At 38.9% G+C, this 72,089-nt stretch overlaps 4 protein-coding genes and 2 non-coding genes across 7 annotated transcripts in view; 3 read left to right on the forward strand and 3 right to left on the reverse strand.

Annotated features, from left to right (window-relative positions):
• Nucleotides 1-16,460: 16,460 nt before the first annotated feature.
• Nucleotides 16,461-17,396, reverse strand: LOC110901396. The gene has a single exon (XM_022148228.1). The coding sequence runs from the start codon at nt 17,394-17,396 to the stop codon at nt 16,461-16,463; it is 936 nt and encodes a 311-aa protein (XP_022003920.1).
• Nucleotides 17,397-19,523: 2,127 nt separating this feature from the next.
• On the reverse strand, nt 19,524-20,465 carry LOC110901412. Its single transcript, XM_022148245.1, has one exon. It carries the CDS (start codon nt 20,463-20,465, stop codon nt 19,524-19,526), a length of 942 nt encoding a protein of 313 aa, XP_022003937.1.
• A 789-nt stretch (nt 20,466-21,254) lies between these two features.
• LOC118482568 lies at nt 21,255-21,361 on the forward strand. The gene has a single exon (XR_004868600.1). It is a non-coding gene; the product is annotated as a small nucleolar RNA R71 (small nucleolar RNA).
• A 26,902-nt stretch (nt 21,362-48,263) lies between these two features.
• Nucleotides 48,264-50,089, reverse strand: LOC110901426. The gene is made up of 2 exons (XM_022148258.1): nt 49,640-50,089; nt 48,264-49,559 (listed from the first exon to the last, which is right to left on the reverse strand). Exons 1-2 carry the CDS (start codon nt 50,087-50,089, stop codon nt 48,264-48,266), a joined length of 1,746 nt encoding a protein of 581 aa, XP_022003950.1.
• Nucleotides 49,995-50,101, forward strand: LOC118482569. The gene has a single exon (XR_004868601.1). It is a non-coding gene; the product is annotated as a small nucleolar RNA R71 (small nucleolar RNA).
• Nucleotides 50,102-70,658: 20,557 nt separating this feature from the next.
• The window catches only part of LOC118482013 (dihydrolipoyllysine-residue acetyltransferase component 4 of pyruvate dehydrogenase complex, chloroplastic-like), a 3,204-nt gene continuing 1,773 nt past the window's right edge, over nt 70,659-72,089 (forward strand). The window contains exons 1-2 of one of the 2 annotated variants that reach the window (XM_035977422.1): nt 70,659-70,950; nt 71,959-72,029. In XM_035977422.1, the coding sequence (XP_035833315.1) occupies nt 71,985-72,029 (45 nt within the window). In that variant the 5' untranslated portion in view covers nt 70,659-70,950; nt 71,959-71,984. The remainder of the gene's footprint in view (nt 70,951-71,958; nt 72,030-72,089) is intronic. The other variant, XM_035977423.1, reaches the window with a different exon arrangement.

Genomic DNA, 72,089 nt, shown 5'->3' on the forward strand with positions numbered 1-72,089 from the left:
TCTCAGCCCATCCTGGATATTCATTCAGACTCATCAGTTTTGGGGGTCGATTCAAACTTCCTGTTTCGCTTTCGCTTAATAAAATACTTTGTACACTCGGAGTTTGACCCGTTACTAATGCCCATTGATTTGATGGTAAAGCATTTGCTTGTGAAGATGTAGATACTGGAGATTCGGCCCATGATGGTGATAGACTTGTACAGGTGTATTTTCCACTATCAGGAGCCGGTGTACCCCACCATGAAGGAGTAACTCCTGAACTTGTATATTTACCACTATCTGGAGCAGGATTCCACCAACTCGGATTCATCTTTGACAAGAAAAATAAATTCTAAGTGAATAATCCGAGAGATCACACAGCCGAAGGATCCTGTTTCGAAAGATCTGAAATCACAGAAACTTGTTAACAATGAACTGACCACAATCGAAAGATCAACTATTGTTCGAAGGATCAACAGTACTCGAAAGATTACTGTTGAGTCTTGAACAATAATTTCGAAAGATTCAAGAACTCGAAGGATTCCCTTTTGAAAGATCCTTATCTTTCGAGTCAAATCCCTATCTTTCGGACACTTATCTTTCGAATAGCTAACTTCCGAAGGATCACACTTGTTCGAATGATCAACAGTGTTCGAAGGATCACTGTTGACTTTCGAGCACTGGCTTCGAAAGACTCAAAATCTCGAAAGATTCACACTTGAAAGATCCTTATCTTTCGGACACTTGTCTTTCGATTAGATTCCTTTCTCGAAGGATATGACTCAGACTTCGAAGGATGGGTCGAAGGATATTAATCTTTCGAGCCCTCCTTGATCGAAAGATATCGAAGGATGATCTTTCGATGTCGAAAGATATCTTTCGAGAGCTCTGACACAATCTGATCTGATGTGAAAGGTTGGTGAAAAAGGTGACAGGTTGGTAAGGTCAACTTTCGGCAAAAGGTATGGTCAGACGTACTTTCCCACCAACTTTAAAAAGATTGCCCAAAAAGGAAAACCTTATCTTCACACTAGTCACCGGAAACCTTGATCGGAACTTGACCGGAAATACCAAGTTACTTAAAAACAATTTTTCAAGTTACCCAACCCAACCTTGAACACTCCCGAAGGTTTAGAAACCGTTTTTCAGTTTAAACAAGCAAGAAAACCACCAAAAACGGGTGCTAAACCAAGTGTTCCAACACACCAAAACTTGTAAAAACCCGGTTTTAAACAAGGTAAAGAGCGAGGCTCTGATACCACTTGTAGGTCCCTGTTTCGCGGAGGATTACGAACCTAAACCTTGTTATACAAACCTACTAGCGAGTGCGGAATCCAAGCTAGCAAGCAAACCGAGTTAGTAGCAAGTAGAGAAACAAACACACAAGTTCACCGATTAACACAACTTGTATTAATGCAATGAGGGTTCGGTTACAAGCTCAATGTTTACAGAAATGTTCTATAAACTCTCTAAGGTGTGTGTGTGAGTTTGGACAGAATGCTCTCAAAGAATGCTCTCTCTTTCTGTCTTGTGTCTGTCTACCGAAACTCAACACATGCATGGGTATATATATACCCAGCTCAGCAGGTCTGCTCGAAGGATTCGAAAGATGGTCCGAAGGATCATCTTTCGGAGACAATGCTTTCGAAGGATAAGCAGGGACCTCGAAGGATGAACCTTCGAGGTCTACCATTCGAAGCATATCTTTCGAGCACCTCGAAGGATCAACAGTATCCTTCGAGGTTATCCTTCGATCAGAACATCTTTCAACATATCAACTGTTGTCCAAGTCAAACCGGAGGATGGTTGACTTGGTCAACTTACTACACAAATCAGGACATCGTTACATATAGACCGAATACAGACAAAGTACAGACACAAGTGCACCAACAAATATACTCCCTCCGTTCTATTAGAAGTGTCATATTTTGAAATTTAAATTCTTTATTTATAAACTTTGATCGTAAATAATTTTGGGGAGCTGCTAGAATGAGAACCACCCCGAGTTGTAAGAACCGCGAGAACTACACCCCACGGAGCGCCGTTCGCCATGATTTTTTTTTTTACAAGTAGATGTGTGTATTATAAACACAGCCGTAAAAAATCATGGCGAACGGCGCTCCGTGAGGTGTAGTTTTTTACACCACAAGTTTGGTGTTTTTTAATTTTTTTTCTTTTTTCTTTTTTTTTTCACCAAACTTGTGGTGTAAAAAACTACACCCCACGGAGCGCCGTTCGCCATGATTTTTTACGGCTGTGTTTATAATATACACATCTACTTGTAAAAAAAAATTATGGCGAACGGCGCTCCTTGGGGTGTAGTTCTCACGGTTCTTACAACTCGGGGTGGTTTTCATTCTAGCGGCACCCAATAATTTTGTTAGTGTTAGATAATACTTGATGAAAGTTATATGATTTAAGTGTGTTTTACAAGTGTTTTTATCGGATTAATTTTAATCAAGTTTTATATAACACAAAAAAATATATAATTAAAGTCAAAGTTTATAAATAAAGACTTTGAAAATTCAAAATAAGACACATTTAATGTAATGGGACGGAGGTAGTAATTAAAAAACACTTTAAATTGACATGTGTGACAAATCAAATCATCAAACTTATAAGAGTAAAATGCCGTTTTCGTGGTTTGATGATCCTATATCTTTCCACCTTGAGGTGTTATCATTCAAAAAGTTTGCCATCTTGCCATTTTCATTTGCATTTCCATTTCGAGAGACAAATGTCGCAATAAATTCTCAACATCAAGGAAGAAAATAACCACTAGAAACTGAAGTTTTAGGGGCGACATTTGTCGTCGCTAATAATGCCCAAAATCGCCGCTAAAAGTATTAGCGACGACAATAAGTCGCCGCTATTGCACCGACGCTTGTTAACCTGTTGCCGCCATTGATGTCGTCACTATTAGTTGATTAATTTTAGTGGCGGCTGTATAATTATAAAAAAAATTGCACAAATCAACCTTTATGTTATATCTAAACTGCACTTCATATCTTTCACTTTGAAATCGGCCAAAAACAACCTTTATATTCGTGTTTTGTTACATTCTATAACCTTTACAACTAAACTCGTCCAAAAACTCAGTTAAGTTTCCTCACATACTTTGCATGTGAGGGTACTATGGTCTTTTATAATATAAAAGTTGATTTGTTCAAAAATATTATTTATAATATAAAGGTTGATTTGTGCAAATATATTATTGTTATATATAGTAGATTTTTTTCCAAAAACATTATTGTTTGTTAATAATTATATATTTATATAAAGGTTGATTTGTGCAAATATATTATTATATATATAGTAGATTTTTTTCCAAAAACATTATTGTTTGTTAATAATTATATATTTTTATATATAAACGTATATAAAATATAGTTTTAAATTTATTTTATAAAATTCTGATTTTAATATTTTTATAAAGTAAATAATATAAAATACTTTTTCTATAAAGTAATATATAGCTTTTTTAATATGTTTATTATTTCAATATTATAACAAATTTTTTTTATTACTTTTACTTTTTAACCTTAAATATGTTAAAAACATATTATTATTGTAATCGCATTATCGGTATGGTTTACGAACTAAACCGAGAATACCGGTACGAGCATTCCTTTTCATGGATTGCAAATGATGTAAACACAACTTGATTGTTGTTCGGGGTCAGTATCGTTAAGGTACTGTAATCAACCGAACCAATACTGACTTAAAGTCTGTTGTAAAGCGCAAAGGAATCCAACTTGTATATATAATTGGAAAGTGATCATGAATAGTAATTTTATTTTTATAATAATATATTTTTTTATACGTTTATCATTTCAATATTGCAATAGATTACTATTATGTGTAGTTTTAACGTTAAATATAATTGGTAAGGCTCAATGAATAGCACTTTCAGTTTTTTAATAATATATAGCCTTTTTAATATGTTTATTATTTGAATACTATAACAAAGTCTATTATTGTATTTACTTTTTAAACTTAAATATATTAAAAAATATCATTTCTTATAATCGCAATACCGGTAGCGTAACAAACTGAACCAATATCAACTATACGAGTATTCGTTTTTATAGATTCCAATAGATGTAAACACAAGCCGATTGTTGTGCCGAGTGCCAACATGTTAGGACACTGTAATCAACCGAACCGATACTGACTTAAAGTCCGCCACAAAGCACAGAGGAATCCAACTTGTATATATTACTTTTATCATTTCAATATTGCAATTGATTACTATTACATTTACATTTAGTCTTAAACATATTTCTTTAATTTTAATGTTTAATAATTTTCTTTTTTCAATATTACTGAAATTGTCAATATCAAAACATATTTCTTTAATTTTAATGTTTAATAATTTTCTTTTTTCAATATTACTGAAATTGTCAATATCAATACTGTACCGTATAAAATCGGTATAGTATTTTTATTATTAGCGTCATCATTTGCTTATTATTATGTACGATTTGATAGAAGTTTTATTTGAACGGGTCATATATAGTTTACTTTTTATCATCACAAACCGAAAATTAAAAGTTATAAAATTTTATATTAGTATCATCACAAACCGAAAATTAAAAGTTTTATTTGATAGATGTTTTATTATTAGAACTTACTTAATTTGAACCATCTGTTCCTTTAGACGTTAAGGAATTTGCAACAGGACTTGGATACAAGAAAGAAGTATCATCAGAGTCAGATGTATCAGCAGATACATGTGTGTCTTCTGCTGAACCGAATCAGGATCCTCCAGTTATTGTTGAGGATGCTGATTCTTTTGATGATCAATCTGATGATACTAACCCAGCAAAGTCTGATGCGGTAATCAAAGAAGAGGACATACCTCTTGAGAATCATATTCTATGTGATCCTCCTGCAAAACCCGCTAAGACTGTTGCAATCGAGTCCTCGTCTGCAAGAGAGTCGGAGAGTGTGAATTTGCTGTACACTCTTGTTGGTGATGATAAAATCTCCTCTGACAAAGATTTTCCTATTAAGAATGTTAATCAATCTTTAATTAGTAAAATTTTGAGGATTCAACAAGTAAGTTTTTGGGAAAGATAGGATCACATGTTGTGGTAACACAGTGTCCTCCTATTCCAAAGGCTGAAGTTCGAAAACAATGTGGCAATCAGAAATTACCAACAGTGAAAAAGCAGCAAAATCACACCAAACCAAAGGGTAAATTACCGACTCAAGGTCAAAAGAAACAGACCCAAAATAAGAACAAAAAGGTGAACTTTGTGAAATCAACGGGAACGGATAAAATTGAAACTTTCGAAAACAAATCCAACGTGGATTTTGTTAAACAAAGTAAAATTTTGAAAAGAAACAGTCAAAACAATTACACACAACACACAAACGGTTGTGATGTAGGACCAAGTACCTCAAGATCACGAAGTTCATCATCAAGTTCTTACAGTTATGATACTCCGAGGTTGTTGAGCGAAGATCATGCTTTGAATGTGGTGAGCATGGGCACATTGTTAGAAACTGACCATATCTCACGAAAGGAAAGGCAAAGGTTGATGCCCCCCATGGTAACAATTACCATAAAAGATCTGTTTCACCAAAACAGGACCCTCGTCTTGTTAAACAACGAGAAGTGAAACAGAAAAAGAAACAACGAAAAGAAGTTGAAAAGGCGTTAAAAACGGAGGTTTTCCAAACAAAATCTGTTAAATCGAATGTTAAACATGAAAAACAGAAACAGATTTGGAAACCAAAACCAGTAACTGTTTCAGGGGAAGCTACATCAATTCCGAATCATCGGGAAATGGATGTCACAATTCTCGATGATGACGGACGACCCAAGTCTGTGAAGGCTTGGGTCCCCCTCTCCAACTAATCTCTGAATGAGTGTGCAGGATGTTCCAGGAGGAACTATTGATAGTCTTAGGATTGTTGATAGTGGAGCATCCATGCACAAGATCGGCGACATAAGGCTTCAAAATATTGTTACATCCAGGAGAATATTGTTGCCATTAATGGAGAGAAAGGAAAAAGAAAAGAAGACAAAAATGTCTGATGAAAGAATGTGGTTGAATGAAGTTGAAAAATTCGACTAGATGGAATATGTGCCAAAAATTTGGTTGTTATGGTTTTTTATCAGGTCAACATGATAGATTCAATCAAAATGTACGCATTTGCAGCACGTCTGAAGTTCAAAATTAACAAGATGAACGTGCAGTGTACATTTCTTCGCGGTGTGATTGAAGAAAATGTGTTTGTTGAACAAACCAACCAGGTGTGCGGATGCCTTGGCGTGGATTGAACAACCGCACACTACTTCTCAAAGAGAAAGACAAAGGCCTTCGCTGGTGCAACGTGTAAGACCAGCCAGACCTGGAGGTTTATGATCTTGTTGCTGTGAAGAGTTTTCTCGGATTATGTGAAGTAGCTACAAAAATCGACCTTGAAATCCACACCGGACCAACCGGGAAAGCGCTCAGATTTATGGCAATGCACGAAGCAGTTGTAGGATACGGTTTTGAATTTCTAATCTCTCCTATACTTGTCGATATTTAAGCTGCTTTATGAATTATATCATCTCGTACAACACTCTTTGGCCTGACACGTTGAACTTAAATATCACCTCACACGTAATTGTTTCACTATGAAACTCGTCAATGTTGTCATGGTCCGCACCGCTTACCGACGTGCCAACTGATTTTTCCAAAATTCGATAAATCTTTTCTGATTAAAACTTAATTTTGGTAAACGGCATTGAGGTAAAACATGAGTTAAACCAACATCGGAAAATCATTTTTGTAAATATCTTTGTGTCTTTTAAATTTTATCTTAGTTTGTTGATTTTAGGGGGAGTAAATCCAAAATCTGAAAAATTCAAAAACATCGAAAAATTTCAAAAACACAAAAACAATAGAAAAACAAAAATGAGTTTCCTGGCGAGCAAAAGAGAAAATGATAGTATATCAGTGGTCTATCCAAACCTCTTTAAACCTTAAATGAAAAACGATAAGCAGCTCTATATAAGATGTATCGGTAGGCTCACAATCATTTTAAAGTGTGCAGGGTGATATAAATCTTAATCGACTGAAGACCAGGTGGGAACCATTCATTGGCATATGGTCTTAGTACCGAAATTTCGTTTGATAGATTGCCGAGGTTCTGAGATATTCGGTCTTTATGCTGCTTATCATCTGGGTATCATCGTTGTATCTTTTACCGAAAAATATCGGGGACGCAAGTCTAGATCTTCCATGATACTATACATACGTGTACATATTGCATTCGACCTCAATAAGTGATCAACAATCACATGTCCCTCAAAATAAGTGATAAAATATCACATTTATCCGGGAGTCAAGTTCGTCTCTCTGCTGTACGAAAGTACTGACCTGTTTACGGACTTGCTCCTGTGCCCTCATGCATCGAAAATCATGTTCCTCATCAATAAGTGATTCTATCACATAGGGCTTGTTTTCAAAATCAAAATAAGTGAGAATCTCACATCATATACGGTCAAACAGATGATAATCGGTATACTCACCGGTAAGATGAACTCTTGTGCATACCTTGATACGGGAATATGTCGTGATGTGAATGAACACCGGTCGGTAAGTATAAATCATACCTTAACGTATCCCCTCGCCATGATTACATTTGATAAGTTGAGCTTATGTGGACAACAATACCGATAATTGTTATAGGATGCTTATCTTAATGTTAACTAATTGAACAACAAGAGCGTTTTGGCGTGACCGTACACTGATATGATTCTCTTACCCTCGAAACTCGCAAAAAGAATGTCTGTAAATATTTATTTAATGCTTTCAGTTTCTGCATCTTTGTATATATTTATTTACTGCTTTCAGTCTTTACATTTGAAATATTCAAAAATTCCAAAAAGATTTTAGGTGTGTTTTCATATAAACTTTATAAAAGCCAAAAAGATTTTTTTTCTATCTTATTTTCGATTGTACGATGTTGGATCTCGAGTCTTCGTTGCCTGAAAGCTGAACCAAAACCAAAGTGACTAGATCTTCATAAACGGTCGAAATTTGCAAGTTTTGAAAGTTAAAGGATAAAATTGACAAATTTGATAAACTTTCAAACTGTCGGACGGTGTTTGATTGAAATATGGTCATACGTGTGTTGTTTGTTTATACTAACTATATTCCAAGCAATTGTTCTCATTACGCGTTTAGATTTCTTGCATGTGCAGATTCTAAAGGCAAGGAGAACATGGTCGATGACAAGCTTCGGAATGAAGACACGACGTGAAGGCACTCAAATGATAAAGATGATCGAGTTGCCCCTGACCATCATCAACACCACAAGGATCTCAAGTACTGAAGATCAAGTCATTCACGAGCATAACTCAAGGGGGAGCTTATGTTAAGGGGGAGTTTGTCAACACACTTCCTACATGAAACGGGGAGTTTGTTGATACACTTTCTGCTTTCAACGCGTGAAGACTTTGAAGATCCTCCGATATAGAAGACATGAAAGGCGGATCTCGCGAGTAGCGTCCAAGGGGGAGTTTGTTGATACATGATATGTGGACGCGACTCGACTTGACGCGACTCGGCTTAGCAACGACATTCCTCCGTCGTGTGCTTCAAGATTACAAGTGGGCCAAGAGAACAAAAGACTTGAACCTTAGTCATTGGGCTGGGAAGCAAGACGGCGAAACAAATCTGGGCCTTCACTGGTATGGGCCTAAGCCCAAAATGAAGAAACACATGTGGGTCGATGAAACAAGCCTGTTTCGTCGACTGAGATTATGTTTCGCCGTTCATTTCTTTGTTTCATCGATGCTTATGTGTTTCGCCAAGAACTGATCCGTTTCGTGGTGTCTATGACTATATATAGTCAGTCTCTAGATAGAGCACACAGAACACACACTCGAGAGAACTGAGAGAGAGTTTACAGAGTATATTTGTAAACATTGAGTTGTAACTGACTTTCATAGTATTAATACAGAGGTGTTAATCGTTGAGTCTTGTGTGTCGTTTATTTACGTGTTCTATCTCGGTTTGCTATCTCGGTTGGATTCCGCACAACCGGGGTAGTTTGTATACAAGGATTAGGCGACTAGATCCTCCCCTAGCCGGACCTACAAAAAGGCTGACACCATACCCACTTACAATCATTCCATGATCCACATATATACTCACATCAACCTCATCACCAGCATCTAATATCTTCCCAATTGGCCAATAGCTTAACCATAAAACATCTTCATCAACTCTAGGTTTGCAATAAACTACAGGGTTATATACCCAAGTAAGCCCCTTGGTCCTGTTGCTGATTTTGACAAACACACACCACTCATTGTCTACACCTAATGATATGTACAAACAACTTACATTTAATCATTGGATCATGTTTTTCTCATAATGATAAGGCACCCAAAAGGATAAGTTTGATGATGATGACGTATACTCATATGTCATCATGATTTGATCCGTTGTTCCTTGCAGAAATATGCTCATTATACCATATTCATACAACATCTGCACCACATAAAATTATGTTAGTCATATAGATATGTGTTTTTGTGTGCTTATAAATGCATATGCTATATTTTAAGAAAGATAACCTGAATTTTCCCATCTATTTCTTTAGTAACCTTATAACTAACCAGGTCCACCTCATCATATTTGTATTCTTTTATCCAATGCCATTGTTGAATCAGATCTGCTTTATCCACTTTTGCTAAAGGCACTATTTTAAAAAGGCCTGGAACTTCTGACAGGTTGTAACAACCTTCATAAGAAAACTTTATCAGACTGAAGCGACCTGATTGGAATGTAATACTCTCTAATGATTTACACCCATCTACATACAACTTTACTAGCGTTGTTGGCATACAGGGTAGAGACTTCAAATTTTCACAAGAAAGTAAGGAGAGTTTTCGAAGCATATTAAGTTCAGTTCTTTTGGGCAAGTATTCAAAAGGATTGTTAGACAAAACAAAGTTAAATAATGATTGTGCCCGGAATACTACATGAACATCTTTGTCATACTCAAGGTTACAGCTACTTAGATCCAAAATGATTAACGACTGGGGTAAGAAAGCAATGGCTGAATATCATTGCTTGATGAAGCCTTCCATAGTTTGGTGCAACATGTCAAATACAAGTTAGCAAGCCTGTCAAGGTATCTTATAGAATTACAAAGATGTATTAGACGACTACAGTTCCGAAGCATCAAAGTTTCAAGTTTAGGGAGTAGATGGAGACTGCGAATGCTAACAAGTTTGTAACAAGTTTAAATAAGGGCTTTACATTCAGATGAAGTAATCATAGCTAAAAGGGAAATTGAAAAAGAGAAGATTGAATTTCTTTTACCAGGGGCTCTTCGAATGTTTCCATGTGTCCACAACGCTCATGTGTGAAAATGTGTATATTAAATTCGAACAAGTTTTAAAAATGGAATCACAACCTAAACCACACACAATCGGCAAGTGCACCGGTCGCAGTGTAGTGTAGATGGCAAGACCGGATATCAATCCGTGGACACTATACGCAAACTCTAGATAATGAACCTCTATCGAATATATAGTTAACTTTTAGATTTGTTTTGAAGTGATTTGTAATAATTAAATAATAACTAAATGAAATAAGAGCACGTATGAAACAAAGCCAACAAACGAAGCAAACACGCGAGCAAATTGTGATCAAATATATATGAGATAAAGGCTACCTAGGTGTCGAATCCCTAGAATCATGCAATGCTAATGTGATAATGATAACGGCTAAATATCTATTTCCCTCAATTGACCCCCGGTTAGAGATGTCCCAAATGAAGAAGCAAGACTAAATATGAAGTGCTAGAACGAATCGGCTCGAGCTATCGATACCAAATCCTACGAAAATAGAATCCTTTTGACCTCAGAGACAGTAATGTTAAGAGAAGATCCCAAAATCGCAAAGCAACCCCAACTTTGATAATTGAAATCCTAGGAAACCTTAATTACGATGCAATAAACGAGCCCGAGCTATCGGTCACCCAATCTACCCACCAATAATTAGCTAATAACCCAGCTCACCTTAATCGTCTTTCGAGTCACAATACGAGGATGCAAGTTTTAATATAGTGATTTTAATTATTAGTCAACTTGGTCAATTTCTCAACACAATATTCAACCCGAAAATCCTAAGATCAACGAATTAAATTAAATCCTAAGTCTAGGGGGAATTTCTTCGTGCCTAAACCACTGAATTTATTGACTAATAAAATTACCAAAACATAACAACATGCAATATCAAGATCAATATCAAAGAAAAGTTATGTAAATCACATCAAATAACCGAAAACATGTCACAAACGCATTACAATCCTCTAGTTCATTAAAACCCAGGTAGTTATGACGTTTAGCTACTCATAATATTCAAGAAATCAACAAAACAAGGTCTGAAACAAACTGAATTCATAGTTCAAGACGAAAATAAACCGAAAAACTAATGTTTTACGAACCGAATACGTCCAAAACTCGAACCGAAAGCTTCCAAGACTCTTGCACAGCTCCAAGATGCTCCAAAATCGTCCAAGAATGCTCCAATGCTGTCTGGTATGCGATGATCCTTAAACCCTAGTCGGCTGCCTTGATTTATAATTTTTTTTGCAAAAACCGGCTTGCTTACGGACCGTATGGATAAATCTTTGCGGTCCGTAAGGCTGTTAGGTCAATCCGGAGCGCGCCCCCCCTTTGCGGACCGTAAAGACCAGATCTTACGGTCCGTAAAGGGTACTGTTCAACAATCCTTTATTTTCTTCTTGTTTTCCGACATGTTTTTCCGTGCTTCTCTTGCTGCATTCACTTCCCTCCGTTTTCACCGCTAAATCAGTAGGTTCATCATCAACTCCTGCAAATCCATAATTTGAACAATTAAGTATCCGAATCGCGAGAAAACCACACACAAACCAATCAAAATGTAAGGAATTCGATACGAAAAATATGTGTAATTATGAACATATCAAACATCCCCACACTTAACCTTTTGCTTGTCCCTAAGAAAAATCCTAAGCAGCATGTCTAACTCAAACACTTTAACAAGAACGCAAATCTCGAACAAGTTATAACGCGAACTACGAAGTCATCCACCACAAAAGTTTCGCAAGACTTACAATGTTCAAAAGGTGACGAATCATAACATTTAAATGAAAACGGGCCTACCTAATCAAGCTTTTCTTACCTTCGAGCAACCAATTATGCAACGTCAATACCCCTCACAATATCACTCATCTCTCGGCTGATAAATATATTATTTTGAGTGAACTCTCAAAACCAAACTATGAAGCACACTATCATAAGCTTGTACGCCAATCAGAATTCCACCTATTTGTTAAAATTTAACACGGATCAAGAGGACTTTATTGGGTAGGTAAGGGCTAAGGTAGGTATTGTATTTTTTTTTCGGAAATAATGGGCTAAACACATAATCACAAAATAAACCGGATAAATACGAAACAAATACTAACACATTGGTCATTTTGACCCACAACTTTATTCTATTTTTTTTCTTTTTTTTCACATTTCCATACTTTTTTTTTTCATTTTTTTCGTGTTTTTTTTCATATATAATAATCACATAACACGATCCGGCTATCAAATCACAAACAGGTAACAAACGAACGGCTAGGCTCAAAGTGGTGTATCTAGGGGTAATGATGAAACGGGTCAAACACAAAGGTAACACAAACAAGGTGATCCTAATGCCTCTATCATATCCATGTCAAATCCTAACCGAAGGTCTCAAACTGTATCAAAATGCACAAGTTCTAAAGTAATGCAACAAAGTCGGTAAACACACATGAAACGAAAGTAGTGAACATATAAATATGAACATGTAAAGGCTCAAATCTCACTATCATGTGGTAAACAAGGGCTACCGATATCGACAATGCACAACTAATTAACTCTCCGGCTCCATCCACTATCCTAGGCATCCCAAACCCTTTTACTTCCCAAAAACCGATTCAGTCAACCTACTATCCCGCAACTTAAAGAAACACGTGCTTTCCAACTCGTAAATTCGACAATTAAACCGCTTTTGACCGACGTTTTGATAAGGTTTCTCGTTTTCTACGCGCTAAAGGATCGGGACTCACAAAACCAACTCTTTTTTTTCGATTTTTTTAATTAATTTTTTTAAAGGTATTTACAGACTCATTTTACAAAATTCCCCCATCCCCACACTTGAAAGACACATTGTCCCCAATGTGAACAAAAAGGAAATAAACAAAGAAAATACAACAACAACAATCAGGAAGAGTGAAACTGAAACTCCCCTGATATGCTCGATACACTGCTCGTAGACGAATAAACCGTTCAGCTTACGCGACTCAGCATCATAATATAACCTGTATAATGAACTGCACGGCTAGAAGCAATATATCAAACACAACCATAATATACAATAAATATACAACTTACAAGTACAACAAAAGACCCAACCGGTTACCCTTACAATTCCCCCGAATATATGTATCAAGTACAGACCATGATCCTAAAAACAAAAATAAAGGGAAAAGTACAAAGGTAACCCAAAATCCCTGCTGATGCTGACTACTGCTGGCCTGGTGGGTGCGGCTGATCCTGTGCAGGAATGTGAAAATGATCAATGACGCGCTGAAGCATCGTCTTGATCTCTGCCTGTGTATCTATCACCTCCTCTACAGACTGCTCCAAACTATCTAACCTTTCATCCACTGATCTCGCTGCTCTAGGGGCTCCAGCACCCCTAACCCGAGCTCTCTCTCCCTATCGCCATGCCTAAAACGTGGTGCTACCACCGGGACATCCTCCTGTGCCTCACCTCCGGCCCCAATAACCAACTGCACGGCCCTCGGCTCAAGAAACCTAGGCGGATCGCCTGGTGCCAATAACTATATCATCTGCCTCATGTCACACAGCCTATAAAGTGACCCAGCAGGCTCCTCATGCAACCATCCTGGTGGGAAGTCCTGATACACCCCCAAGCTCTCAGCAAGTACACTAATGTATGATCCCATACAGATCCTGGAGTCTGTACCGCATCCTCGAGCTCTATCAAAGGAGTGAAGTAAGAACACTGCTAAATTGGCCTCCTGGCCCTCCACCATGCAATATAACGCGAACAGATCATGATATGTAACTTTCTCGAGACTCACGTATCGAGAAAGTATGGTGCAAGCTAGAATCCGATGTAGAAAGCGAATGACCGGATCTCTGATCTGTGAGGCTGGAATCCCTGAAGACCACACACCATCTCCTATGGTGGACCAAAATGCCGTCAGCTGTGTTGTGGTGACACAATGAGGTAATGCCTCATCCGTCCACCCCATCAAACTCTCAGTGAAGACAGGCTGCGTAGTCTCCTCCAATGTATACAACCCTGTGTGGACGGCGAACTGACCAAGGGACAATATGTGTGTCCGTCGTCCAAGGGCAAAGCTAACTGCGGCAGGCTCAGCAATGCGAACATGATGTAGCCTGAAAGTAGCATGAAACTCCAGTACAAGCTCATGATGATACACCCGCCTCTCGTCTAATAACCTCCTCCAGCGAGGTGTGATCAACCCCTCAAACCTAGCACGAGCGCCCATGCGCTCCATCAAACCCCAATCCAGTACTCTAGCCTTGTGATAACGTAAACCGAGATACCCCTGTAAAGCTGTGTACTCATCTGAATCTGGGTGAAACTGCAGCAGTGTGTGCCCCTCCTCCGGTGGAAGGTCAGCTGGTGGTGGTATCACTACAAACGGATCAGGCATCCGCGGATCCTCAGAATATCGGATCACTCGAGCAGGACGCTCGGGCGGTGGCTGTGGTGGCGTACGTTGACCAGAAGGGCGACCCCGCTTGCGAGATGGCTGTGCTGAAGACGAAGATGCCATATCTGCACTCATTTACAACAGTGAGAAATACAAGACAAAAATACAAGGCACCGCCCCCAAACAGGTTTTACGATGAATTTTTTTTTAATTAATTTTTTTTATTTATCATTTTTTTTATTATTATTATTTTTTATTTATTTTTTTAACAATTAAAGTAAACGAAAGAAATGAATGAAACGGAAAGCGACAATACATATTTTTGGTGTGCTGGGGGTGGTAGCTGCGGCCGCATAGCATTTCGTTCGCGGCCGCACCGAATAAATATACAACAACAAAAATTAAAAAATCTGGCATGCCCCCGACGTATTTACAAGAAACCAACCGTCCTCGCCCGAATGGAGATTGAGTACGGGCGAGGCGGTCGCAATCCTGTAAATAAAGCGCAATAACACTAGACACATATCAATTCAAAGCGCAACATCATCATGCTATAGACATCCGAAATAAAGATACAACATACAACAACATAATACGCCTAAAGTATGACTAAAACGACTCGAAAGCATAAATGACGCAACAAATTAGGCACGACCCGGGACTTTTGACTCTCCAAAACTAAACCGACACAACGATTTTTTTTTTAAAAAAAACTATACATCAACACTAGACGACTCGACTAAACTCAAAAACCTCGACACAAAACATTACAAAGACGACTCAAGCTACACCTTTGAATGGCACGACTAACACGACACGATAAACTGACTCGACACTGAAGCAACTCAGACAAAACAAACCAAAATGTACAGACTCACGAACTGATTTAACAGAAAGAATCACAAGATACATACCTGAACTGTCGATTGAGTGCGGAAATCGAGGTGAACAGTGGTTGGTAGACGGTGCCCGATAGCTCGGTGAATGGTGAAGGTGGTCAGCGGCTGGGCGGATGGGTAGTGGTGGTTTGGTGGTTGGTTGCAGGTGGCAGCGAAGAGCGGTGGTAAGAGTGGTGCGGTGATGGTGGAGGAAAGGTGGGTGATGGTGGCTGAGGCTGGTGGAAATGGTGAGAGGGCGGTGGTGTACAGCGGCGGAGAGGCGGGTGAGCGGAGGGTGGTGGTTGGTAGGTTGAGAGTGACGTGGTGACGGTGGTAGGTCTGGGCGGTGAAGGTGAGGGGGTGGTGAGCGGTGATCGGCGGTTGGAGGAGGGTGGTGTTTGGGTGAATGAGGAAGACGACCCAATTTGGGGTTTTATATTTTTTTGAACTGGCGAAAGGCTTACGAACCGTATGACTAACCCTTTGCGGTCCGTAATTATTTCACTTTTTTTTTCTGACCGCCTCATTCTTACGGACCGTATATGAACCTCTTTGCGATTCGTAAAGTGTGCCAAACAGATTTTTTTATATATATTGTTATTTATTAATTATTATTAATGATTTATTATTATTAGTGGTTATTATTATTAATAAACCCTTAACTCACCTCGTTTCCGACGTTACACCCGCACGCCTTGGCTTGGTTTTTCTCTACCTGTGAACTGCGCGTCTCGACAAACAGATCAGTACGCTCAAAACAAAACATACTCTACAAGACTCAAGATACATAAAATATAACTTACACACAAAACGGTACAAAGTATACAACTCGGGAGACCCGAGTGTGCAAACCAACTCTCACGTGCTCATAACGGGGAGGTTAATCACCTCCTCCTCTCGATCCTCTATTGCTCCCTCGACAAAATGCTTCAATCGATGCCCATTGACCTTGAACCTCTGACCGTCCTCATTCTCAACCTCAATTGTCCCGTACGGAAACACCTGCCTAACCACATACGGTCCGTGCCAACGCGATCTCAACTTTCCCGGGAACAGCTTCAACCGGGAATTGTATAGCAACACTTTCTCCCCACACTTGAACTCTTTCACCTGCTTCAAGTGTTTGTCGTGCAACGCCTTAGTACACTCTTTATATGCCCACGACTTCTCATACGCCTCGTCGCGCAACTCCTCTAACTCGTGCATCTGAAGAAACCGGTTCTTACCCGCAGCTGGCAAGTCAAGATTGACTGCCTTCAGTGCCCAGTATGCACGATGCTCTAGCTCCACCGGTAGATGACACGCTTTCTCATAAACTAACTTAAATGGTGTGGTCCCAATAGGCGTCCTATAAGCAGTACGGAAAGCCCACAGAGCGTCATCTAACTTCTCGGACCAATCAATACGACTGTTTCCGACAGTTTTCTCCAAGATCCTCTTAATCCCCCTATTCGAATTTTCCACCTGCCCACTTGTTTGTGGATGATAGGCCGTCGAAAGCCGATGGGTGACCCCATAGCGTTTCAAGACCTTCTCTATCTGTGAATTGCAGAAGTGGGTGCCCCGATCAGATATCAAGGACTTCGATGTCCCGAACCTAGCAAACAACCTCCTCAAGAATCTCACAAGAACCCTCGCGTCATTCGTAGGCAATGCCTCTGCCTCCAACCACTTAGAAACATAATCCACTGCGACTAGGTTGTATCGGTTCCCCCTCGACATGGGGAACGGACCCATGAAATCGATACCCCAGATATCAAAGACCTCAACCACCTGAATGGGGTTTTGGGGCATCTGATTACGGGATGAGATATTTCCTGTCCTCTGACAGGCATCACAACTTCGCACAAACGCATGTGCGTCCGTAAAGATGGTCGGTCAATAAAAACCCGCATCAAACACGCGTTTGGCGGTATAAGCAGCACCATAATGGCCACCAGTCGGTCCCTCATGACAATGTCGCAAAATGCTGCGCGACTCGGACCCAAACACGCATCTCCTAATAACCTGGTCCGCACCGATCCTAAATAAGTACGGATCCTCCCAAATGTAGTGCTTGACATCCGCAAAGAATTTCTTCTTTTGCTGATATGTCATGCCCTCCACAAGGTCACCTGTAGACAAGTAATTCGCCAGATCAGCGAACGAGGGAAACCCTTCCTCGTGGGCTTTCAAAAACATCAACGCCTCATGGGGAAACTCATCCCCAATCCTATCCTCCCGAGTTTTCTCCAATCTCGACAGATGATCAACAGCTACGTTCTCAGCCCCCTTCTTGTCCCTAATCTCTAGGTCAAACTCCTGAAGCAGCAAAATCCATCGAATAAGCCTAGGCTTCGCATCCTTCTTCGCAAACAAGTAACGAAGAGCCGCATGATTTGTGAAAATAACAGTCTTCGATAGCACAAGATAGGAACGGAATTTGTCGCACGCGAATACGACTGCCAGCAACTCCTTCTCCGTCGTGGTGTAGTTTTCTTGGGCGTCGTTTAGGGTCTTGCTAGCGTAGTAAATGGGATGAAAGTGTTTCTCCCTACGCTGCCTTAGAACGGCCCCAACAGCAAAGTCGCTGGCATCGCACATGATCTCAAATGGGAGGCTCCAATCGGGAGCAATCAGAATGGTAGCAGTCACTAACCTCTCCCTAATCAATTCGAAGGCCCTCAAACACTCATCGTCGAATACGAAGGGCCTATCCTTCTCTAGCAGTTGGGTCATCGGGCGAGCAATCTTCGAAAAGTGGCGGATGAAACGACGGTAGAATCCCGCATGACCCAAGAAACTCCGAATTGATTTCACATAAGTAGGTGGCGGGAGCTTGGATATAACATCAACCTTGGCTTGATCAACCTCAAGCCCCGCCTGTGAAATCTTGTGCCCTAGCACAATCCCCTCTCGAACCATAAAACGACACTTCTCCCAGTTAAGCATCAGGTTCGTCTCCTCACATCGAGTAAGCACACGCTCGAGATTACGCAGACAATGATCAAAAGAGCTCCCAAACACAGAAAAGTCATCCATGAACACCTCCATGGAGTCCTCGATCAACTCGTGAAAAATCGCCACCATACAGCGCTGAAATGTGGCTGGAGCGTTACATAACCCAAATGGCATGCGTCGATACGCGAAGGTGCCAAAAGGGCATGTAAATGTGGTCTTTTCCTGATCCTCTGGTGCAATAGGGATCTGGAAGTAACCTGAGAATCCATCAAGAAAGCAATAGAACTGCTGTCCTGACAGTCGCTCCAGCATCTGATCAATGAATGGCAAAGGAAAGTGATCCTTGCGCGTGGCATCGTTGAGTCTGCGATAATCTATGCAAACTCGCCAGCCGGTGACGGTCCGGGTGGGTATCAACTCATTCCTATCGTTGACGACTACTATCATACCCCCCTTCTTGGGGACCACCTGGACGGGACTCACCCATGCAGAGTACGAAATCGGGTAAATCAGTCCTGTATCCAGCAACTTAATCACCTCTTTCTTCACAACGTCCTGCATATTAGGGTTTAGCCTTCTCTGAGGCTGAACCACCGGCTTGAACTCCTCTTCCATCAAGATCTTGTGCGTGCAAAAAGAAGGGTTAATACCCTTGATGTCCATCAGCTTCCACGCAATAGCCTGCCTATGCTCTCTTAAAACACTCATCAGCTTCTTCTTCTCCTCCTCCGTCAGTCTAGCAGAAATGATGACGGGTAACTGAGATCCCTCGCCCAAGAATGCGTACTCCAGATGAGACGGCAATTCCTTCAACTCCAGGGGCGGGGGTGCCTCAACAGACGGTCTCTCTTTCGGGATCTCCTCCTCCTCGATGACCTCAAACACCTCGAATCTAGGGGAAGGCTCGGTATCCTGCAACAGAAGGTCCTGCTCAACATCCAACTCATTGACCTCACTCCCCTGATCATCCATACTCGCATCCTACGTATCAGACACATCTTTCCCACAAATCTCGCTGAGAAGGCCACCCACATGTGACATGAGAGTATCAATAAAGTAGAGAGTGTCATCATGCTGACGGGTGTGCCTCATAGAATGTTGGATATCAAAAGTGACCTCATCTTTATTGACACGAAGAGTCAACTTGCCATCATATACGTCAATGACTGCTCGTGCAGTGGCAAGGAATGGACGACCTAAGATCAACAGGACCTCAGAGTCCTCATCCATGTCGAGAATGACAAAGTCCACGGGAAATACGAACTTGTCGACTTTCACCAACATGTTCTCCACGATGCCCCTAGGATACTTCACCGATCGATCGGCGAGCTGAATACTCATGCGCGTAGGGGAAGGCTCTCCTAGGTCAAGCTTAGCGAATATGGAATAGGGCATGAGGTTTATGCTAGCACCTAGGTCAGCAAGCGCATTGCTGACAGTAAGATTCCCAATCAGACATGGGATAGTAAAGCTACCAGGATCAGACACTTTCTTTGGCAGCTTATTCTGCAAGACGGCAGAACACTCCTCGCTCAAGGTGACAGTCGACAGATCCTCTAATTTCTTCTTATTCGTAAGAAGATCCTTCAAAAACTTCGCATACTTTGGCATCTTCGCCAAAGCCTCGACGAACGGGATGTTCACATGTAGCTTCTTCAACATCTCCATGAAATGACCATACTTCTCCACGTCCTTTCCCTTCATTAACCTACCAGGGTAAGGGGGTGTCGGCTTATACACCCTCATCGGCTCCTTCTCTGGCTCCTTCTTCTCTGCGGGAGACCCGCTGGACTGTGCTGTACTTGCTGGGCGCAGCCTAGGGTGCACTTTGCCAGCTGGTGTCTCCATCTCATTCTCCTCGTCGACCTCCGGGTCCTCATCGACTACCGGCTCGACCTCTACAGCTCCTCGACCACTCCTCATAGTAACAGCCTTCGCAGTGGCGTTCGGATTTCCAACAGTGCTACTAGGGAGACCACCTTGAGGTCTCTGGTTCAGCTGATCGGCCAGCGAACCCACTGTCCTCTCCAAGTTCTGTAGTGCAGTGGTCTGACTCTTCATGAAGGTCTCGTGCTCCATGAACCTCGACTGTGTCTCCTGATGTCGAGTATCCTCTCGCGTGATGAACTATGTCAGCAACTGCGTCTGCTGGGCTAATGTCTCCTGGTTTTGCCTCAGCATCTCCTCCATGGTCGGGTTCTTCGTACCCGAACTCGCTCCTGCGTCCTGAAACAGACTCTGACGCGGCTGAAACCCCGGTGGGTTGTTGTTTTCCAGCTGAAGTTCGGGTGGTTCTTCCAGTTCGAATTGTAACGCTCCCCGAAATTTCCTTGATTTCGATTACCCACAAACTCTACCTGCTCTGGTGTCTCAGTAGGAGCAATAGGACACGCGGTTGTGTCATGCCTACCAGTGCATATCTCGCATAGTTGCTCCTTCTGTACCTTCATATCACCCACCTGCTTTTGCAAAGCGTCGATCTGCGCTTGCATCCTGGTGACCTCATCGACCTTGTGCACTCCTGTATGTGTAGTGGATGAATCTCTAGACTCAGGAAACTCGTAGCTACTCATCGCTATATCCTCGAACATATCCATGCACTCATCAGGTGTCTTGGCGGTCAGCAGATTGCCACCAGCAGTAGTATTCAGCATATTTCTCGTAGTGGGCGTCACTCCATGATAGAACCTCTCAACTAAAGCCCAATCCTCGAATCCATGATGAGGACACTTGAGTAGTAACTCCTTGAAACGCTCCCATGTCTCGTAGAACGAATCTCCCTCCTTTTGGCGAAACTCTTGGATCATGCTCCTCAGACGAGCGGTTTTAGAAGGGGGAAAGTACTTGCCTAAGATTTTTTCTTTCATACCGGCCCAGGTAGTGATGGATCCCGCAGGAAGGGATTCCAACCAAGCATGAGCACGATCAGCCAGTGAGAATGGGAATAGACGCAGCTTGCAGGCATCCTCGGTGACACCTTGCTCCTAGAATGTGTCGCAAATAGCTGAAAAGCGCGAGAGATGGACATTCGGGTCCTCAGTAGGTAACCCGTGGAACTGGATGGTGTTCGTAACCATCGTGATGATCTGGGGTGGAATCTACCAGCGATTAACTCCGATAGCGGGTCGGGTAATGCTGGATCGAGCATTGGCCGCGTTCGGCCTGGCGTAGTCTGCGACGACTCTCCTAGCTGGGGCTTCGTTGTCACCCATAATAAAAGCAGAAGATGAAGTGTGTACCTGACTAGCTCGGAAAATGCGAAGGCGCTCGTGGAAATCTCGCTCGGGCTCAGACGAAGCAGCAAACGAAGGTGGCCCATGTGAACGAGTGTGGTGCATACAATGAGAGAATTCTAATCTAAGTACTAAAGCAAATCTAACCCTAAAGGCACAAATTGCAAGCAAAGGCACCTAAAGGCAATGGAAATCTATGAAAGCGAATAAACAACTAAATAGATGACTCGGGTCGTTCTCTAAAGTGCCAGTGTCCCCGGCAACGGCGCCAAAAACTTGATGTGTGAAAATGTGTATATTAAATTCGAACAAGTTTTAAAAATGGAATCACAACCTAAACCACACACAATCGGCAAGTGCACCGGTCGCAGTGTAGTGTAGATGGCAAGACCGGATATCATTCCGTGGACACTATACGCAAACTCTAGATAATGAACCTCTATCGAATATATAGTTAACTTTTAGATTTGTTTTGAAGTGATTTGTAATAATTAAATAATAACTAAATTGTTGTGAAACTAGCCTATTGACAAAAGAATAAGAGATAATAATAGAGAGAGAAAAAGATTGATATTATTAATTGGATGTATATAATACAAGATATACAATGGTATATATAGGAGATGTAACTTGGAGAATAAGCCTAATCTATTTTAGGTGTTGATAACCATAATAAATAATAATAATATATTTATAACACTCCCCCTTGGTTATCAACTTCTTATGCTTGGAGATACTGCCTCGTTAAAAACCTTGCCAGGAAAACCCAGTGGGATAAAACCATAGCTAAGGGAAAAAGAGTGCAGTCATTTATGTTGAGAAATGTGCAGTCATTTATGTTGAGAAATGTGCAGTCAATGATTTGTCACTCGATCCCTTAATGTGCAGTCATTTATGTTGAGAAATGTTGTATAATCTTCTAATGAGACTTTAGGTGCCTCCTTTCAAGAAATATCATATGTCGACGATTGTCGTTTGTTACATTCCTGCATCTACAAAACTAACCAAGCTTGTTTTGATGGGTTAGTAAAAGATAATCAAATATCGTTTATACCTGAAATATTTCTTTGAACTCGTTCCAATGTCTCTTAGCTTGACAAAGGTTATATCATGACAATAAGGTCAAGTGAAAGATATTATAACCATACATAGCTAGCAAAACATATTAATGCACATATGCATTTAACGATGATACTTCTAGAATGAGAATCTCTACTTCGGTAGGAGATGAAAATAGGCATTTCTTATAACAAGTGACTTGAGAACCTTTATCATACTTTAAGGTTCAACTATGTCCATACTAAAATTTCCCAACATCATCTTGTAGATGTACTTGAGGGATTGATAAAATATAATTACATATATACTCGAACTGCAGTTCGAGTAATAATTAGACCGTGCCAATGTCTTTCAAAAATTCTCCCTCTAAAAGCTTGACAATTTCTCTCGATAATGCCTAAACGTCATCACTGTAAACTGCGATTATAATGAACTTTTAAAAGTAGAATGTTGATAAAACATTGCTAATTTAATCAAACTTATATCCCTCTTTAGGCGAATATCTCGAGTTGTACAACACTCGATCCGACTATTTTAGTTCATACATATTTTGTCAACTTCATCTAGTATGTTCTTGAGGTTTTGACATCAATGCTTCCAGAATTATCAATCCATGAGGGAATTGATTCCATCTTATCCAAATATACATGTGCTTTCACTCTTCAGAAGTTTTGCTACATAAATTTGCCCATTTAACACATAGATAGCTATATTATATGCAAAAAATGTCATGAACACTTGCTTAGTTGCTTTTATCTCCAAAATCCATATTGTACAATGCGTGTACACTATTTATTGAGATATCATAATCATCATGTACAAGTTTTCTATGTATCATTATTGGTGCACAAGAATTACATCGTTAAAATGTTTCAATTCACCTTTAGGTAACTCATCAGGAGTTCAGTCGTATTCAAATATGAATATGTATACAACGATCATATTGTTCTCGAGAACTTTATTTACATGATTTTGATAATTTAAATCCTCCAGAGACTTTCATGTAAACTTTCAGTATAAAATGATAAATATTATTCATAAGACGCATGTCAATTCTCTCTTTAATATTATTACCAGACTAGTTAAATATTGGAAAGCTATTGTATCCACCACTTGAGAATACGATTCCTCATAATCAATATTAGGTCTTTGCGAAATCCTTGTGCCACCAATTTTGCCTTATACCATTTACTTTCCATTTATTGATTCGCATAAAAGACATGTTTGTTTCTAATATGTTTTACAACATTTGTTGTATGGACTACTGGTCCAAAACTTTCCATTTCAATAGAGAATTCAACTCTGCCTCATTTGCGTCTTTTCGTTTTGGCCAATTATTTCTTTGTATTTGTTCATAGGCAGATCTTAAATCTTGATCCTCATCATTTCATCATTACAAGCGCTATATTATATACAAAAGTATAACGACGTCGATTTTATTTCGATTCCATACATATCTTAGACATGATACAACTTATCGAGATCTCTTTAGTTTCAGGTACCTGAGGTTCTTCTTGAACCATCATGTCTATCGTCTCTTCAGGAGACCTTTTTAATATAACCCCGACTTGACCATCTTAATTAGTTGTTCCAACTTTCGAGGAATTTTATTATTGGAATCGACTAGTCTACCACGCTTCAGACGTGCAATAGACTCATTACAAACATGTGGTTGTCCTTCTTGGACACTCATCTTAGTTGGAGCATTAGCAGTTGGTATATGTGACATAATCACCTTTTTAAGGTCAGTGAATGCGTCTGGTAATAGATTCGCTAATCTTTGTATATGAGTTATTCTTTGAACTTCTGGTTCACACTTTTAGTTTTTGAGGATCAATGATAATTCATACCAACTCATTTATTTTCCAACTGCTTTTTATCTCCCCTTGCTGTTGGGATTGTTAATCCATTGAGATGGATATCAATTAATTTATCATATATTCCCAACCACCTTTTAAGGTCCCATCTTTGTGCGTAGTGGTGGATCAATTTCAATATATGTCGCACAATCAAAATCTTTGATGGGACATCTTTGGTTCCTGACCAAAAACCAACGATACGGGGAGAAAGTATTATGACTTGTTGGCTTGATGTGAATTAATGTTGCATGTAAAATAACATGTCCATAACATATAATCATCGACGTTTAGCGATCATCTCAACAAAACATGTATTCCAATGTTGATCAATAACTTGGGAATCCAATTCACTATTTCAACCGAAATAAATATGTCAATCCGAAATAATATGCTTGTGATCACATTAGCTAAGACATAATCACACAAACTTTAGGTTGTGGATTTGATAACCATTAGACGATGCATCGATTTAAAACACTAAATGGTATTATGTTGGGATATGCATATCCTTTATTCACTTCCAGAATATTTAGGGATTCTCACCTTACTATGGTCGGTAAATAATGAATTTCCCCTGAGAGCAAATATTGCATTCTAATTACCAACTTGAAGAATCTTCTAGTTCTTCAAGACGTTTCACATCATCATTGACACGGTGTGGTCTAACCGGTCATGCCAACTAATTAAATAATTATGATCCATAAACTTCTGGTTTATGATCGTATATGTATTATTTGCACTTATTTACATGAGATAATTTTATTTGAAACTATCATGTTATATCACCATCATTATTTCCACATATCATTATCATATTATTATTCCCTTATTTTGCCACTTCTGGTGGTCAATCTCATTATTAACATAACCACCGTTGCCGTTGCAGTTGCATTTCTGATGACCAATCTCATTATTAATATGTCCATCCTTAAATCCCCAATTAAGTCCATGATCACAACGATTAATATATAGTCACATTCACTTCAAGGAATGTAGTAAAACCAATTAGGCTTCATAATTTTCATTATTTTCTCATATATATACAGATATTAAGTCACTTCAAACCTTTCACACACTTTTAATAATATTGCTACTTCAAGAGCATATTTGAGGTGTGACAAACAAAAATTGTTTTATCCGACTTTCCCTTGTAAATAATCTTCTCTTTGCATTTTCATAACACCAATAGAAAAAAATAATTAGATGTCCGAGTGATATTAGATTTATCAATCTAGCATCTTACGACCTTCTACAACCTGATAATGAGATTCAAGAAGGAGTATGACAATTTAGGTGTTATATCTAGACATATTAACACTCATTCATATAGTGATAATAAGCCATAACTTTGGTTTAGTTGTTCTCTCAATACTATCTTCATAAATAAATGATATCGTACTAAATATAAGGCATACTATAAAATTATATTATACGATACATGATGATCTAACATGTCACCATATAAACGAGTTATGATAAAACTTTATGAATTTTTTTCTGTGTCAAATTACAAACAAACATATGTAATTTGTGTATTAACATATCATAGTCTAATCAATCACAAGTATATCTATATCTATAACTTAAAATATAAACACATATTAAAACCACCATAAACGTTGGATGATCCATTCTATTGATAAAATAAATCTATTCCACGTATGATTAATATTAATATTGGATAAACAATACTTAATTATCTAAATGAATAGATTCTAAATCATATTTTTCAGATATTAAATACGATAATCATATTCGATAATCCATTTATATTTGAAAGTATATAAAATTAAAACATATTTTAATATGTAATAATAAGATATTGCGTAACAATACTTAAACCATAATTCATGGGTTCAAAATATTATTTACATGTAAACTTAGAACAATTATTAATCACATTATTAATAGCATCGCAAATATTAATAAACTGCAAGAAGTGAATTTTTTTAATTCGTATCCGTTAAATCCAACTGTATACAAATATTGATTTAATCAATGGATTATAAATAAATAAAAAACAATTAACTTGCAAGTTCAAAGTATGGTGTTGTGTTAACAATGAAAATTTTCAAAAAGCTATTGAATCAAAGTAACCGACTAACTGTAGTACTTTAGGCTATAATTGGATTAATACTGAAATTATATTATATCATTTGATTTCTATTTTTTTCTTTTTTTTTTATCAATCCTATGGAAACCTTCCTGATAAAAGAAAATTTAAACTCAAACCCTAAATTTTTACACTATTTTCCTAGACATAACATGCACTTATCAATATAGCAAAGCATACTAACATATTTTGTAATTTATCACTGTAATATAGAAACAAGCACGTAATTGTTACTACAAACAAATTGCTTTTAATATTGCATACGCACCTATAGTCACCAATATTTACAACCATTCTTTTCTTTTACGAAAATTGTTAAATAAGGTTAAACATACAAACAAACAAAAAAAAATAGCATATATTATAACAGAAAAAAAGCCCGGGTGAACACACTAAGTCATTAGATATTCTGACTCATATTTAGAAGCAATATCACTTCAAGATGTAAATGTCAAGGGCATGAAGTCATGAAGTTTCAGTACACAAACATAAAAACATGATATATTGCAAAATAAACATCAAATACAAGATCTAAACTCAAAAGCATGAAATCTTAGATCCAGCATAAATTTAACATCAGGGCATTGAAAACATACTATTGAACATCTTTTAATGATTGAGAAGTTAAACCAAATATAAATTGAGCACATAAAACTTACCAATGCGTAGTATCTCTTTAGTATATAAAAGAAAAGAAATATATAAATAATTACTTTGTTTTATGACTTGCATGGACTTCTTTAGTATATAAAAGAAAATAAATATATAATTACTTTGTTTTATGAAGTGCATGGACTTGAGATGCTTTCTCCAATCCAATAGAATTTACACAATTAAACTTTATAATAATTAACCATCACCGTTCCAGTTGCAACCCAATACCCATAAATAATTTTTAATTTTCTAGGGAGTAGGAAGAAAACATACTTTGGAAACCAATATTGCAGCGGTTGCAGTTTGCGTACCATTATAATCATTCGAATGACTTGGAAGTAATCAATAACGCTGGAGCATCAACGAACCTCAAACCACGAAGAATACGAATATTATGGATTAAGGTTTTGAATAGAGAACTCTCGTGCTGATAACGTGTTGTGAAACTAGCCTATTGACAAAAGAATAAGAGATAATAATAGAGAGAGAAAAAGATTGATATTATTAATTGGATGTATATAATACAAGATATACAATGGTATATATAGGAGATGTAACTTGGAGAATAAGCCTAATCTATTTTAGGTGTTGATAACCATAATAAATAATAATAATAATATATTTATAACATAAATGAAATAAGAGCACGTATGAAACAAAGCCAACAAACGAAGCAAACACGCGAGCAAATTGTGATCAAATATGTATGAGATAAAGGCTACCTAGGTGTCGAATCCCTAGAATCATGCAATACTCTCTAATGATTTACACCCATCTACTATTTTAAAAAGGCCTTGAACTTCTGACAGGTTGTAACAACCTTCATAAGAAAACTTTATCAGACTGAAGCGACCTGATTGGAATGTAATACTCCCTAATGATTTACACCCATCTACATACAACTTTACTAGCGTTGTTGGCATACATGGTAGAGACTTCAAATTTTCACAAGAAAGTAAGGAGAGTTTTCGAAGCATATTAAGTTCAGTTCTTTTGGGCAAGTATTCAAAAGGATTGTTAGACAAAACGAAGTTAAATAATGATTGTGCCCGGAATACTACATGAACATCTTTGTCATACTCAAGGTTACAGCTACTTAGATCCAAAATGATTAATGACTGGGGTAAGAAAGCAATGGCTGAATATCATTGCTTGATGAAGCCTTCCATAGTTTGGTGCAACATGTCAAATACAAGTTAGCAAGCCTGTCAAGGTATCTTATAGAATTACAAAGATGTATTAGACGACTACAGTTCCGAAGCATCAAAGTTTCAAGTTTAGGGAGTAGATGGAGACTGCGAATGCTAACAAGTTTGTAACAAGTTTAAATAAGGACTTTACATTCAGATGAAGTAATCATAGCTAAAAGGGAAATTGAAAAAGAGAAGATTGAATTTCTTTTACCAGGGGCTCTTCGAATGTTTCCATGTGTCCACAACGCTGATGTGTGAAAATGTGTATATTAAATTCGAACAAGTTTTAAAAATGGAATCACAACCTAAACCACACACAATCGGCAAGTGCACCGGTCGTAGTGTAGTGTAGATGGCAAGACCGGATATCAATCCGTGGACACTATACGCAAACTCTAGATAATGAACCTCTATCGAATATATAGTTAACTTTTAGATTTGTTTTGAAGTGATTTGTAATAATTAAATAATAACTAAATGAAATAAGAGCACGTATGAAACAAAGCCAACAAACGAAGCAAACACGCGAGCAAATTGTGATCAAATATATATGAGATAAAGGCTACCTAGGTGTCGAATCCCTAGAATCATGCAATGCTAATGTGATAATGATAACGGCTAAATATCTATTTCCCTCAATTGACCCCCGCTAGAGATGTCCCAAATAAAGAAGCAAGACTAAATATGAAGTGCTAGAACGAATCGGCTCGAGCTATCGATACCAAATCCTACGAAAATAGAATCCTTTTGACCTCAGAGACAGTAATGTTAAGAGAAGATCCCAAAATCGCAAAGCAAACCCAACTTTGATAATTGAAATCCTAGGAAACCTTAATTACGATGCAATAAACGAGCCCGAGCTATCGGTCACCCAATCTACCCACCAATAATTAGCTAATAACCCAGCTCACCGTAATCGTCTTTCGAGTCACAAGACGAGGATGCAAGTTTTAATATAGTGATTTTAATTATTAGTCAACTTGGTCAATTTCTCAACACAATATTCAACCCGAAAATCCTAAGATCAACGAATTAAATTAAATCCTAAGTCTAGGGGGGATTTCTTCGTGCCTAAACCACTGAATTTATTGACTAATAAAATTACCAAAACATACCAACATGCAATATCAAGATCAATATCAAAGAAAAGTTATGTAAATCACATCAAATAACCGAAAACATGTCACAAAGGCATTGCAATCCTCTAGTTCATTAAAACCCAGGTAGTTATGACGTTTAGCTACTCATAATATTCAAGAAATCAACAAAACAAGGTCTGAAACAAACTGAATTCATAGTTCAAGACAAAAATAAACCGAAAAACTAATGTTTTACGAACCGAATACGTCCAAAACTCGAACCGAAAGCTTCGAAGACTCTTGCACAGCTCCAAGATGCTCCAAAATCGTCCAAGAATGCTCCAATGCTGTCTGGTATGCGATGATCCTTAAACCCTAGTCGGCTGCCTTGATTTATAATTTTTTTTTGCGAAAACCGACTTGCTTACGGACCGTATGGATAAATCTTTACGGTCCGTAAGGCTGTTAGGTCAATCCGGAGCGCGCCCCCCCTTTGCGGACCGTAAAGACCAGGTCTTACGATCCGTAAAGGGTACTGTTCAGCAATCCTTTATTTTCTTCTTGTTTTCCGACATGTTTTTCCGTGCTTCTCTTGCTGCATTCACTTCCCTCCGTTTTCACCGCTAAATCAGTAGGTTCATCATCAACTCATCAACTTCTGCAAATCCATAATTTGAACAATTAAGTATCCGAATCGCGAGAAAACCACATACAAACCAATCAAAATGTAAGGAATTCGATACGAAAAATATGTGTAATTATGAACATATCAAACATCCCCACACTTAACCTTTTGCTTGTCCCTAAGAAAAATCCTAAGCAGCATGTCTAACTCAAACACTTTAACAAGAACGCAAATCTCGAACAAGTTATAACGCGAACTACGAAGTCATCCACCACAAAAGTTTCGCAAGACTTACAATGTTCAAAAGGTGACGAATCATAACATTTAAATGAAAACGGGCCTACCTAATCAAGCTTTTCTTACCTTCGAGCAACCAATTATGCAATGTCAATACCCCTCACAATATCACTCATCTCTCGGCTGATAAATATATTATTTTGAGTGAACTCTCAAAACCAAACTATGAAGCACACTATCATAAGCTTGTACGCCAATCAGAATTCCACCTATTTGTTAAAATTTAACACGGATCAAGAGGACTTTATTGGGTAGGTAAGGGCTAAGGTAGGTATTGTATTTTTTTTTTTCGGAAATAATGGGCTAAACACATAATCACAAAATAAACCGGATAAATACGAAACAAATACTAACACATTGGTCATTTTGACCCACAACTTTATTCTATTTTTTTTCTTTTTTTCACATTTCCATACTTTTTTTTTCATTTTTTTCGTGTTTTTTTTCATATATAATAATCACATAACACGATCCGGCTATCAAATCACAAACAGGTAACAAACGAACGGCTAGGCTCAAAGTGGTGTATCTAGGGGTAATGATGAAACGGGTCAAACACAAAGGTAACACAAACAAGGTGATCCTAATGCCTCTATCATATCCATGTCAAATCCTAACCGAAGGTCTCAAACTGTATCAAAATGCACAAGTTCTAAAGTAATGCAACAAAGTCGGTAAACACACATGAAACGAAAGTAGTGAACATATAAATATGAACATGTAAAGGCTCAAATCTCACTATCATGTGGTAAACAAGGGCTACCGATATCGACAATGCACAACTAATTAACTCTCCGGCTCCATCCACTATCCTAGGCATCCCAAACCCTTTTACTTCCCAAAAACCGATTCAGTCAACCTACTATCCCGCAACTTAAAGAAACACGTGCTTTCCAACTCGTAAATTCGACAATTAAACCGCTTTTGACCGACGTTTTGATAAGGTTTCTCGTTTTCTACGCGCTAAAGGATCGGGACTCACAAAACCAACTCTTTTTTTTCGATTTTTTTTAATTAATTTTTTTAAAGGTATTTACAGACTCATTTTACAAAATTCCCCCATCCCCACACTTGAAAGACACATTGTCCCCAATGTGAACAAAAAGGAAATAAACAAAGAAAATACAACAACAACAATCAGGAAGAGTGAAACTGAAACTCCCCTGATATGCTCGATACACTGCTCGTAGACGAATAAACCGTTCAGCTTACGCAACTCAGCATCATAATATAACCTGTATAATGAACTGCACGGCTAGAAGCAATATATCAAACACAACCATAATATACAATAAATATACAACTTACAAGTACAACAAAAGACCCAACCGGTTACCCTTACAATTCCCCCGAATATATGTATCAAGTACAGACCATGATCCTAAAAACAAAAATAAAGGGAAAAGTACAAAGGTAACCCAAAATCCCTGCTGATGCTGACTACTGCTGGCCTGGTGGGTGCGGCTGATCCTGTGGAGGAATGTGAAAATGATCAATGACGCGCTGAAGCATCGTCTTGATCTCTGCCTGTGTATCTATCACCTCCTCTACAGACTGCTCCAAACTATCTAACCTCTCATTCACTGATCTCGCTGCTCTAGGGGCTCCAGCACCCCTAACCCGAGCTCTCTCCCTATCGCCATGCCTAAAACGTGGTGCTACCACCGGGACATCCTCCTGTGCCTCACTTCCGGCCCCAATAACCAACTGCACGGCCCTCGGCTCAAGAAACCTAGGCGGATCGCCTGGTGCCAATAACTATATCATCTGCCTCATGTCACGCAGCCTATACAGTGACCCAGCAGGCTCCTCATGCAACCATCCTGGTGGGAAGTCCTGATACACCCCCAAGCTCTCAGCAAGTACACTAATGTATGATCCCATACAGATCCTGGAGTCTGTACCGCGTCCTCGAGCTCTGTCAAAGGAGTGAAGTAAGAACACTGCTAAATTGGCCTCCTGGCCCTCCACCATGCAATATAACGCGAACAGATCATGATATGTAACTTTCTCGAGACTCATGTATCGAGAAAGTATGGTGCAAGCTAGAATCCGATGTAGAAAGCGAATGACCGGATCTCTGATCTGTGAGGCTGGAATCCCTGAAGACCACACACCATCTCCTATGGTGGACCAAAATGTCGTCAGCTGTGTTGTGGTGACACAATGAGGTAATGCCTCATCCGTCCACCCCATCAAACTCTCAGTGAAGACAGGCTGCGTAGTCTCCTCCAATGTATACAACCCTGTGTGGACGGCGAAGTGAGCAAGGGACAATATGTGTGTCCGTCGTCCAAGGGCAAAGCTAACTGCGGCAGGCTCAGCAATGCGAACATGATGTAGCCTGAAAGTAGCATGAAACTCCAGTACAAGCTCATGATGATACGCCCGCCTCTCGTCTAATAACCTCCTCCAGCGAGGTGTGATCAACCCCTCAAACCTAGCACGAGCGCCCATGCGCTCCATCAAACCCCAATCCAGTACTCTAGCCTTGTGATAACGTAAACCGAGATACCCCTGTAAAGCTGTGTACTCATCTGAATCTGGGTGAAACTGCAGCAGTGTGTGCCCCTCCTCCGGTGGAAGGTCAGCTGGTGGTGGTATCACTACAAACGGATCAGGCATCCGCGGATCCTCAGAATATCGGATCACTCGAGCAGGACGCTCGGGCGGTGGCTGTGGTGGCGTACGCTGACCAGAAGGGCGACCCCGCTTGCGAGATGGTTGTGCTGAAGACGAAGATGCCATATCTGCACTCATTTACAACAGTGAGAAATACAAGACAAAAATACCAGGCACCGCCCCCAAACAGGTTTTACGATGAATTTTTTTTTAATTAATTTTTTTATTTATCATTTATTATTATTATTATTATTTTTTTATTTATTTTTTTAACAATTAAAGTAAACGAAAGAAATGAATGAAACGGAAAGCGACAATACATATTTTTGGTGTGCTGGGGGTGGTAGCTGCGGCCGTATAGCATTTCGTTCGCGGCCGCACAAAATAAATATACAACAACAAAAATTAAAAAATTTGGCATGCCCCCGACGTATTTACAAGAAACCAACCGTCCTCGCCCGAATGGAGATTGAGTACGGGCGAGGCGGTCGCAATCCTGTAAATAAAGCGCAATAACACTAGACACATATCAATTCAAAGCGCAACATCATCATGCTATAGACATCCGAAATAAAGATACAACATACAACAACATAATACGCCTAAAGTATGACTAAAACGACTCGAAAGCATAAATGACGCAACAAATTAGGCACGACCCGGGACTTTTGACTCTCCAAAACTAAACCGACACAACGATTTTTTTTTTAAAAAAAAAAAAACTATACATCAACACTAGACGACTCGACTAAACTCAATAACCTCGACATAAAACATTACAAAGACGACTCAAGCTACACCTTCGAATGGCACGACTAACACGACACGACAAACTGACTCGACACTGAAGCAACTCAGACAAAACAAACCAAAATGTACAGACTCACGAACTGATTTAACAGAAAGAATCACAAGATACATACCTGAACTGTTGATTGAGTGCGGAAATCGAGGTGAACAGTGGTTGGTAGACGGTGCCCGATAGCTCGGTGAATGGTGAAGGTGGTCAGCGGCTGGGCGGATGGGTAGTGGTGGTTTGGTGGTTGGTTGCAGGTGGCAGCGAAGAGCGGTGGTAAGAGTGGTGCGGTGATGGTGGAGGAAAGGTGGGTGATGGTGGCTGAGGCTGGTGGAAATGGTGAGAGGGCGGTGGTGTACAACGGCGGAGAGGCGGGTGAGCGGAGGGTGGTGGTTGGTAGGTTGAGAGTGACGTGTAGACGGTGGTAGGTCTGGGCGGTGAAGGTGAGGGGGTGGTGAGCGGTGATCGGCGGTTGGAGGAGGGTGGTGTTTGGGTGAATGAGGAAGACGACCCAATTTGGGGTTTTATATTTTTTTGAACTGGCGAAAGGCTTACAAACCGTATGACTAACCCTTTGCGGTCCGTAATTATTTCACTTTTTTTTCTGACCGCCTCATTCTTACGGACCGTATATGAACCTCTTTGCGATTCGTAAAGTGTGCCAAACAGATTTTTTTATATATGTTGTTATTTATTAATTATTATTAATGATTTATTATTATTAGTGGTTATTATTATTAATAAACCCTTAACTCACCTCGTTTCCGACGTTACACCCGCACGCCTTGGCTTGGTTTTTCTCTACCTGTGAACTGCGCGTCTCGACAAACAGATCAGTACGCTCAAAACAAAACAAACTCTACAAGACTCAAGATACATAAAATATAACTTACACACAAAACGGTACAAAGTATACAACTCGGGAGACCCGAGTGTGCAAACCAACTCTCACGTGCTCATAACGGGGAGGTTAATCACCTCCTCCTCTCGATCCTCTGTTGCTCCCTTGACAAAATGCTTCAATCGATGCCCATTGACCTTGAACCTCTGACCGTCCTCATTCTCAACCTCAATTGTCCCGTACGGAAACACCTGCCTAACCACATACGGTCCGTGCCAACGCGATCTCAACTTTCCCGGGAACAGCTTCAACCGGGAATTGTATAGCAACACTTTCTCCCCACACTTGAACTCTTTCACCTGCTTCAAGTGTTTGTCGTGCAACGCCTTAGTACACTCTTTATATGCCCACGACTTCTCATACGCCTCGTCACGCAACTCCTCTAACTCGTGCATCTGAAGAAACCGGTTCTTACCCGCAGCTGGCAAGTCAAGATTGACTGCCTTCAGTGCCCAGTATGCACGATGCTCTAGCTCCACCGGTAGATGACACACTTTCCCATAAACTAACCTCAATGGTGTGGTCCCAATAGGCGTCCTATAAGCAGTACGGAAAGCCCACAGAGCGTCATCTAACTTCTCGGACCAATCAATACGACTGTTTCCGACAGTTTTCTCCAAGATCCTCTTAATCCCCCTATTCGAATTTTCCACCTGCCCACTTGTTTGTGGATGATAGTGTGACAACTCGAAATTTAGAACCTTTCTTGTGCCTCGACGTAGCATACTTATACGTTATGTGACTAGTTAACTGATTAAACTTAATGATAAACGTGAACCTTTTATGTGATATGTACTTTGTTATGTGTGCACTTGTATGTATATATGTACGTGTTATATGTGAGCCGAGAACCCGACCGAGAACAAAGGACCCGACTCGAGACCATGAGGTCTCGAGTGAATAGTGACCGATTTGGGCCTTTGGGCCGTGACCTCCTCTAACCGGCTAGTAAGCCCTTTATGGTGCTTGTGTGAAACAAGTATATATATTATACTTGTAACCATCTTTGCCATTTTTCTTGGACAACCAACACACACACACTCTCCTATCTTCTCTCCTACAAAACCCTAAGCAACATAAACACACTCCTAGTAACCGGCTCCCACTTGACCTTTGGATTCAAGATTGGAAATCAACATTTGGAGTTCACCTTTCATACCTCTTAACCGGTTAGTAACTCACATTGTATTTCGGTTTGTTGTTGATGTGTAATGAGGTTGAATGATAATATGTGTTGGCTTGATGATTGTCTATCTATGATAAAGATGTTTGCTAGATAGAAAATAGTTGTTTGTTGTCAAAAGATGATATTACATGTGTGATAATAATGAACCGGTTAACATGCTTGAATTCGGATTGTTGATGCTTTGTGTTTAAAGGAGGTTGAACCACTAGTTTTAAGGAGCATGAAATCGGTTTGTATTTGGCATGTAATCGGGTTAATAAAGGACCGAATTGTAGCCTTTGGTTCAAGTGTTTGATAGTTGTTCATGTTGTAATTAGGAAGAATGCATAATATGCTTGAACAAAGGTTGAATATGTTATGAATATGCTTGAATGTTTGAAGAACATGAAGAACTTGTTGAATATGCTTTGAATGTGGGTTAAATATTTGAAATCCTGCTTGTTTGATCTGAATTCATGAATGTTTAGACAAGAAAACATGTTTAAGTGGATAGTACACAAATAGGGTGCATGCAATTGGAATGTTATTGGATAGTACAACTGTGCAGAATCAGCAACTGTTGGGGAGTCGAAACCCCTGGTTGCGACTCGCAACCACAACATTACAAGTCGAGACCGCCAGTTGCGACAGAGGTTACGAGTCCTGTTGCGACTCGCAACCACAGCATGATGAACCGAGACCATAGTTACGACACAGGTTGCGACTCGAAACCTTAGTATGATCAGCCGAGTCCTGTTGCGACTCGCAACCACCCATGAACAACATAACAGCACAACTCGAAACCACGTTTGCGAGTCCGGTTGCGACTCGAGACCCCTTATTGGACTTGCTTAGTTATGGGCCTAAGTTAATGGGCCGGACTTATGGGCTTCTGTGTTAACTGCTATTACGTGTTTTGGGCTTAAGTAGTTGGTCTGAACTTATGAGCCGAATGTGCTACTGTTAATTGAAAATACTGTGAGATGTTAAACGTGTTGCCATGATTATTACCTACGTGTTGAACATTCGTGCACTGCTTGGCTTGAATCTGATACGGATAATATCTGTGATAGGACTTAATTGAATTCCTACAACTTGATTAACCTTTCTGTGATTAACTGCCGAGCAAACCAAGGTGAGTTTACACCCTCTACAAAGCATGGGATTCCCTGGGTTGGGAACGGGGTTAAGGAACGTGGGTTCCTCGTCCTCCTTGGGTAGGACGGCTATGGTTCAGGAATGTGATTCCTCGTCCGGATGGACGGATAACTCGTACTAGACTAAAACTCTATCACGAAGTCCCTCCTTTTTGTATCGACTTAATCGCCGGGCCAATGGCGAGCGGGTCATTAGTTAGATAGCGCTATTTAGGTCTGACAAACCTCACACCGTGCCGCAGAGGACGGGCGTGAACTAATGGATCTGGGGCACGTCAATGATGATAGACATTGATGTTTTCAGGGCACATAAACATGACTACAGTCAGCAGTCGATATGGTAACGGGTCTAGTGTACGCATGGGGTAGCCCCCACGGCCGAAATGCCTGATAACTAACATGGGGTAGCCCCCACGACCGAAATGCCTGATAACTAACATGGGGTAGCCCCCACGGCTGGAACGCCGGAGTAACTGGGAATGCACAAGTCACGTTTTTAAACTATGGGGTAACCCCCACGGCAGGATGCCAGTTAAAGGAAACTGTTTTCGAAATAACTAAAACGAACACCCAACTGTGAACTCACTCAACTAGTTGTTGACTCGTTACTACATGCTTTGCAGGACCATAGGTACTCAGCTGGAGCTTGCAAGAAGGAGAGTCGTTGTGGGACACGGATTGCTGCGTGCCATGTTCTATTTGAAAACATTTGAACTTATTTTATAACTTTAAACTGATGCTTCCGCTTACAACTTAAACTTGGTTTTGTTGGAACACCAAGCGTATTGGTTAAACTTTTATGATTACTTATATGCTTGTTCAGTATGATTAGTGGCTGGATCCTGGTCAGTCACGCCTCCAAGCGGTAGTACTCCGCAGGTGGGATTTTGGGGGTGTGACAGATTGGTATCAGAGCCATTGGTTATAGTGAACTAGGTTTTAATAAAGGAGAAACGTTTTGTTAAAACCAGACTATAACCGGTACAGTGCTCAACGGTCCACAACGACACTTCACTCCACATGCAAGGCTCGACATTGTAGGTGATATGATATGTGTATATTGCCTACTTGTTAGATACATAGTACATTGCCCATGGTATGCTTGGTTAGTACAACTACTGTTGCTTGAACACGTGCGTGCTTACTCTATCCTACTATCGTACTTTCGCGAACCTCTCTCACTTGTATTACTCTTATTATGAAGAATCATGTCTGGACGCGTTAACATGACACAAGCCTAGTTGACGGCTTTGATCAACGAACGAGTTGCCGCAGCGCTTGCAGCTGCAAACGCAGGAGGTATATCCTGCAGTCCGAATTTGTTCTAGGACCATTTGGATCCTACTCTCGTGAACCAACCTTTGTGTTAAACTCTGTCTTTCTTTCACCTACCTTAGGTCAATATGCTCAGGCACCGGTGTGCACATTTAAGACCTTTATGGACTGCCGACCCACTACTTTTAGCGGAACTGAAGGAGCAGTAGGTCTCCTACACTGGTTTGAGAAACTAGAATCTGTGTTCGAAATGTGTGAATGCCCTGAAGCGCGCAGGGTGAAGTATGCAACTGGTACTCTCGAGGGTTTGGCCCTCACGTGGTGGAATGCTCAAGTGCAAATGCTGGGGTTGGTTGCTGCCAACGCCACCCCATGGGAAAACTTCAAGGAAATGATCAGGGAGGAATACTGCAGTCGCGACGACATTCATAAGCTGGAAGATGAGTTCTACAACCTCAAGATGACGGGGTCAGAGATTGAGGCGTATACTAAGAGATCGCATGAGCTTGCCTTGTTGTGTCCTACTATGGTGGACCCTCCGTATAAGCGAATTGAATTCTATCTCAAGGGCTTGGTGCCAGAGATCCAAAGCCATGTGACTTCAGCAAATTTGACTACTATCCAGCAGGTTGTTCAGTTGGCTCACCGTCTTACTGACCAAGCGGTGGAGCAGAACAAGTTACCAAAGCGCATAGGTGCCGCAACTACTTCTGGTACCTCTAGTGGGGACAAACGGAAATGGGATGGAACTTCAAGCAAGGGTTCAACTTATGTGCAATCTCAGTCTCAGCAGAGAAAGATTGACGACCACAAGAGCCCCAGTCAGCAGTCGTCTGGTGGTCAGAGTCATGGTGGGTACAAGGGGAATCACCCCAAATGCAATCGTTGCAACCTACACCACAGTGGGCCATGCACCAAGGGCAACTGTCATCGGTGCAACAAGCCTGGTCATGTTGCAAAGGATTGCAGGAGCGCATACCCCGCCAATCAGAATCGTCAGCAACCTCAGCAGAACCAGCGACAGCAGCAGGGTAACAACAAAGGGTGCTTTCAGTGTGGAGCTGAAGGCCACTTCAAGAAAGATTGTCCCCAACTGAACCAGAACAACAACAACAACAATCAGGGGAATGGTAACAATGGGAACCACAACAACAACAATGGTGCTAGGGGACGAGTGTTCGTGATTGCTCAAGGTGAAGCAAGGAATGATCCCAACGTGGTGACGGGTAAGTTCCTTCTCGACGACTTTTATGTTACAGTCTTATTTGATTCAGGTGCCGATACTAGCTATGTGTCACTAGAAGTTAGTAAAATGCTTAAGCGTATTCCAACACCCCTGAACACCAAGCACACCGTAGAGCTAGCTAATGGTAACAGTTTGGAGGCCTCGCACGTAGTCAAAGGTTGCCAACTTATTCTCGCTAACCAGACTTTCTCTATTGACCTTATTCCTATCGTCTTGGGTAGTTTCGACGTTGTCATTGGGATGGATTGGTTATCCCAACACCGAGCAGAGATTCTTTGCAACGAGAAGATCGTTCGTATTCCTGGTTTAGGTAGTGAACCTCTCATGATTCGTGGCGACAAGAGAAGTGCTGTTGAGAACATCATCTCTCTTCTTAAGGCCCAGAAGTGCTTACGAAAGGGCCACACTGCGATTTTGGCTTTAGTTACTGACACCACAGAGAAAGAGAAGAAGCTAGAAGATTTTCCAGTTGTACGAGACTATCCTGAGGTATTCCCTGAGGAATTACCTGGTCTTCCGCCCCATCGCCAAGTCGAGTTTCAGATTGAACTAGCTCCTGGAGCTGCGCCCATAGCTCGTGCACCTTATCGTTTGGCTCCATCAGAGTTGGAAGAACTCTCCACGCAACTACAAGAACTCCTGGATAAAGGTTTTATTCGTCCTAGCTCATCGCCTTGGGGAGCCCCAGTACTATTTGTGAAGAAGAAGGACGGTACCTTCAGAATGTGTATCGACTATCGTGAACTCAACAAGGTGACGGTGAAGAACCGTTATCCACTACCGCGCATTGCCGACTTGTTCGACCAGTTGCAGGGGTCGGGCTACTATTCAAAGATCGATCTGAGATCGGGATATCACCAGCTGAGAGTTCGAGAAGAGGATGTCTCTAAGACAACCTTTAGGACTCGATATGGGCACTATGAGTTCTTGGTCATGCCGTTTGGGCTGACAAACGCACCCGCAGTTTTCATGGATTTGATGAATCGAGTGTGCAAGCCTTACCTAGACAAGCTTGTTATAGTCTTCATCGACGACATCCTGATCTATTCTAAGAGCAAAGAGGAGCACGAACAGCATCTACGACTTATTCTGGAACTCCTTCGGAAGGAACAGCTTTACGCAAAATTCTCGAAATGCGACTTCTGGCTTCGAGAGGTCCATTTCCTAGGACATGTGGTGAACAAGGATGGGATTCACGTTGATCCATCCAAAGTGGACTCTATTAAGAACTGGCCTGCGCCTCGCACACCAAAGGAAATTCGCCAATTCTTGGGATTGGCAGGTTACTACAGGAGATTCATTAAGGATTTTTCAAAGATCGCGCAGCCTCTCACCTTGTTAACGCAGAAAGGTGTTGTTTATCATTGGGGAAATGCACAAGAGTTAGCTTTTCAGCATCTAAAGGATAGACTTTGTAGTGCACCTATCCTTTCACTTCCAGAGGGCACAGAAGATTTTGTGGTTTATTGTGATGCATCAATTCAAGGTCTTGGATGTGTATTGATGCAACGAGATAAGGTCATAGCTTACGCCTCACGCCAACTCAAAGTTCACGAGAAGAACTACACTACGCATGATTTAGAGCTGGGAGCTGTTGTTTTCGCACTTAAGTTATGGCGGCATTACCTAAACGGAACCAAGTGCGCAATCTACACCGACCACAGGAGCCTAGAGCACATATTCAAGCAGAAGGAACTGAATATGCGGCAACGACGATGGGTCGAGCTGCTAAATGACTACGAGTGCTCTATCAGGTATCACCCGGGCAAGGCCAATGTTGTGGCTGATGCCCTCAGTCGAAAGGACACTGCGCCTAAGCGCGTAAGAGCCTTACAACTCACGATCCATTCTAGTCTACCTTCGCAAATACGAGCTGCTCAGATAGAAGCACTGAAACCAGAAAACGTTAGAGCCAAAGCCCTACGTGGGTCAAGGCAACGCTTAGAACAGAAGGAAGACGGTGCTTACTACGTAACAGGACGCATTTGGGTCCCACTCTATGGCGACTTACGAGAACTTGTGATGGACGAAGTGCACAAATCTCGCTATTCGGTACACCCTGGTTCGGACAAGATGTACCACGATATTAAAACTACGTATTGGTGGCCTAGCATGAAGGCCCACATAGCAACTTATGTCAGTAAGTGTTTGACTTGTGCGCGAGTCAAGACGGAATATCAGAAACCCTCAGGCCTACTCCAACAACCAGAGATACCACAATGGAAATGGGAGCAAATTTCCATGGATTTCGTTACTGGCCTACCTAGATCACAGCGCGGAAACGATACTATCTGGGTGATCGTGGATCGACTCACGAAATCCGCACACTTCTTGGCAATTAAAGAAACAGATAAATTCTCCACTCTAGCGGAGATATACCTCAAGGAAGTTGTTTCGAGGCACGGGGTGCCCACCTCTATCATCTCTGATCGAGATGCACGTTTTACTTCAGAACTGTGGCAGGCAATGCACAAGTCTTTTGGCTCGCGTCTAGATATGAGCACAGCGTATCACCCACAGACGTACGGGCAGTCCGAGCGCACTATTCAGACATTAGAAGACATGCTTCGTGCTTGTGTAATCGACTTTGGCAACAGCTGGGAAAGGCATCTGCCACTCGTGGAGTTCTCGTATAATAACAGCTACCACACCAGCATTAAAGCTGCTCCATTTGAGGCATTGTACGGACGTAAATGCCGGTCACCCCTCTGTTGGGCAGAGGTGGGGGATAGTCAAATCACTGGTCCAGAACATGTGGTAGACACTACTGAGCGGATTGCTCAAATACGACAACGCATGGCGGCCGCTCGTGACCGTCAGAAGGCCTACGCCGATAAGGGCAGGAAACCACTTGAGCTCCAGGTTGCGGAGCGGGTATTACTCAAAGTTTCACCCTGGAAGGGTGTGGTTCGTTTTGGTAAACGAGGCAAACTCAACCCACGATACGTTGGACCTTTTGAAATCATTGAGAAAATAGGCAAGGTGGCCTACAGACTGAACTTACCAGCAGAACTCGGTGCAGTTCACAACGTTTTCCATGTGTCGAATCTGAAGAAGTGTCTGTCAGATGAGACCCACGTAGTTCCTCTGAAGGAACTCACGATCGACGAACAGTTGAAATTCGTCGAGGAACCAGTCGAAATCACAGACCGGGATGTCAAGGTCCTCAAGAGCACTAGAATACCTCTCGTTCGAGTTCGTTGGAACTCACGTCGCGGCCCAGAGTTTACCTGGGAGCGTGAAGATCGGATGAAACAAAAGTATCCCCAACTGTTTGAGAACCGTACAACCACTACTGAGGCTGAAGCTACGGAATTTCGGGACGAAATTCCAGATCAACGGGGGGTGGATGTGACACCCTAGGATAACCGGGAAAACCTTACAACTTAACTAGCTCCCTCAGTGAGTGCCATCAAATTTCGGGACGAAATTTCTTTCAACTTGGGGATGATGTGACAACTCGAAATTTAGAACCTTTCTTGTGCCTCGACGTAGCATACTTGTACGTTATGTGACTAGTTAACTGATTAAACTTAATGATAAACGTGAACCTTTTATGTGATATGTACTTTGTTATGTGTGCACTTGTATGTATATATGTACGTGTTATATGTGAGCCGAGAACCCGACCGAGAACAAAGGACCCGACTCGAGACCATGAGGTCTCGAGTGAATAGTGACCGATTTGGGCCTTTGGGCCGTGACCTCCTCTAACCGGCTAGTAAGCCCTTTAGGGTGCTTGTGTGAAACAAGTATATATATTATACTTGTAACCATCTTTGCCATTTTTCTTGGACAACCAACACACACACACTCTCCTATCTTCTCTCCTACAAAACCCTAAGCAACATAAACACACTCCTAGTAACCGGCTCCCACTTGACCTTTGGATTCAAGATTGGAAATCAACATTTGGAGTTCACCTTTCATACCTCTTAACCGGTTAGTAACTCACATTGTATTTCGGTTTGTTGTTGATGTGTAATGAGGTTGAATGATAATATGTGTTGGCTTGATGATTGTCTATCTATGATAAAGATGTTTGCTAGATAGAAAATAGTTGTTTGTTGTCAAAAGATGATATTACATGTGTGATAATAATGAACCGGTTAACATGCTTGAATTCGGATTGTTGATGCTTTGTGTTTAAAGGAGGTTGAACCACTAGTTTTAAGGAGCATGAAATCGGTTTGTATTTGGCATGTAATCGGGTTAATAAAGGACCGAATTGTAGCCTTTGGTTCAAGTGTTTGATAGTTGTTCATGTTGTAATTAGGAAGAATGCATAATATGCTTGAACAAAGGTTGAATATGTTATGAATATGCTTGAATGTTTGAAGAACATGAAGAACTTGTTGAATATGCTTTGAATGTGGGTTAAATATTTGAAATCCTGCTTGTTTGATCTGAATTCATGAATGTTTAGACAAGAAAACATGTTTAAGTGGATAGTACACAAATAGGGTGCATGCAATTGGAATGTTATTGGATAGTTCAACTGTGCAGAATCAGCAACTGTTGGGGAGTCGAAACCCCTGGTTGCGACTCGCAACCACAACATTACAAGTCGAGACCGCCAGTTGCGACAGAGGTTACGAGTCCTGTTGCGACTCGCAACCACAGCATGATGAACCGAGACCATAGTTACGACACAGGTTGCGACTCGAAACCTTAGTATGATCAGCCGAGTCCTGTTGCGACTCGCAACCACCCATGACCAACATAACAGCACAACTCGAAACCACGTTTGCGAGTCCGGTTGCGACTCGAGACCCCTTATTGGACTTGCTTAGTTATGGGCCTAAGTTAATGGGCCGGACTTATGGGCTTCTGTGTTAACTGCTATTACGTGTTTTGGGCTTAAGTAGTTGGACTGAACTTATGAGCCGAATGTGCTACTGTTAATTGAAAATACTGTGAGATGTTAAACGTGTTGCCATGATTATTACCTACGTGTTGAACATTCGTGCACTGCTTGGCTTGAATCTGATACGGATAATATCTGTGATAGGACTTAATTGAATTCCTGCAACTTGATTAACCTTTCTGTGATTAACTGCCGAGCAAACCAAGGTGAGTTCACACCCTCTACAAAGCATGGGATTCCCTGGGTTGGGAACGGGGTTAAGGAACGTGGGTTCCTCGTCCTCCTTGGGTAGGACGGCTATGGTTCAGGAATGTGATTCCTCGTCCGGATGGACGGATAACTTGTACTAGACTAAAACTCTATCACGAAGTCCCTCCTTTTTGTATCGACTTAATCGCCGGGCCAATGGCGAGCGGCTCATTAGTTAGATAGCGCTATTTAGGTCTGACAAACCTCACACCGTGCCGCAGAGGACGGGCGTGAACTAATGGATCTGGGGCACGTCAATGATGATAGACATTGATGTTTTCAGGGCACATAAACATGACTACAGTCAGCAGTCGATATGGTAACGGGTCTAGTGTACGCATGGGGTAGCCCCCACGGCCGAGATGCCTGATAACTAACATGGGGTAGCCCCCACGGCCGAAATGCCTGATAACTAACATGGGGTAGCCCCCACGGCTGGAACGCCGGAGTAACTGGGAATGAACAAGTCACGTTTTTAAACTATGGGGTAACCCCCACGGCAGGATGCCAGTTAAAGGAAACTGTTTTCAAAATAACTAAAACGAACACCCAACTGTGAACTCACTCAACTAGTTGTTGACTCGTTACTACATGCTTTGCAGGACCATAGGTACTCAGCTGGAGCTTGCATGAAGGAGAGTCGTTGTGGGACACGGATTGCTGCGTGCCATGTTCTATTTGAAAACATTTGAACTTATGTTATAACTTTAAACTTATGCTTCCGCTTACAACTTAAACTTGGTTTTATTGGAACACCAATCGTATTGGTTAAACTTTTATGATTACTTATATGCTTGTTCAGTATGATTAGTGGCTGGATCCTGGTCAGTCACGCCTCCAAGCGGTAGTACTCCGCAGGTGGGATTTTGGGGGTGTGACAGATAGGCCGTCGAAAGCCGATGGGTGACCCCATAGCGTTTCAAGACCTTCTCTATCTGTGAATTGCAGAAGTGGGTGCCCCGATCAGATATCAAGGACTTCGGTGTCCCGAACCTAGCAAACAACCTCCTCAAGAATCTCACAAGAACCCTCGCGTCATTCGTAGGCAATGCCTCTGCCTCCACCCACTTAGAAACATAATCCACTGCGACTAGGTTGTATCGGTTCCCCCTCGACATGGGGAACGGACCCATGAAATCGATACCCCAAATATCAAAGACCTCAACCACCTGAATGGGGTTTTGGGGCATCTCATTACGGGATGAGATATTTCGTGTCCTCTGACAGGCGTCACAACTTCACACAAACGCATGTGCGTCCGTAAAGATGGTCGGTCAATAAAAACCCGCATCAAACACGCGTTTGGCGGTATAAGCAGCACCATAATGGCCACCAGTCGGTCCCTCATGACAATGTCGCAAAATGCTGCGCGACTCGGACCCAAACACGCATCTCCTAATAACCTGGTCCGCACCGATCCTAAATAAGTACGGATCCTCCCAAATGTAGTGCTTGACATCCGCAAAGAATTTCTTCGTTTGCTGATATGTCATGCCCTCCACAAGGTCACCTGTAGACAAGTAATTCGCCAGATCAGCGAACGAGGGAAACCCTTCCTCGTGGGCTTTCAAAAACATCAACGCCTCATGGGGAAACTCATCCCCAATCCTATCCTCCCGAGTTTTCTCTATCTCAGGGCTCTCCAATCTCAACAGATGATCAGCAGCTACGTTCTAAGCCCCCTTCTTGTCCCTATTCTCTAGGTCAAACTCCTGAAGCAGCAAAATCCATCGAATAAGCCTAGGCTTCGCATCCTTCTTCGCAAACAAGTAACGAAGAGCCGCATGATCTGTGAAAATAACAGTCTTCGATAGCACAAGATAGGAACGGAATTTGTCGCACGCGAATACGACTGCCAGCAACTCCTTCTCCGTCGTGGTGTAGTTTTCTTGGGCGTCGTTTAGGGTCTTGCTAGCATAGTAAATGGGATGAAAGTGTTTCTCCCTACGCTGCCCTAGAACGGCCCCAACAGCAAAGTCGCTGGCATCGCACATGATCTCAAATGGGAGGCTCCAATCGGGAGCAATCAGAATGGTAGCAGTCACTAACCTCTCCCTAATCAATTCGAAGGCCCTCAAACACTCATCGTCGAATACGAAGGGCCTATCCTTCTCTAGCAGTTGGGTCATCGGGCGAGCAATCTTCGAAAAGTGGCGGATGAAACGGCGGTAGAATCCCGCATGACCCAAGAAACTCCGAATTGATTTCACAGAAGTAGGTGGCGGGAGCTTGGATATAACATCAACCTTGGCTTGATCAACCTCAAGCCCCGCCTGTGAAATCTTGTGCCCTAGCACAATCCCCTCTCGAACCATAAAATGACACTTCTCCCAGTTAAGCATCAGGTTCGTCTCCTCACATCGAGTAAGCACACGCTCGAGATTACGCAGACAATGATCAAAAGAGCTCCCAAACACAGAAAAGTCATCCATGAACACCTCCATGGAGTCCTCGATCAACTTGTGAAAAATCGCCACCATACAGCGCTGAAATGTGGCTGGAGCGTTACATAACCCAAATGGCATGCGTCGATACGCGAAGGTGCCAAAAGGGTATGTAAATGTGGTCTTTTCCTGATCCTCTGGTACAATAGGGATCTGGAAGTAACCTAAGAATCCATCAAGAAAGCAATAGAACTGCTGTCCTGACAGTCGCTCCAGCATCTGATCAATGAATGGCAAAGGAAAGTGATCCTTGCGCGTGGCATCGTTGAGTCTGCGATAATCTATGCAAACTCGCCAGCCGGTGACGGTCCGGGTGGGTATCAACTCATTCCTATCGTTGACGACTACTATCATACCCCCCTTCTTGGGACCACCTGGACGGGACTCACCCATGCAGAGTCCGAAATTAGGTAAATCAGTCATGCATCCAGCAACTTAATCACCTCTTTCTTCACAACGTCCTGCATATTAGGGTTTAGCCTTCTCTGAGGCTGAACCACCGGCTTGAACTCCTCTTCCATCAAGATCTTGTGCGTGCAAAACGAAGGGTTAATACCCTTGATGTCCATCAGCTTCCACGCAATAGCCTGCTTATGCTCTCTCAAAACACTCATCAGCTTCTTCTTCTCCTCCTCCGTCAGTCTAGCAGAAATGATGACGGGTAACTGAGATCCCTCGCCCAAGAATGCGTACTCCAGATGAGACGGCAATTCCTTCAACTCCAGGGGCGGGGGTGCCTCAACAGACGGTCTCTCCTTCGGGATCTCCTCCTCCTCGATGACCTCAAACACCTTGAATCTAGGGGAAGGCTCGGTATCCTGCAACAGAGGGTCCTGCTCAACATCCAACTCAGTGACCTCACTCCCCTGATTATCCATACTCGCATCCTACGTATCAGACACATCTTTCCCACAAATCTCGCTGAGAAGGCCACCCACATGTGACATGAGAGTATCAATAAAGTAGAGAGTGTCATCATGCTGACGGGTGTGCCTCATAGAATGTTGGATATCAAAAGTGACCTCATCTTTATTGACACGAAGAGTCAACTTGCCATCATATACGTCAATGACTGCTCGTGCAGTGGCAAGGAATGGACGACCTAAGATCAACAGGACCTCAGAGTCCTCATCTATGTCGAGAATGACAAAGTCCACGGGAAATACGAACTTGTCGACTTTCACCAACATGTTCTCCACGATGCCCCTAGGATACTTCACCGATCGATCAGCGAGCTGAATACTCATGCGCGTAGGGGAAGGCTCTCCTAGGTCAAGCTTAGCGAATATGGAATAGGGCATGAGGTTTATGCTAGCACCTAGGTTAGCAAGCGCATTGCTGACAGTAAGATTCCCAATCAGACATGGGATAGTAAAGCTACCAGGATCAGACACTTTCTTTGGCAGCTTATTCTGCAAGACGGCAGAACACTCCTCGCTCAAGGTGACAGTCGACAGATCCTCTAATTTCTTCTTATTCGTAAGAAGATCCTTCAAAAACTTCGCATACTTTGGCATCTTCGCCAAAGCCTCGACGAACGGGATGTTCACATGTAGCTTCTTCAGCATCTCCATGAAACGACCATACTGCTCCACGTCCTTTCCCTTCCCTAACCTACCAGGGTAAGGGGGTGTCGGCTTATACACCCTCATCGGCTCCTTCTCTGGCTCCTTCTTCTCTGCTGGAGACCCGCTGGACTGTGCTGTACTTGCTGGGCGCAGCCTAGGGTGCACTTTGCCAGCTGGTGTCTCCATCTCATTCTCCTCGTCGACCTCTGGGTCCTCATCGACTACCGGCTCGACCTCTACAGCTCCTCGACCACTCCTCGTAGTAACAGCCTTCGCAGTGGCGTTCGGATTTCCAACAGTGCTACTAGGGAGACCACCTTGAGGTCTCTGGTTCAGCTGATCGGCCAGCGAACCCACTGTCCTCTCCAAGTTCTGTAGTGCAGTGGCCTGACTCTTCATGAAGGTCTCGTGCTCCATGAACCTCGACTGTGTCTCCCGATGTCGAGTATCCTCTCGCGTGATGAACTGTGTCAGCAACTGCGTCTGCTGGGCTAATGTCTCCTGGTTTTGCCTCAGCATCTCCTCTATGGTCGGGTTCTTCGTACCCGAACTCGCTCCTGCATCCTGAAACAGACTCTGACGCGGCTGAAACCCCGGTGGGTTGTTGTTTTCCAGCTGAAGTTCGGGTGGTTCTTCCAGTTCGAATTGTAACGCTCCCCGAAATTTCCTTGATTTCGATTACCCACAAACTCTACCTGCTCTGGTGTCTCAGTAGGAGCAATAGGACACGCGGTTGTGTCATGCCTACCAGTGCATATCTCGCATAGTTGCTCCTTCTGTACCTTCATATCACCCACCTGCTTTTGCAAAGCGTCGATCTGCGCTTGCATCCTGGTGACCTCATCGACCTTGTGCACTCCTGTATGTGTAGTGGATGAATCTCTAGACTCAGGAAACTCGTAGCTACTCATCGCTATATCCTCGAACATATCCATGCACTCATCAGGTGTCTTGGCGGTCAGCAGATTGCCACCAGCAGTAGTATTCAGCATATTTCTCGTAGTGGGCGTCACTCCATGATAGAACCTCTCAACTAAAGCCCAATCCTCGAATCCATGATGAGGACACTTGAGTAGTAACTCCTTGAAACGCTCCCATGTCTCGTAGAACGAATCTCCCTCCTTTTGGCGAAACTCTTGGATCATGCTCCTCAGACGAGCGGTTTTAGAAGGGGGAAAGTACTTGCCTAAGATTTTTTCTTTCATACCGGCCCAGGTAGTGATGGATCCCGCAGGAAGGGATTCCAACCAAGCATGAGCACGATCAGCCAGTGAGAATGGGAATAGACGCAGCTTGCAGGCATCCTCGGTGACACCTTGCTCCTAGAATGTGTCGCAAATAGCTGAAAAGCGCGAGAGATGGACATTCGGGTCCTCAGAAGGTAACCCGTGGAACTGGATGGTGTTCGTAACCATCGTGATGATCTGGGGTGGAATCTGCCAGCGATTAACTCCGATAGCGGGTCGGGTAATGCTGGATCGAGCATTGGCCGCGTTCGGCCTGGCGTAGTCTGCGACGACTCTCCTAGCTGGGGCTTCGTTGTCACCCATAATAAAAGCAGAAGATGAAGTGTGTACCTGACTAGCTCGGAAAATGCGAAGGCGCTCGTGGAAATCTCGCTCGGGCTCAGACGAAGCAGCAAACGAAGGTGGCCCCTGTGAACGAGTGTGGTGCATACAATGAGAGAATTCTAATCTAAGTACTAAAGCAAATCTAACCCTAAAGGCACAAATTGCAAGCAAAGGCACCTAAAGGCAATGGAAATCTATGAAAGCGAATAAACAACTAAATAGACGACTCGGGTCGTTCTCTAAAGTGCCAGTGTCCCCGGCAACGGCGCCAAAAACTTGATGTATGAAAATGTGTATATTAAATTCGAACAAGTTTTAAAAATGGAATCACAACCTAAACCACACACAATCGGCAAGTGCACCGGTCGCAGTGTAGTGTAGATGGCAAGACCGGATATCAATCCGTGGACACTATACGCAAACTCTAGATAATGAACCTCTATCGAATATATAGTTAACTTTTAGATTTGTTTTGAAGTGATTTGTAATAATTAAATAATAACTAAATTGTTGTGAAACTAGCCTATTGACAAAAGAATAAGAGATAATAATAGAGAGAGAAAAAGATTGATATTATTAATTGGATGTATATAATACAAGATATACAATGGTATATATAGGAGATGTAACTTGGAGAATAAGCCTAATCTATTTTAGGTGTTGATAACCATAATAAATAATAATAATATATTTATAACACTCCCCCTTGGTTATCAACTTCTTATGCTTGGAGATACTGCCTCGTTAAAAACCTTGCCAGGAAAACCCAGTGGGATAAAACCATAGCTAAGGGAAAAAGAGTGCAGCCTATAATGCATATTTTCTCCCCCTGATACATCTAGATCAGGTTTGTTGCCTCGTTAAAACCTTACTAAGAAAACCCAAATGGGACAAAACTTAGTAAGGGAAAAAGAGTGCAACTTGAATAAGTCTCCCCCTCATTCTAACATATCTACTTTAAGTGACGTGTGTCCATCTTCCTTGAAGGTTGATCAAATATTTTGTAGTCAATGATTTGTCACTCGATCCCTTAATGTGCAGTCATTTATGTTGAGAAATGTTGTATAATCTTCTAATGAGACTTTAGGTGCCTCCTTTCAAGAAATATCATATGTCGACGATTGTCGTTTGTTACATTCCTGCATCTACAAAACTAACCAAGCTTGTTTTGATGGGTTAGTAAAAGATAATCAAATATCGTTTATACCTGAAATATTTCTTTGAACTCGTTCCAATGTCTCTTAGCTTGACAAAGGTTATATCATGACAATAAGGTCAAGTGAAAGATATTATAACCATACATAGCTAGCAAAACATATTAATGCACATATGCATTTAACGATGATACTTCTAGAATGAGAATCTCTACTTCGGTAGGAGATGAAAATAGGCATTTCTTATAACAAGTGACTTGAGAACCTTTATCATACTTTAAGGTTCAACTATGTCCATACTAAAATTTCCCAACATCATCTTGTAGATGTACTTGAGGGATTGATAAAATATAATTACATATATACTCGAACTGCAGTTCGAGTAATAATTAGACCGTGCCAATGTCGTTCAAAAATTCTCCCTCTAAAAGCTTGACAGTTTCTCTCGATAATGCCTAAACGTCATCACTGTAAACTGCGATTATAATGAACTTTTAAAAGTAGAATGTTGATAAAACATTGCTAATTTAATCAAACTTATATCCCTCTTTAGGCGAATATCTCGAGTTGTACAACACTCGATCCGACTATTTTAGTTCATACATATTTTGTCAACTTCATCTAGTATGTTCTTGAGGTTTTGACATCAATGCTTCCAGAATTATCAATCCATGAGGGAATTCATTCCATCTTATCCAAATATACATGTGCTTTCACTCTTCAGAAGTTTTGCTACATAAATTTGCCCATTTAACACATAGATAGCTATATTATATGCAAAAAATGTCATGAACACTTGCTTAGTTGCTTTTATCTCCAAAATCCATATTGTACAATGCGTGTACACTATTTATTGAGATATCATAATCATCATGTACAAGTTTTCTATGTATCATTATTTGTGCACAAGAATTACATCGTTAAAATGTTTCAATTCACCTTTAGGTAACTCATCAGGAGTTCAGTCGTATTCAAATATGAATTTGTATACAACGATCATATTGTTCTCGAGAACTTTATTTACATGATTTTGATAATTTAAATCCTCCAGAGACTTTCATGTAAACTTTCAGTATCAAATGATAAATATTATTCATAAGACGCATGTCAATTCTCTCTTTAATATTATTACCAGACTAGTTAAATATTGGAAAGCTATTGTATCCACCACTTGAGAATACGATTCCTCATAATCAATATTAGGTCTTTGCGAAATCCTTGTGCCACCAATTTTGCCTTATACCATTTACTTTTCATTTATTGATTCGCATAAAAGACATGTTTGTTTCTAATATGTTCATAGGCAGATCTTAAATCTTGATCCTCATCATTTCATCATTACAAGCGCTATATTATATACAAAAGTATAACGACGTCGATTTTATTTCGATTCCATACATATCTTAGACATGATACAACTTATCGAGATCTCTTTAGTTTCAGGTACCTGAGGTTCTTCTTGAACCATCATGTCTATCGTCTCTTCAGGAGACCTTTTTAATATAACCCCGACTTGACCATCTTAATTAGTTGCTCCAACTTTCGAGGAATTTTATTATTGGAATCGACTAGTCTACCACGCTTCAGACGTGCAATAGACTCATTACAAACATGTGGTTGTCCTTCTTGGACACTCATCTTAGTTGGAGCATTAGCAGTTGTTATATGTGACATAATCACCTTTTTAAGGTCAGTGAATGCGTCTGGTAATAGATTCGCTAATCTTTGTATATGAGTTATTCTTTGAACTTCTGGTTCACACTTTTAGTTTTTGAGGATCAATGATAATTCATACCAACTCATTTATTTTCCAACTGCTTTTTATCTCCCCTTGCTGTTGGGTTTGTTAATCCATTGAGGTCCCATCTTTGTGCGTAGTGGTGGATCAATTTCAATATATGTCGCACAATCAAAATCTTTGATGGGACATCTTTGGTTCCTGACCAAAAACCAACGATACGGGGAGAAAGTATTATGACTTGTTGGCTTGATGTGAATTAATGTTGCATGTAAAATAACATGTCCATAACATATAATCATCGACGTTTAGCGATCATCTCAACAAAACATGTATTCCAATGTTGATCAATAACTTGGGAATCCAATTCACTATTTCAACCGAAATAAATATGTCAATCCGAAATAATATGCTTGTGATCACATTAGCTAAGACATAATCACACAAACTTTAGGTTGTGGATTTGATAACCATTAGACGATGCATCGATTTAAAACACTAAATGGTATTATGTTGGGATATGCATATCCTTTATTCACTTCCAGAATATTTAGGGATTCTCACCTTACTATGGTCGGTAAATAATGAATTTCCCCTGAGAGCAAATATTGCATTCTAATTACCAACTTGAAGAATCTTCTAGTTCTTCAAGACGTTTCACATCATCATTGACACGGTGTGGTCTAACCGGTCATGCCAACTAATTAAATAGTTATGATCCATAAACTTCTGGTTTATGATCGTATATGTATTATTTGCACTTATTTAGATGAGATAATTTTATTTGAAACTATCATGTTATATCACCATCATTATTTCCACATATCATTATCATATTATTATTCCCTTATTTTGCCACTTCTGGTGGTCAATCTCATTATTAACATAACCACCGTTGCAGTTGCATTTCTGATGACCAATCTCATTATTAATATGTCCATCCTTAAATCCCCAATTAAGTCCATGATCACAACGATTAATATATAGTCACATTCACTTCAAGGAATGTAGTAAAACCAATTAGGCTTCATAATTTTCATTATTTTCTCATATATATACAGATATTAAGTCACTTCAAACCTTTCACACACTTTTAATAATATTGCTACTTCAAGAGCATATTTGAGGTGTGACAAACAAAAATTGTTTTATCCGACTTTCCCTTGTAAATAATCTTCTCTTTGCATTTTCATAACACCAATAGAAAAAAATAATTAGATGTCCGAGTGATATTATATTTATCAATCTAGCATCTTACGACCTTCTACAACCTGATAATGAGATTCAAGGAGTATGACAATTTAGGTGTTATATCTAGACATATTAACACTCATTCATGATAGTGATAATAAGCCATAACTTTGGTTTAGTTGTTCTCTCAATACTATCTTCATAAATAAATGATATCGTACTAAATATAAGGCATACTATAAAATTATATTATACGATACATGATGATCTAACATGTCACCATACAAACGAGTTATGATAAAACTTTATGAATTTTTTTCCGTGTCAAATTACAAACAAACATATGTAATTTGTGTATTAACATATCACAGTCTAATCAATCACAAGTATATCTATAACTTAAAATATAAACACATATTAAAACCACCATAAACGTTGGATGATCCATTCTATTGATAAAATAAATCTATTCCACGTATGATTAATATTAATATTGGATAAACAATACTTAATTATCTAAATGAATAGATTCTAAATCATATTTTTCAGATATTAAATACGATAATCATATTCGATAATCCATTTATATTTGAAAATATATAAAATTAAAACATATTTTAATATGTAATAATAAGATATTGCGTAACAATACTTAAACCATAATTCATGGGTTCAAAATATTATTTACATGTAAACTTAGAACAATTATTAATCACATTATTAATAGCATCGCAAATATTAATAAACTGCAAGAAGTGAATTTTTTTAATTCGTATCCGTTAAATCCAACTGTATACAAATATTGATTTAATCAATGGATTATAAATAAATAAAAAACAATTAACTTGCAAGTTCAAAGTATGGTGTTGTGTTAACAATGAAAATTTTCAAAAAGCTATTGAATCAAAGTAACCGACTAACTCTAGTACTTTAGGCTATAATTGGATTAATACTGAAATTATATTATATCATTTGATTTCTATTTTTTTTCTTTTTTTTTATCAATCCTATGGAAACCTTCCTGATAAAAGAAAATTTAAACTCAAACCCTAAATTTTTACACTATTTTCCTAGACATAACATGCACTTATCAATATAGCAAAGCATACTAACATATTTTGTAATTTATCACTGTAATATAGAAACAAGCACGTAATTGTTACTACAAACAAATTGCTTTTAATATTGCATACGCACCTATAGTCACCAATATTTACAACCATTCTTTTCTTTTACGAAAATTGTTAAATAAGGTTAAACATACAAACAAACAAAAAAAAAATAGCATATATTATAACAGAAAAAAAGCCCGGGTGAACACACTAAGTCATTAGATATTCTGACTCATATTTAGAAGCAATATCACTTCAAGATTAAAATGTCAAGGGCATGAAGTCATGAAGTTTCAGTACACAAACATAAAAACATGATATATTGCAAAATAAACATCAAATACAAGATCTAAACTCAAAAGCATGAAATCTTAGATCCAGCATAAATTTAACATCAGGGCATTGAAAACATACTATTGAACATCTTTTAATGATTGAGAAGTTGAACCAAATATAAATTGAGCACATAAAACTTACCAATGCGTAGTATCTCTTTAGTATATAAAAGAAAAGAAATATATAAATAATTACTTTGTTTTATGACTTGCATGGACTTCTTTAGTATATAAAAGAAAATAAATATATAATTACTTTATTTTATGAAGTGTATGGACTTGAGATGCTTTCTCCAATCCAATAGAATTTACACAATTAAACTTTATAATAATTAACCATCACCGTTCCAGTTGCAACCCAATACCCATAAATAATTTTTAATTTTCTAGGGAGTAGGAAGAAAACATACTTTGGAAACCAATATTGCAGCGGTTGCAGTTTGCGTACCATTATAATCATTCGAATGACTTGGAAGTAATCAATAATGCTGGAGCATCAACGAACCTCAAACCACGAAGAATACGAATATTATGGATTAAGGTTTTGAATAGAGAACTCTCGTGCTGATAACGTGTTGTGAAACTAGCCTATTGACAAAAGAATAAGAGATAATAATAGAGAGAGAAAAAGATTGATATTATTAATTGGATGTATATAATACAAGATATACAATGGTATATATAGGAGATGTAACTTGGAGAATAAGCCTAATCTATTTTAGGTGTTGATAACCATAATAAATAATAATAATATATTTATAACATAAATGAAATAAGAGCACGTATGAAACAAAGCCAACAAACGAAGCAAACACGCAAGCAAATTGTGATCAAATATATATGAGATAAAGGCTACCTAGGTATCGAATCCCTAGAATCATGCAATACTCTCTAATGATTTACACCCATCTACTATTTTAAAAAGGCCTTGAACTTCTGACAGGTTGTAACAACCTTCATAAGAAAACTTTATCAGACTGAAGCGACCTGATTGGAATGTAATACTCCCTAATGATTTACACCCATCTACATACAACTTTACTAGCGTTGTTGGCATACATGGTAGAGACTTCAAATTTTCACAAGAAAGTAAGGAGAGTTTTCGAAGCATATTAAGTTCAGTTTTGGGCAAGTATTCAAAAGGATTGTTAGACAAAACGAAGTTAAATAATGATTGTGCCCGGAATACTACATGAACATCTTTGTCATACTCAAGGTTACAGCTACTTAGATCCAAAATGATTAATGACTGGGGTAAGAAAGCAATGGCTGAATATCATTGCTTGATGAAGCCTTCCATAGTTTGGTGCAACATGTCAAATACAAGTTAGCAAGCCTGTCAAGGTATCTTATAGAATTACAAAGATGTATTAGACGACTACAGTTCCGAAGCATCAAAGTTTCAAGTTTAGGGAGTAGATGGAGACTGCGAATGCTAACAAGTTTGTAACAAGTTTAAATAAGGACTTTACATTCAGATGAAGTAATCATAGCTAAAAGGGAAATTGAAAAAGAGAAGATTGAATTTCTTTTACCAGGGGCTCTTCGAATGTTTCCATGTGTCCACAACGCTGATGTGTGAAAATGTGTATATTAAATTCGAACAAGTTTTAAAAATGGAATCACAACCTAAACCACACACAATCGGCAAGTGCACCGGTCACAGTGTAGTGTAGATGGCAAGACCGGATATCAATCCGTGGACACTATACGCAAACTCTAGATAATGAACCTCTATCGAATATATAGTTAACTTTTAGATTTGTTTTGAAGTGATTTGTAATAATTAAATAATAACTAAATGAAATAAGAGCACGCATGAAACAAAGCCAACAAACGAAGCAAACACGCGAGCAAATTGTGATCAAATATATATGAGATAAAGGCTACCTAGGTGTCGAATCCCTAGAATCATGCAATGCTAATGTGACAATGATAACGGCTAAATATCTATTTCCCTCAATTGACCCCCCGCTAGAGATGTCCCAAATGAAGAAGCAAGACTAAATGTGAAGTGCTAGAACGAATCGGCTCGAGCTATCGATACCAAATCCTACGAAAATAGAATCCTTTTGACCTCAGAGACAGTAATGTTAAGAGAAGATCCCAAAATCGCAAAGCAAACCCAACTTTGATAATTGAAATCCTAGGAAACCTTAATTACGATGCAATAAACGAGCCCGAGCTATCGGTCACCCAATCTACCCACCAATAATTAGCTAATAACCCAGCTCACCCTAATCGTCTTTCGAGTCACAAGACGAGGATGCAAGTTTTAATATAGTGATTTTAATTATTAGTCAACTTGGTCAATTTCTCAACACAATATTCAACCCGAAAATCCTAAGATCAACGAATTAAATTAAATCCTAAGTCTAGGGGGAATTTATTCGTTCCTAAACCGTTGAATTTATTGACTAATAAAATAACCAAAACATACCAACATGCAATATCAAGATCAATATCAAAGAAAAGTTATGTAAATCACATCGAATAACCGAAAACATGTCACAAACGCATTACAATCCTCTAGTTCATCAAAACCCAGGTAGTTATGAAGTTTAGCTACTTATAATATTCAAGAAATCAACAAAACAAGGTCTGAAACAAACTGAATTCATAGTTCAAGACGAAAATAAACCGAAAAACTAATGTTTTACGAACCGAATACGTCCAAAACTCGAACCGAAAGCTTCCAAGACTCTTGCACAGCTCCAAGATGCTCCAAAATCGTCCAAGAATGCTCCAATGCCGTCCGGTATGCGATGATCCTTAAACCCTAGTCGGCTGCCTTGATTTATAATTTTTTTTTGCGAAAACCGACTTGCTTACGGACCGTATGGATAAATCTTTGTGGTCCGTAAGGGTGTTAGGTCAATCCGGAGCGCGCTCCCCCTTTGCGGACCGTAAAGACCAGGTCTTACGGTCCGTAAAGGGTACTGTTCAGCAAATCCTTTATTTTATTCTTGTTTTCCGACACGTTTTCTCTTGCTGCATTCACTTCCCTCCGTTTTCACCGCTAAATCAGTAGGTTCATCATCAACTCCTGCAAATCCATAATTTGAACAATTAAGTATCCGAATCGCGAGAAAACCACATACAAACCAATCAAAATGTAAGGAATTCGATACGAAAAATATGTGTAATTATGAACATATCAAACGCATATCTATAGCCACTAAGCTGCTCATCAACAACCCAGAGGGCATTGTTTCCAATGGACATCCATGCCACCACAAAAATCTTAACCCTGGAAAATTTTTGTAGGATCCAGTAAATTTTACATATTTGAGCTTGAGAAATTTTAGGTTGTTCATCATTGCAATTGAACTTGTTTTGAGATCTGCCTGCAAATTTAGTAAACTGATAAGCATGCCACATATATGCAAAGTGAGTGATCTAGTCAAGGGTTGCATAGGTGCAGTTTGTTTTTTAAGAGGTAAAATTTCTACAGTCTGCGGACTACATCTTTAGAGATCTGTAGAAGAAGAGGTGGACCAAACCTCTGCAGTCTGCAAGAAGAAGGTTGTTTATTTTTTAACTTATGTAGACTTCTAAAATAAACTGGTGGTGGTAGAAGGTGGTAGGTGGTGGACCTGGATGGTAGGTGGCCGTGGTTGACGTGGACGGTGGGTGGTAGTAGTTGACGTGGACAGTGGGTGGTGTCAGCAGTGGTAGATGGTGGTGGTTTTTAACCCTCACCAGACCTTAGAAAATCTTAAAATTGGCTAGGCCAAGTCTGCAACAAGAAGAGGTCACACAGACGTTTTTTAATGAAACGTTTTCGGAAAAACAAACATTCTGCAGATGTCTTCGGAAAAACAAACAGGCTGCAGATGACAATGTCTGTGCGTAGTATGTGTGGCGCAAATCATTTTAAAAAAACAAACACCACCTTAGTCGAGTCCTAGAAATATGGAATAAAGTTGTTGGTCAATTGGTCAACATTGTTGCATACAGAGTGATCTTGTCAAGAGTTGCTTCTCATAAAAAAACAGAAGAATCAATAGCTCTAATGGCAACCCTTAGAGGAGACACTATTGTTTTCCTAATTCTTTCGGTAATATTGTTATTCCACAAAAACAAACAGTAAAATCAGCACAAAAAAGAGACATGTGAATGGTGTTTTATCCACCCAAGCCACTAGACTTGTAAACCATAAATGCAGCCAATATCCCACAAGTAAGTCAATTAGCAAATTCTTCCAAGATCCGGGTCAAAATTCATATCAATAATATGATAAATAGAAGCCTACATGTAAACATTCATGGTTAAATCCTTAAAAATGTTCGTTCAGGCCCCGGTTTACACAACTTTCACTCACGATTTGTTTGTGAAATATGCAAAAGAAAAGGAATGAAAAGCTTGCTACTGTATTCACATGAACAATGATCGAATCAGTTATACTATTCATAATAAACAAATGAAAGCACATGTAAAATAAACTCGGTTCACTTGTTCCTTATTTAAAGCAACGACTCCGACATTTATTTCTCATATACTTGGTCAACCACGTTCCCACTGAACTCCCCAAATCTGAGTACTTCATTACCCAATATCCAGCTTGCTAAATTGACTCCAAGATCCTTCACATGTGACCCAATAACATGTGCAGACCCGTGTGACCCATTAGTAAACCGATTAACTCAACAATCACCCCCTAAATCGGTTATTCACACTCTTCACTGCAACACTAAAGCGCCTTATTTTCGAACCATCCCGACCTTTCCCGGACACCTGACCTCAACCTCGGTCAGGTCCAAAGTTGATACACTTACAAAATCTAACATGGCTCTCCCAGTTACACACATTTACTCTATTTTTAAAGACCCATGACCTTTCCCTTAGCCATGTCTAAAGCCACCCGATTCGAAATTCCACCACCATAATGTTGTCTAACCTTGAAATATCCTCGGAACTTTAGACGACTAAAAAGAACCCAGACTTTTCCAACCATGCTTGTTCAAAGAGGCTTCTCCACAGACTAAGAAAACAAGATCACACCACCTTTATTGTTTCCTTTCACCTGCCAAATAAAGCAAATCCAAAGCCACCTGCTTTGATAGATCCTTTTGCCGGCTTTTCTCACGCACCTACGCCTATCTCCCCTTATCATGAACAAGATAATCAAATTCTGCAACAAAACGAGAATAACACCTTGTGCTTAAAAATATCTTGAACGATTTGCAGCGGTAACATTAATCGGATTTGCAGCGGTAACACCATCATGACCTTGCTCCATATCGACAATGATTGACAATATGTTGACAATAGTGAGTGATTACGAATATGTAGGGACAATTGGATGAATAATTGTCTTGGTACCGAGTAATGTTCTCGGCAACATACATATATACCTTGGGAAGAGAGACGGTTATGATGGCGGTTAAATTTGGCGGGATTAACTGCCATTCGAAACAGATTCCAACCATCAGACACATCCCTTCGAAATACATTGTCACACACATACATATAAGTATTTATATCCTAGGTATAATACATAATATAAATACTGAATTATGTTTATAATATTCTAACACTCTCCCCTAAACATAATCGCGTTTATGGAAGTGTTTAAGAAGACTCTCATTAGCATTATCCATTGCTGCTCGTGCTCTATTGAAATCGAACTTTCTTCTCGTTGCATGTATCCCCTTGTTTACATTCCATTCGTTGTTGGTGAACAATGCATAGTGTTCCGATGAACTTTCACCATTCACGTGATTTGCTTCATCCCCTTCATCTTGACCTGCATCTCGCTCAGCAGCGTCCCCCTCACTCCGGCTGTTTCTTGGATCTCCTTTTCTTCCTAGCACTGTTCGTTCTTCCGTCACTTCCTTGTCATGTACTTGTGACTGAATGGTTTTAAACTTATATAATAAACAAGAACATCTAAATACATCATGTATACCAGGCGTATTAGTTCACCGTCACTATATTCGAACCCCATTTCTTTATCATTGGCCAAATATTATTCTCCGTTACATACCGATGTCCTCCTTCTCGTTCTATTATTAGATACATATCTAACAGACATATTCTTCAATTATTTGAGGCATAAGCCGGAACAGGCCTTGTTGTTACCCCCAATTTCTTTGTTATAAACCACTCCACCATCTCTTCAAACTTCGTTTTCAGAATAAACTTGTATTTTCGGACATAATCATCATCGTCCATCATATCAAGCAATGCCTTACAATCCAAAAAATCCTTGAACTTCATTGTTTGAAGTATCATCACGTTCCAATCTGGTTCGTTAGATGACATTTCAAGATTACTAAAATAATCGTTCAAGTATTTTGTTTTGAACATCATAAATTCTGTTTCCATATTCATCATCTTTTGTTTTTCTGCTAAACCCATCTCTTCCTGCTTCGTTAAACCAGACTTCATACTTATGTTATTATTCAGGGGTACACCAAATGTTGGAAATAGTTTGCACTTATCACCAGTGAATTTTATTGTAAAACCAAATGTTGGAAATAGTTTGCACTTATCACCGGTGAATTTTACTGTAAAACAGTGAGTGATTAAGAATATGTAGGGACAATTGGATGAATAATTGTCTTGGTACCGAGTAATGTTCTCGGCAACATACATATATACCTTGGGAAGAGAGACGGTTATGATGGCGGTTAAATTTGGCGGGATTAACTGCCATTCGAAACCGATTCCAACCATACATATAAGTATTTATATCCTAGGTATAATACATAATATAAATACTGAATTATGTTTATAATATTCTAACAGAAACAGCCTTTCTTCCTCTTTGATCACACCTAACAGCCCATGGAACACCAATGTTCACCTGTCACCTGTCATCCCAACCGACTTCCCAACGACAATGGCTGACACGAATCACCTTCTGGTCTCTTTCTTCTACTGTAAAACAGTCCCGAAACAACCTCTGTTGTCCCGAACCCTCTTCTGCAAATACCCTACTTTAAAATCGCAAAATAAATTGTGAAAATCACACCCAAACTCAGTCTTTTGTTGTTGCGTTTACCCAACAGCCAAGGGCTAGTCCCTTTTCTCGAAACCAACTCTCAAACTGGCATCTCCTTCTTCACTAGCCCTAGGTTGTGATACCAAATGTTAATTCAGGCCCCGGTTTAAACACAACTCTCACACACAATTTGTTTGTGACATATTCAAAAGAAAAGGAATGAAAAGCTTGCTACTATATTCAACTGTAAAATGATAGGGTACATAACTAAACAATTAACTATGCAAAATTTATAATAAACAAATGAAAGAACATGCAAAATAAATTAGTTCACTTCTTCTTGATTTAAAGCGACGACTCCAACATTTATTTCACATATACTCAGTGAAACACGTTACTAGTGAGTCCATCCGAATGGATCCGGTTTCGGGCCGGTAGTTTAATTTATGTTTATAGTTTATGTATTGGGTCAGAAACATCTTACTGTTTATGTTTTATTTTGAACGTGGGCCTGAGGCCATGTAATGTCTAGTTGGGTCGAATATTAAGTCCATTAGGGTTGTCAAGTCACTACTAGAAAACTATATATTTTCCTACAAAAGTTTCCCACAACTCAAATTTTGTTACAAATTTTGTACGGTTTGCTAACAAAAAAGAAAACCTAAAAAAACCCAAAACTTTTCTACAATTTTCCAACAAAATTTCCACACAAAAACCATTTGTAGCAATTTCGTCACAACAATTATTAGCTTTTCGACAAAATTCAGACAAACTAAACTAAAAGTTTATATAATTTGTAACCACAACAAAATAAATAATTAAAAAAATAAAATTTCTAAATTTGTCGGAAAGTTTTAACAAATTGATCCCGTTTGCTACATATTTTCGACAAAAAAAGTTAATCTATTTTTCATTTGTTAATTTTTTAAAAGTAACTAATTTAAAGAAATTTTTTTTAATTTGTCGGAAACCTGTAGCAAGTTGACATTAGTTGCTACGGATTTCCTACAAAAAAAAAACTTAATTCATTTGTAATTATTCATTTTAAGAAAAATAAATAATTTTAAAATAAAATGTCAAATTTGTCAAAAAATTGTAGCAAACTAACACCGTTTACTACAGATTTCCTACAAAAAAAGTTATTTTATTTGTTATTTATCAATTTTAAAAAAATAAATAATTTTAAAAAATAAAGTGTTAGATTTATCAAAAATTTGTAGCAAACTAATCTCACTTGCTACAGATTTCCTACAAAAACCATTATTTATTTGTTATTTAAAAATGTTAAAAAAATAAATAATTTAAAAAATAAATATGTTAATTTTGTCGTAAATTTGTAGCAAACTAACACCATTTACCACAGATTTCCTACAAAAAAAAGTTATTTTATTTGTTATTTATGAATTTTAGAAAAATAAATAATTTAAAAAATAAAGTGTTAGATTTGTCGTAAATTTGTAGCAAACTAACACCATTTACCACAGATTTCCTACAAAAAAAGTTACTTTATTTCTTATTTATCAGTTTTAGAAAAATAAATAATTTTAGATTTGTTAAAAATTTGTAGCAAACTAATCCCACTTGCTACAGATTTCCTACAAAAAACATTATTTATTTGTTATTTGTAAATGTTAACAAAATAAATAATTTTAAAAATAAAAATGTTAAATTTGTCGTAAATTTGCAGCAAACTAACACCATTTACCACAGATTTCCTAAGAAAAAAAGTTACTTTATTTGTTATTTATCAGTTTTAGAAAAATAAATAATTTTAAAAAATAAAATGTTAAATTTGTCAAAAATTTGTAGCAAATTAATCCCACTTGCTACAGATTTCCTACAAAAACCGTTACTTATTTGTTATTTATAAATGTTAACAAAATAAAAATGTTAAATTTGTTTTAAATTTGAAGCAAACTAACATAAGTTACTACATATTTCCTACAAAAAAGTTATTTTATTTGTTCTTTATCAATTTTAGAAAAATAAATAATTTTAAAAAATAAAATGTTAAATTTGTCGTAAATTTGTAGCAAACTAACAGTAGTGACTTCCTAAAAAAATATAATTTTAAAAAATAAAATGTTGATATACCATGCCATACTATATGATATACGATACTACTATATGATATACGATACGATACTATACTATAGTATAAGATACTATACTATATTGTACGATACCATAGAATCCTATACAATCCTATCATATACTATACTATCCTATCTTATACCATACCATACCATACCATACCATACCATACCATACCATACCATACCATACCATACCATACCATACTATATTATACTATATTATGCTATATTGTACTATAATATACTATTGTACAATGTGATGCAATACTATACTACACAACATGACACTATACTGTACTATACGATCTTATACTACACAACACAACACAACACAACACGACACTACACTATACGATACGATACGATACGGTACGATACCATACCATACCATATCATACCATACCATACCATACCATACCATACCATACCATACCATACCATACCATACCATACCATACCATACCATACCATACCATACCATACCATACCGTACCATACTATACGATATAGTATACTATACTGTACTGTATACGATACCATATTGTACGATGCGATACGATCTATACTATACAACACAACATTATACTATACTATGCTATGTTATGCTATGCTATGCTCTTCTATGCTATCCTATGCTATGCTATGCTATGCTATCACATACCATACCATACCATACCATACCATACCATACCATACCATACCATACCATACCATACCATACCATACCATACCATACCATACCATACCATACCATACCATACCATACTACACTATATGATACGATACGATACTACACTACACTACACAATACTATACTATACTATACTATACTATACTATACTATACTATACTATACTATACTATACTATACTATACTATACTATACTATACTATACTATACTATACTATACTATACTATACTATACTATACTATACTATACTATACTATACTATACTATACTATACTATACTATACTATACTATACTATACTATACTATACTATACTATACTATACTATACTATACTATACTATACTATACTATACTATACTATACTATACTATACTATACTATACTATACTATACTATACTATACTATACTATACTATACTATACTATACTATACTATACTATACTATACGATATGCTACTACACTATGCGATACGATACGATACTATACTATACGATACGATACCATACCATACCATACCATGTCATGCCATGCCATGCCATGCTATACTATATATACCATACTATACTATATATAGCATACTATATTGTACGTTTCCATACGATCCTATACGATACTATACTATACCATACTATACTATACTATATATACCATACTATACCATACTATACCATACCATACCATATCATACCATACCATACCATACCATACCATACCATACCATACCATACCATACCATACCATACCATACCATACCATACCATACCATACCATACCATACCATACCGTACCATACCATACCATACCATACCATACCATACCATACCATACCATACCATACCATACCATACCATACCATACTACACTATATGATACGATACGATACTACACTACACTACACAATACTACACAATACTATACTATACTATACTATACTATACTATACTATACTATACTATACTATACTATACTATACTATACTATACTATACATACTATACTATACTATACTATACTATACTATACTATACTATACTATACTATACTATACTATACTATACTATACTATACTATACTATACTATACTATACTATACTATACTATACTATACTATACTATACTATACTATACTATACTATACTATACTATACTATACTATACTATACTATACTATACTATACTATACTATACTATACTATACTATACTATACTATACTATACTATACTATACTATACTATACTATACTATACTATACTATACTATACTATACTATACTATACTATACTATACTATACTATACTATACTATACTATACTATACTATACTATACTATACTATACTATACTATACTATACTATACTATACTATACTATACTATACTATACTATACTATACTATACGATATGCTACTACACTATGCGATACGATACGATACTATACTATACGATACGATACCATACCATACCATACCATGTCATGCCATGCCATGCCATGCTATACTATATATACCATACTATACTATATATAGCATACTATATTGTACGTTTCCATACGATCCTATACGATACTATACTATACCATACTATACTATACTATATATACCATACTATACCATACTATACCATACCATACCATATCATACCATATCATACCATACCATACCATACCATACCATACCATACCATACCATACCATACCATACCATACCATACCATACCATACCATACCATACCATACCATACCATACCATACCATACCATACCATACCATACCATACCGTACCGTACCATACATACCATACCATACCATACCATACCATACCATACCATACTACACTATATGATACGATACGATACTACACTACACTACACAATACTATACTATACTATACTATACTATACTATACTATACTATACTATACTATACTATACTATACTATACTATACTATACTATACTATACTATACTATACTATACTATACTATACTATACTATACTATACTATACTATACTATACTATACTATACTATACTATACTATACTATACATACTATACTATACTATACTATACTATACTATACTATACTATACTATACTATACTATACTATACTATACTATACTATACTATACTATACTATACTATACTATACTATACTATACTATACTATACTATACTATACTATACTATACTATACTATACTATACTATACTATACTATACTATACTATACTATACTATTACTATACTATACTATACTATACTATACTATACTATACTATACTATACTATACTATACTATACTATACTATACTATACTATACTATACTATACTATACTATACTATACTATACTATACTATACTATACTATACTATACTATACTATACTATACTATACGATATGCTACTACACTATGCGATACGATACGATACTATACTATACGATACGATACCATACCATACCATACCATGTCATGCCATGCCATGCCATGCTATACTATATATACCATACTATACTATATATAGCATACTATATTGTACGTTTCCATACGATCCTATACGATACTATACTATACCATACTATACTATACTATATATACCATACTATACCATACTATACCATACCATACCATATCATACCATATCATACCATACCATACCATACCATACCATACCATACCATACCATACCATACCATACCATACCATACCATACCATACCATACCATACCATACCATACCATACCATACCGTACCGTACCGTACCATACCATACCATACCATACCATACCATACCATACCATACCATACTACACTATATGATACGATACGATACTACACTACCACTACACAATACTATACTATACTATACTATACTATACTATTACTATACTATACTATACTATACTATACTATACTATACTATACTATACTATACTATACTATACTATACTATACTATACTATACTATACTATACTATTACTATACTATTACTATACTATACTATACTATACTATACTATACTATACTATACTATACTATACTATACTATACTATACTATACTATACTATACTATACTATACTATACTATACTATACTATACTATACTATACTATACTATACTATACATACTATACTATACTATACTATACTATACTATACTATACTATACTATACTATACTATACTATACTATACTATACTATACTATACTATACTATACTATACTATTACTATACTATACTATACTATACGATATGCTACTACACTATGCGATACGATACGATACTATACTATACGATACCATACCATACCATACCATACCATGTCATGCCATGCCATGCCATGCTATACTATATATACCATACTATACTATATATAGCATACTATATTGTACGTTTCCATACGATCCTATACGATACTATACTATACCATACTATACTATACTATATATACCATACTATACCATACTATACCATACCATACCATATCATACCATATCATACCATACCATACCATACCATACCATACCATACCATACCATACCATACCATACCATACCATACCATACCATACCATACCATACCATACCATACCATACCATACCATACCATACCATACCATACCATACCATGCCATACCATGCCATACCATGCCATACCATGCCATACCATGCCATACCATGCCATACCATGCCATACCATGCCATACCATGCCATACCATGCCATACCATGCCATACCATGCCATACCATACCATACCATACCATACCATACCATACCATACCATACCATACCATACCATACCATACCATACTAATGATTGTGATACAGTTTCCTGTTCGGGTTGAAGCCGCCAACCCGCAAACACGACTCGTTTAGCACCCCTACTATATCATTTTTATTAATGGTTGTTAGCGACAAGTTTTGTTACAAATATACTGTACGATGCCATACGACCATATACCATTATTAATAAAATACGTGACAGAAAAACACACTTGAATAACATGATCTTGGTGGACACACAAAGAGCCTTTTGTGACGACTTTGACGATACCTTTCAATCGACAAACCCATTACTTAACTACGCCCATAAAGAAGATATCCGAATGAAGATACGTGACAAAAAAAAACACAGTTGAATTTTTGAGCGGATTTGGTTGAACATCTATAGAGTAACCGTGTTGGTGTTGATGATGACGAAGATGACGAAAACGAGTAGAAATAATATATTTTTGAGTAAATTACTTTTTGAGTCCCTGTGTTTTAGTGGTTTTAACCACTTGAGTCCAAAATCAAAAAGTTTAACGCCCTGAGTCCCTAACCATTTATTTTATAACGTTTTGAGTCCAATTTTGTTCATTTTATAGCTTGAGTCCAAAAAATTGGACTCAAAAGGTTAAAATTTGGACTCAAAAGGACTCAAATGGTTAATGAAAATGCTTATAGTGACTCAGGTCGTTAAACGTTTTGCTTTTGGACTCAACTAGTTAAAACCACTAAAACACAGAGACTAAAAAAGTAATCTATATTAATATTCGTTAAAATCACATACTTCATATATATTGGTTAACTAATTGTATAGATAACCAAACGAACCCATATCGACCGAACGTCGGTATCTATATTAATATTCGTTACAATCGATGTAAAAATGTCTAGATATTCTATTGGTCATACCGTAATAAACCGAACCAATATCGACCGGATGCTTGCTATTTAAAAGTTAAAAATCATGTCGTCCCGCTGCGAAGCACGAGTGTAACCCGCTAATTATCATTAAATATTTTTTTGACAAAACTGTAGGTGATTGAAAAGAGACTTTCAAAAATCTTAGTCAATTGAACTTCCCTCCTGAATTTCATTAGTTCCCCCATCAAGTAGTCAAATATTTTGTACTTCCCTCCACAATTTTCATTAGGTTTAGTTTCTCCCCCAAATCCCTAACTTTCTCTTCATACCATCACTTTTTTTGCGTCGTTCCCTCTGTGCATTGCGCACGCACCGCGGTTGCCCACCAACGCCGACCGCCACCTACCAAGATTACTCTTCCCAACGATGAACCACCATCACCGACTCTCTCCACCATGGTATATCTATCTCTCCATCACCACTGAATTTTCCCCCAAATCCCTCTCTCTTTCGCTGATTACTTGCCTTATCTCACTGTAAGTTTATATGCATCTGTGATTTATGTCTTATTTGATTTGCTTTAATGATTTGTTTGTCTTGTATATGAGAAAAACATTGTTGTTGTTGCTTTGAATTTTGGCTCAGTTAAGGGTTTCATATTCTGTGTATTTTGGGACTTCGGATTTATTGTATAATAATGTTAATTAATATGATGAATTTGATTTTTAGGGCAAGATATACCGATGTTTCTAATGCCATGGGCGATTTTTTTTAATTAAGTTATGAACATGTGGTTGACCAATTGTTGAAGAGATTAAAGAACAGTATTGTTGAAGAGTAGTTACTTTAATTTAGGCGATCATTAGTTATAAAAGTATTATGGTTTTATTAAATCGATTGCTGCTAATAGAGCCTCGAATGAGAAGACCCAAGTTTGATTGTTGTCATGCTGTGATTGTTTCAATTTAATAGTTATATGCATAAGATGCGCTGATGTCTATATATTTTGTCAATTAATTTAAATATATATCGCTTTCAGTCATAATATGTCAAGCATATGTAATGGAATCCAGTATAAAGTTAGAAGCGTATGAATATATAGTTACTTCAAGCTGTATGCCAAACAGTGTTACATGCTACCTCACTTATTAAATAGTTGGTATTTAGTGTTCAACTTTGACATGGATGGTTTATCAAGGTGGTTGTTACTTATCTGATCATCATTAGTGTTTGATGTGAGTCTGATTCTGGTTTTTGTGTGGTCAGTTGGTAGTTTTTTTTGTTTATATGATCCATGCTTGAGCTCGGCTGGTTTAGTTTGATGGCCAAGCTTTTATTGCCAAAAGAAAATTAGGTCATAAATTGTCAGTGTATTCCTAATAGTGTGTATTTCTAACTTTTGAAAATGGATCTCTAAAGTTATTTTAGTCTAAAATTTGGCATTTTGAAGTAGGGATGAGTTCATTACAAAAACTGGATTTTGTTTCATTACAAAAACTTGTAGAAAAAATTAATGGTATTGAATTATGTGGTTCTGGATGCAGGGACTTTTACTCTCTCCAACTTAGGCATGTTTGGAATGGATCGCTTTGATGCTACTCTACCACCTGGGCAGGCATGTGTAACAAATAGTGTGATTTTTTTCAAAGCATTTTTCTTTCCAAGTTAGATTTAG

The sequence above is a fragment of the Helianthus annuus genome, chromosome 9 (assembly GCF_002127325.2).
Source record: "Helianthus annuus cultivar XRQ/B chromosome 9, HanXRQr2.0-SUNRISE, whole genome shotgun sequence".
Taxonomy (NCBI): Eukaryota; Viridiplantae; Streptophyta; class Magnoliopsida; order Asterales; family Asteraceae; genus Helianthus; species Helianthus annuus.

Excerpts from the sequence above, each read along its gene's own strand:
- LOC110901396 (XM_022148228.1), bottom strand. The coding sequence starts at position 17,396 with ATGCCCCAAAACCCCATTCAGGTGGTTGAGGTCTTTGATATCTGGGGT.
- LOC110901412 (XM_022148245.1), bottom strand. The coding sequence starts at position 20,465 with ATGAGGAGTGGTCGAGGAGCTGTAGAGGTCGAGCCGGTAGTCGATGAG.
- LOC110901426 (XM_022148258.1), bottom strand. The coding sequence starts at position 50,089 with ATGATCCAAGAGTTTCGCCAAAAGGAGGGAGATTCGTTCTACGAGACA. Across the intron at positions 49,560-49,639 it reads CTACTGAGACACCAGAGCAG|CTGGAAAACAACAACCCACC; the intron begins GTAGAGTTTGTG and ends CCCGAACTTCAG.